The sequence below is a fragment of the Trichechus manatus genome, unplaced genomic scaffold (genome assembly GCF_000243295.1).
Source record: "Trichechus manatus latirostris isolate Lorelei unplaced genomic scaffold, TriManLat1.0 scaffold00403, whole genome shotgun sequence".
NCBI classification, from domain to species: domain Eukaryota; kingdom Metazoa; phylum Chordata; class Mammalia; order Sirenia; family Trichechidae; genus Trichechus; species Trichechus manatus.
The window spans coordinates 219926-290042 of NW_004444339.1; the positions used below are offsets into that span (position 1 = coordinate 219926).

A 70117-nucleotide genomic window follows, 5' to 3' on the forward strand; every position below is an offset into this window, starting at 1 on the left:
AACAGTTAGTACATACGTTGCCCTATGACAATAGTAAACCACCTCACTACACATCAACACTGTACTTACTCACCTTGGGTTCCCTATCACCAGCTTTCGTGTCCCCTTTTGCTTTCTAGCCCTTGTCCCTGGACTGCTGTGCCTCATTAGTCCCGTTTTGTTTTACAGGGCTGTCCAATCCCTGGCTGAACAATGAACCTTGGGAAGTGACTTCACCACTGAGTTAAAAGTGTGTCTGGGGGCCATACTCTCGGGGCCTCTCCAGTCTTCTTTAGGCCAGTAAATCTGGTCTTTTTGCGTGTGTTAGAATTTTGTTCTACATCCTTCTCCAGCTCTGTCCAGAATCCTCTATTGTGATCCCAGTCAAAGCAGTCTCTTTCTAATTTTGATTTATTTATTCTTTTCTTTTTTTTCCTCTTCTTACCTTTTTGTTTTTCTCCATTTCATAGTCTCTCATCTCTCCACTCTAATGCAAGCTCCCCTAGCACTCTTTTTTGTTTGTTTGTATATTTTTGGCTCCTCTTCCTCTCTCATTTCTCCCATACCCATCTTAGCTCCATACATCACAATCTCCCCCCTCTATCCTGCCTACCTGCACCGCGAGCTTAACATCACACCACCAAGCAGCACAGGCACGGCCTACAGGAACCTGCCCTACGCTAATTACTGACCCACCCTGGTGGTTGTAGCAAGTGCCACAAACAACCCATCCCAGCAACTACTCTTCACCTAGACCTGCCCTGCTGTACCATATCTGAACGACTGACCCTGCCAATTGGAGAAGGAGGCAAAAAGTATCATGCACACAGACGAGCAAACAACAAATAACACAGAGCCTGCCTGCTCAGACATAGCCAAATTTAAAAAAAAAAATGGACAAAACAAACAAATCTACAATCAATAAACAAGAAAAATAATTATTGAATGCTCCAATATGATGGTGAAATTAGGACATTTCTACATAAACAAAAATTAAGGGGCTATGTGAAAACCAAACCAAACTTATGAGACTTATTAAAGGAAGTCCTTCAATCTGAGAACAAACAATATCAGACCACAGGCTGAATGTAGGACACAAGATTGTACTAGCCAGATGCCAACCAAGGAAATGAACTCTTAAGGACTATGCAAAGCCCAAAGAATTACAAAATGGAACCAGAGAGTTTAATCTGTAAATGACAACAGCGTCAGCACAATAACAGAGGTAATAAATGGTGTAGATACAGAACCTTCTAATGGCAAGGAAGTCAAGCGATAACGAGCAATAATAGACTGGTTCAAATCTAGGAAGATAAGGGTAAATTTCAAGGTAACCACAAAGAAAGTTAACAAAGCTACTCATCCAAATAAAGAAGAAAAACAGAAAGTCTCAGTAAAGGCAAAACCTGCAAAAACAAAAGAAATGAAAAAAAATCTACGAATAAAAGGAACTCAGCACAGGAGAGTAAGAGGAACAAAACTGGAGGAAGTTATGCTGAGTGAAATAAGTCAATCACAAAAGGACAAATATTGTATGAGACCTCTACTGTATAACTCATGTAAAAGTTTACACACAAAAAGAAATAATCTTAGCTGGTTAGGAGGGATGGGAGGAGTGGGGGTGAACTAAATAGATAAGTGGTAACTTTGGTGAAGGGTAAGACAGTACACATTACTGGGAAGACAGCACAGCTTGTACAAGGAAAGGCCATGGAAGCTCCATAGACACTTCCAAACTCCGAGAGGGACTGAATTGGTGGGCAGAGGGCTGTGGGGACCATGGTCTCAGGGAACATCTAGCTCAATTGGCACAACACAGTTTATAAAGACAATGTTCTCCATTCTACCTTGGTGAGCAGCGTCTGGGGTCTTAAAAGCCTGTGAGCAGCCATCTAAGATATTCCACTGGTCTCACCCCTTGGAGAGCAAAGGAGAATGAAGAGAACAAGCTACAATGAAAAGATTAGTCCAAAGGACCAATGGACCACAGCTACCAAGGCCACCACCAGACTGAGTCCAATAAAGCTAGATGGTGTCCGGGTACCACCACTGACTGCTCTGACCGGGATAACAATAGAGGTTCCTAAACAGAGCTGGAAAAGGATGTAGAACAGAATTCTAACTCACAAAAATAGACCAGATTTACTAGCCTGACAGAGTTGAGAAACCCCGAGAGCATGGCCCTTGGACACTCTTTTAGCTCAGTGATGGAGCCCCTCTGGAAGTTCACTGTTCAACCTGGGATTGGACTGCCTCATAAAACAAAACAGGACTAATGAGGCACAGATTCCAGGGACAACATCTAGAAGGCAGGAGGGGACAGGAAAGCTGGTGATATGGAACCCAAGGCTGAGAGTGGACAGTGTTGACAGGTCATGGAGTTTATTAACCATTGACATAGGGCAATACATGTACTAACCATTTAATGAGAAACTATTTGTACTACAAAACTTCATCTAAGGCACACACACAAAAAAGAATTGTCTATGTGAGATCAAATTGACAACAGCAACTCAAAAGGTTAGATGGGAAGCCTAGCAGACAGTGAGTTGAAGATAATGGTAATGGAATAATTTGAAAAAGGATAGTGAGAATAGCAGCACAACTGGAAGAATGTAATCGATGTCACTAAATTGTATATGTAGAAATTTTTGAAATGGTGTAACTTTGGCTATGTATATTTTCACCAAAAAAACAGTTCCTCAAGGTCCATAAGGGAGAGTGTTGACATGTCGTGGGGTTGTTAACCAATGTCATAAAACAATATCTGTATTGACTGCTTAATGTGAAACTGTTTGCTCTGTAAACCTTCATTTAAGTACAATAAAAAAATTTAAAAAAAATAAAAGAAATCACATGATCATCTCAATTGATCCAGAAAAGGCATTCGACAAAGTCCAACACCAATTCATGATAAAAACTCAGAATAAAATAGCTATAGAAGGGAAATCTCTCAACATATTAAAGGGCATCTATGCAAAACCAACAGCCAACATCACTCTTAATGGAGAGCGGCTGAAAACATTCCCCTTGAGAACAGGAAGAAGACAAGGATGCCCTTTATCACCACTCCTATTTAACATCATGCTGGAAGTCCTAGCTAGAGCAATAAGGCAAGAAAAAGAAATAAAGGACATCCAAATTGGTAATGAAGAAGTGAAACTGCCCCCATTAGCAGATGATATGATACTATACATAGAAAACCCTAACGACTCCATGATTAAACTCCTGGAACTAATACAAAGATTCAGCAGAGTAGCAGCATACAAGACAAACACACAAAAATCAGTTGGATTCCTATACACTAATAAAGAGAACAATGAAAAGGAAATCAGGAAAACAGTACCAATTATAATAGCCCCTAAAAATAGAAAATACTTAGGAATTAATCTAACCAGTGATGTAAAAGACCTATACACAGAAAAGTAAAAAACACTATTGTAAGAATCCCAAAGGGATCTACATAAATGGAAAACCATACTATGCTCATGGATAGGTACACTCAACATTGTGAAAATGACATTTCTACCGAAAGCAATTTACAAATACAGTGCAATCCCGATCAAAACACAAATAACATTCTTCAAAGAGATGGAAAAACTAATCATTAACTTGTATGGAAAGGGAAGAAGCCCCGGATAAGTAAAGCACTAATGAAGAAGATGAATAAAATAGGAGGACTTGCACTACCTGACCTCAGAACCTAATGTACAGCTATGGTAGTCAGAACAGCCTGGTACGGGCACAATGGCAGATACATTGACCAATGGAACAGAATTGAGAACCCAGATGTAAATCCATCCACCTACTGTCACCTGATCTTCGACAACATCCCAAAGTCCATCAAATGGGAAAAGACAGTCTTTTTAACAAATGGTGCTGGCAAAACTGGATGTCCATCTGCAAAAAAAAGAAACAGGACCCATACTTCACACCATACACAAAAACTAATGCCAAATGGATCAAAGACCTAAATATAAAGCCAAAAACTATAAAGTTCACAGAAGAAAAAATAGGATCAAGGCGAGAGTCCCTAATACATGGCATTAACAGGATGCAACCCATAACCAACAATGCGCAAACTCCAGAAGATAAGGTAGAAAACTGGGATCTTCCAAAAATTAAACACTTATGCTCATCAATAGACTTCACTAAAAGAGTATAAAGAGAACCTACAGACTGGGAAAAAAATTTTGGACAGTACAAGTCAGACAAAGGTCTGATCTCTAAAATCTACCAGAAAATCCAACACCTTTACAACAAAAGACAAAGAATCCTATTAAAAAATGGGCAAAGGAAATGAACAGACAATTCATCAAAGAAGACTTTCAAGCGGCCAACAGACACATGAGGAAATGCTCGCGATCACTAGCCATTAGAGAAATGCAAAGGAAAACCACAATGAGATAACATCTCTCCCCGGCATTACTGGCACAAATCAAAAACACTGGAAAGAACAAGTGTTGGAGGGGCTGTGGGGAGATCAGAACGCTTATGGACTGCTGGTGGGAATGTAATATGATACATCCATTTTTGAAAATGATATGGTGCTTCCTTAGAAAGCTAGAAATAGACATACCATATGATCCAGCAATCCCACTCCTAGGAATATACCCTAGAGAAATAAGAGCCATCACATGAATAGACATATGCACACTCATGTTCATTGTAGCGTTATTCACAATAGCAAAAAGACGGAAACAACCTAGATGCCCATCAACAGATGAATGGATAAACAAACTATGGTACATACACATGATAGGGTATTATGCAACCATAAAGAACTACAATGAATTTGTGAAGCATCGCTTAACACGGATGAAACTGGAGGACACTATACTGAGTTAAATAATCCATCACAAAAGGACAAATATTGCATGAGAACTCTAGTGTAAAAACTCATGAAATGTTTATACACAAAAAGAATCTCTGTTAGTTACGAGGGATGGGACTGGTAGTGGGGAACTAGATAGACAATAGATAAGTGGTAATTTTGGTGAAGGATGAGACAGTACACAATACTGGCGAAACCAGTGCAAGTTGAATAAGGAAAGGTCATGGAAGCTCCATAGACACATCCAAACTTCCTGAGGGACTGAATTGCTGGGTTGAGGACTGTGGGGACCATGATCTCAGGGAACATCTAGCTCAATTGACATAACACAGTTTATAAAGACAATGTTCTACATTCTACCTTGGTGGGTAGCATCTGGGGTCTTAAAAGCCTGTGAGCAGCCATCTAAGATACTCCACTTGTCTCACCCCTTTGGAAGCAAGGGAAAATGAAGAAAACAAGATACTTGGAAAACATTAGTCCAAAGGGCTAATACACCACAACTACCACGGAGTCCACCAGACTGAGTCCAGTACAACTAGATGGTTCCTGGCTACCACCGCTGACTAGTCTGACAAGGATCACAACAGATGGTCCTGACAGAGCTGGAGAAAAATGTAGAACAAAATTCTACAAAACTCACAAATAAAGATCAGGCTTACTGCCCTGACAGAGACTGGAGAAACCTCGAGAGTATGGCCCCATGACATTCTTTTAGCTCAGTAACGAAGTCACTCCCGAGGCTCACCGTTCAGCCAAAGATTACACAGTCCCATAAAACAAAATGAGACTAATGGGCACAACTGTCCAGGGACAAGGACTAGAAAGCAGAAGGGGACAGGAAAGCTGGTGATAGGGACCCCAAGGTTGAGTAAGGATAGTGTTGATGTGCGGTGAGTTTGTTAACCACTGTCATAGGGCAACTTGTGTAGTAACTGTTTAATGAGAAACTCTTTTGTTCTGTAAACCTTCATCTAAAGTGAGAATAGCAGCACAATTGTAAGAGCGTAGTCGATGTCACTGAAGTGTGCATGTAGAAATTTTTGAAATGGTGTATCTTTGGCTACGTACATTTTCATCCAAAAAAAAAAAAGGTAAAATAAGGAGCGTGTTGACCTGTCGTAAACACTGTCATAAAACTATATGGGTACTAACTGTTTAATGACAAACTATTTGTAAACCTTCATCTAAAGTACAATAAAAACCAAGAAAGAATGAAAATAACAATAGGAGTATGAAATTTAATAATTGTAACATGGCCTGAGATTAAATAGCTTGTGATGAGATGGGATTATTTAACTGTATGGCTGGGCAAGCCCTTTATCCCCCTCAAATGGTATAGAATATGAGAACAATTTATCAAAGCACCCTTAAAAGGAAAATCTGTATGATATCTTTAAAAATCTCCTTTGTCCTTTCAATAGGAACTCAACATTTCCTAAGTTCTGGAGGTGTGTGATGAGATAAACTGACTTCAAAATACCCCAAGTGTGAGGATTTCCTGTTCAAACATTAACTAACACATTGATGAACCATCTACTTTTTCCACTCTGCCTCAGTCTGAGCCCTCACAGGACAGTCTGTGAAGAGCACAGTTATTGTTTGTTCTTGGACTGTATTAATGTCTTTAGATTTCTCCTGAATCAGCTCGATTGCGATGGGTTTTTTTGGTATTTGGTTTCCTATTATCCAGCTGTAGCAGGCCTCTGTAGGACATTGACCAGACTTCCCCACTAAAGGATGCATGGCTTTGTGCCCGACAGAAGGTATGTACCACTGCTCTCCTCTCTGTGTTCTAGCCCAGCTCATTTAGTGGGAGATTATAAATGCTGTGCATGATACCCTGAGGGACTGTTAATGTACAGTCGAATCAAAGACGAACAATGGAGTCTTTATTTGAATAAGTCGGGGTAAAGAGCGAACATCAAATATGTTTGAAAATTTCTTAAGTTATTCAAATTACTGTCCTTGGAGAATTACTCAAGGGCACACATACATTCACACACACACAGTTGTGTTTATTAACATCATTTAAAGTGAAATTCCATAAGTATCATGACAATGAGCAATTAATTTGGCTATTTTAGTTGGTCTAATTTGTGTTTGAATAATAATATATTATTTTATTTTGAGCTCAGTCTTTAGAACTATATTTTTAAAAAGAAACTAATTGAATGATGCAAGTTCAGACATAATTCCTCATCCACTTAGATTAAATTCATTCAGTTTTATTTTCGAGTAAAAGCAGGATGAGACAGCTTCCGTAAAATGGTAATCTGAATGTAATAATTAATGACAAAAGGTTTTTAAAAATTAAGAACCATTTTTAAAAATGAATCACACTGATACAAGACAATCGTATCCAATGAGTTATTTTACAATTTCTAACTGAAAAAGATCAGAAACATCACGGCCTTTGTGACTAAAATAATAATTAAAAAGGCAAACATCTACTGAGTGCTTCTTAGGGCCAGGTTGAGTGTTAAGTGTATTACATCCATTATTTTTATATAGTATCATTTCTATTTTTTTAACTGGGCAAATTTCTAAAGGTCAAACATTGTAGGTTTAAAAACTGAAATTTAATTCTAAATTTCACTTTCTTTGGAGCCCCTTGACTAAATTAAATTACATGACCTGAATTATTGTAATTAATTCCCCAACTAAAGCGACCCTCATTGACCTTGACAAACACAGGATCTTCCTGGACGTCTAAATCAAGGGTGTTCCTACAGAAATGGTCGACATTTTCATTCATCGTCTTATTACCTCCTATTCTAGCCATTAAATATTGACAAAGTCTCCCATAAAAGAAGTGTTTTTTTAAAAATATATATATTTTTCTTTGTGGTGCTTCTAGTATTTTTAGTATGTGCATAAATAAAGTGTGTTAGGTAACACATTCCAACATGTAAAATTTTTCCTTAAATTCTTAGTGATTTCTCAGAACTGTCCGCCTATCCACGGACAAGAAAAAGACCTAGGATAAGACTTCATCTCCTTTAAGTAAATACATGTGTATCACTAATCAAAGTAATCTAGAGGAACAAATCGATATATATGCTAACTTTTCAATCCCCTCATTTTTGGATTACTTAGTCTTTAATCATTATTACGTTTTAAATTTTCATAAAAAATGATACTTTTTTTTTTCCAAATACAGAATTCTAAATTTTAAAACAGGTAATATAATGATTTTTACGATATTTCCATGGACTCTGACTTTAAATAAATAATGATATTTTAATTTATGAACTTCTTTATCCTCAAAAATGCATTGCTTTCCATTACTCCAGAAAATAATATTTTGTCAAATGCAGGATATCTAAAAAAATAGTACTTACTCCACACTGGACCCTTGTGGAAAGCCTAAAGTAAATCCGGATCAGAACTAGACTCGTCAGCTGCAAATGACCACTAATCCTCGCCTTACTCCCATCCCCCACAGCCCAGTTTGTGTGCACAGACATCTTGTCATTGTCTGCACCACATACTGACTCCTTAAAGCACAGTTACTCTAAAGCACAGTCCGTGACACCACTCAGCTGCAGAGATGAGTAATCAAAGAGTAATCTACTCAGAAGTCAAACTGGCCGAACACCCAAAGAGGCAGCAAACCAAACCTAGGAGCAAAAATAGCTGCTCCATTTCAGACAGTGAGCAGCATATAACCTATGTGGAACTGAAGTTTCATAATGCAGCTCAGGATCTTCAAGGAAATGACAAGAAATCCCACTGCAAAGGTAAAGCATTTACTGGACCTTCAATATAACTGCTCTAGGCTGTGCAGTTGAGAGCAGAGATGTGGGGAAACGGGAAAAATTGAGAGAGGAAGGGATAGTCAGATCTGGGGAACAGGCTCACATATTTTCATTTTTGGGGATCAGAACTCAAATTGCAGATATGATATTCTAACATGGAATCTGAAGACTCGTTTTCTTCAGGCCTTGTTGAAATCTGTAGTTTCTGACCAGCAATTCATGGAGCAGTATGTTTACTGAAAATGCAGTGGTGTAGAGAAAGATTACAAAGGTGGAGGTGGGTTCAGTCCCTGCGTTCATGCATATAATTGTCTGTGCATAGGGTTCCTCTTGTATGCAAAGCTCCCAAACCATTTGCTCCGTCTTCCCTTTCTCAGTATTCCCATTTCTCCCTGCAGATTTTCCAGCACCTCCTGGGAGGCTCATTGCTGGGGTCCTGGGACTCCTCTGCCTTGTCTTGATGGCCAGTGTAATAACCATGACAATCAAAGTTATTACTCCTTGTAAGTTTTCAAAAGATAATAAGGAAACTTTTTGCTTTAATGATTTGTAAGTGCCTCTAATTATTAAGAATATTAAGGAAGAGAACTTTGAGTATAATGTATGTATTTGGACTCAATGTTTATATTTGGACTAAATATGGAAAGATTATTGTGAATTTGTAAAAAATATAAATAACAATGATGTTGAATGTATATATATATATTTATATACAGACATGTGTGTGTATATATCTGTGTGTGTGTGTGTGTGTGTGTGTATATATATATATACACTTATATAACATATATATACATTCTCCACATATTTTTTAGGGGTCTGAACAAAATTATTGAACAATACTAGTTAATTTTTCAGAGTGGTTGTATCAAATACTGTAAGAGATGGTAAAGTTTGGCTCATTAGGCTGTTTTTCCCCAAAGACCACTTGTTACCTGCATGTGTAAGAACTGAATTTCAGTAATTAAATTTTTCCCAAAAGACTTTATGACTTTATTAACTGTTTTTGGTTAGTTTTATTCCACTATTCTAATAATAAACACATCACATTTCAAATAGGAAAATGAAATATTATGATTGATTTATAGCATATTAATCTATCTAAGAATTACTGTAAATTTTTTTAGATAGTGTAAAACCGGAACAGAACAATTCTTCTCCAATAACAAGAACTGAGAAAGGTATGTGACCATTTATGAAGTTCTGATATTAGTGCAGACTATTATTTTGTCCTTATATTAGGGCTTACAAAAATGATAATAGATTTTAAAAACTAAAATTGAGCAATATATTTTCTAAAATAAAGAATAGGAGGGCATTCCTTCTTGTGTAACAATAAGATGAAATATTTTTAAGAAATCAATAGACCATTATATATATACCCACCAAAATCAAATAAAGGCAGTACATGTGCATTTTCAGGTCATGCACAGCATGTAGTCTTTGTTTGTTTGCCTTATATGGGAACATAAATTAGGGTCCAAGATGTTGACTTTCTGTGCATATATATATACATGGCATTTTGTGTTTTGTTTTACATGTACCAGTTTGTGAAGGTATGCATCTTGGTTATGTACATATTTGTTTGTACCTATGAAAATATGTCAATTAATATTTATTTGTTAATTCAAATCATTTTGGTACTAACTCATAATCTTTCTTAGGGGATCACTGTGGTCGATGTCCAAAGGCCTGGTTTATGTATTCCAACAATTGTTATTACATTAGTATTGAGAGAAAATCATGGAATAAAAGTTGGTTGGACTGTGATTCTAAGAAATCTAATCTGCTTTACATAGACAATGAAGAAGAAAAGGTAAGATTTTTGAATGTTTCAAACATGTTATTGAAACTTGATTTCAGTCAATATTTGTAGGATTCATGCATATTTTAGTATACAGTTGTAGTGTATTTATTATCAAGGCTGTTTAATACTCAATTGATTTCACAATATTTTATTTATAATGTTAGGCTATTAATGCACATTTGCTTATTTTAGTACTGTTTCTCATGAAAAACAATACTTCTGTAAATGCTTTTTTTCTAAAATATACTTTGTTATTTTATTTATTCATGTCAAAAAAAAAAGAAAACAACTATATAATTGTGCAGATTGATCAGAAAGTGACTAAAAACCCTGTGCCATCAAGTTGATTCCAGCTCATAGTTACCCTAGAGCTGCCCCCTCTGGTTTCCAGGACTGTAAATCTTTACGGAAGCAGATTGCACGATATTTCTCCCACAGGGTGGGCTAGTGGGTTCTATCTCCAGACCTTTTGATTCTAAGCCAAGCGCTTAACCACTGTGCCACCAGGGCTCCTAGAGAGTGAATGACCAAAGTATTTAAAAATACCCTCTCAGAGAGTAAAGAGCCCTGGTGGTGCATTGTTTAAGCACTCCACTGATCTTCAAAAAGTCAACAGTTCAGCATCACCCAGAAAGAAAGTCCTAGCAATCTGCTTCTACATGAACCACAGCCTCCACTAGCCTGAGCCCAGAAGAACTAGATGGTGCCCGGCTACCACCACCAACCGCTCTGACAGGGATGAGAATAGAGGGTTCTGAACAGAGCAGGAGAAAAATGTAGAACAAAATTCAAAAAGACCAGACTTACTGGTCTGACAGAGACTGGAGGAACCCCAGAGACTGTGGCGCCAGGACACTCTGTCAAGTCAGAACTGAAGCCACTCCCAAAGTCCTCCTTCAGCCAAAGATTAACCCGTTGCCGTTGAGTCGATTGCAACTTGTAGTAATCCTATAGAACAAAGAATAATACACGTAAGGAACGTGTTTCTTAGTTTAATCAAGTATATGAGACCAAATGGGCACCATTTGCCCAAAAGCAAAGACTAGAAAGCAAGAAGGGACAGGAAACCCAGACAAAGAACACGGGGTACCCAGGGTTTAAAGGGAAACAGTGCTGACACATTGTGGGGATTACAACCAATGTCACAAAACAAGGTGTGTATACATTTTGGAATGAAAAATTACTTTGCCCTGTAAACTTTTACTTAAAACACAATAAAATTTTACAAAAGCAAAAAAATGATTACAGACAGCCAGGAAAACCTGTGGAGCTCCTTTCTAGTCCGTGAAACGCGAGGTCACCTTGAGTCAGAATCGACTCTGTGGCGACAAAGTTGGAGGCTTTTTTTTGTTGTTTATTTACAAATAAGTTTAAGAAATAGACATTGACAGTCCCCTAGAAGCCACTTGCTTGTGTCTGCTCTCAGTACTTCTCTCTCCTCCCTAAAGCACTATTCTCTTTTATATATTATAGAATAGCTTTGATTGTTCTTCCACTTAATATCAATGAAATCACACAGTATGCCTTTTCTCTTTGGTCTGTTTCCTCTCACTCATATAAGACATTGACGTAATTCATCTATCTTGTTGCAGTTAACTGTAGTTTGCTAATTTTCACTGCTGTATGATGTGAATATAATATTTTGTAATCCATTTTACTGTGCATGGATATTTGGATTATTTCTAACACTTGCCTGTTAAAAATAATTAATTATTCTCCATACACCATTGTGTATGTGTTTTGTCCACATTTTACCTGTTTGTGTAAGAATGAAATTTCAGGTTCATAGGTATATGTACATGGCAAGATTTGTAAAATTATTTAATAGTGTCCTAGTTTATTTTTACATGTACCTGTTTTATTCAATAGCATCTGAATGTATTCCTTGATCCTTGCACTCATCAAGAATTAGTACTACGAGGAATTTTAATATTGGAAGTTTTTAGGGTTTTATAGCAGTATCATTGTGATATTAATAATGCATTTTCCGGATGACTGTTAGACTGAACACCTGTCTATGTGCTGTTAGCATTAGGATGCCCTCTTGGTGAAGTGCCTGTTGTCTCTTGTCCATTTTTCCTGTGGGATTGTCTTTTCCTTCCAATAAGTTGATGACATAGTTTGAATATGAACTCTTTCTTGATTTTATGAGATTTAAACATATTCTTTTTTCTAGTGACTTATATTTTTATGTTAATAGTTTGAGTCTTTTAAGGAACAACATTTATTAATGTTACAATAGTCCAATTCGGCAATTTTGTGGGTGTTAGTGCTATTTTGGACCTATTTCAGAAATTACTCAAAGCCTATGAAGATATTCACTTAAATTTATCTGTAGGAATTATCTTGTTTTTCTCTTTTTTCACCTTTTACATTTAGATCAACAATTCATTAAGAATTTATTTTTTGTGCTGCTGTATTTTTGATGAAGTGTGAGAGAAGTGAAGTTCATACTTGTCTACATGATTATTCAATGGATGGAGCGTAACATGTAGCAAAGATGACCATTTCTCCATTCTTCTCTCTGCCACCTTTGTCATAAATCAAGTTCATGTGTGTGTCTGTGTGTGTCTGCATGTGATGTATTTAGGGACACTGGGACTGTGTTTCATTTTTCTATTTTTCTCTTGCACCAAAAACACATGGTAATGCTTACTAAAGCTTTTTGTTAAACCTTGATACTCATTGCAACAAATAATTTCCTCAGTTTTCTTCAAGAAGATCCTGTTGCACTGGCCCTTTTAGTGCCTTTATAAACATTTTCACACAATCATGAGGCGACTTTATTGAAATTATATTTAAGCAATAGATTAATTGTTCACAATTGACATCTTTATACTATTATGTATTAATATGTCTGTGTTGTTATTGTGTGCCATTGAGTCGATTTGACTCCCAGGGATGCTATCGGGCACAGTAGAACTGCCCCATAGGGTTCCTTTGTCTGCAATCTTTACGGGAGCATATTGCCAGGTCTTCTGTGGAGCCGCTGATGAGTTTGAACTGCTGACCTTTCAGTTAGTAGCTGAGTGCTTCACCGTTGCGTCACCAGGGCTCCTTTACCTTCTCCATACTCTGTTTACGTTCTCTGTACAGTTATGTACTTTAGATAGAAGTCTTGTACAATTTGACTCACTTTGGCTCTAGTTATCTTTTATCTTTCCTCTTCTGATGCTGCTAACAGAGCACACTATGCTGATGTATGTTTGTATATTGACCTTGTTTTCAGCAATCTTGCTTAAGTCATTACCTTAGTCAGGCATTCACTAGAGTGATTTCTAGTGAAAACACTTTCAATTTTTTTTTATTGTGGTGAATATATTTGTAACAAAACATTTGCCGTTTCAGCATTCTTCACATGTACAACTCAGTGACATCAATTGTATTTGTTGTGTTCTTCACTTGTCACCACTACGTATTCCCAAGTTTCCTCATCACCCTAAACAGAAGCTGCGTGTCCCCTAAACATTGGGTTCCCCGTTTCCATTCTCTTCCACCTCTCTACACATATAACCCACAATAAGCTTTGGTCTATATATACTTGCCTCTTCTGGAAATTTCACATCAGTGTAATCATAGAATTTTTGTCCTTCTCTGACTTATTTCATTCAGCATTATGTTTTCAAAGTTCATCCATGTTGTAGCATGTTTCAAGACTTAATTTCTCTTTATGGTTGAGTAATATTCCATTGTATGTATGTACCACATTTAGTTTATTCATTTATCTGTCAATGGACATTCAGGTTGTTTCCAATTTTTTAGCTATTGTGAATAGTGCTCCAATGGACACCAGTGTGCAAGTATCTGCGTTCCTGCTTTCAATTCTTTTGGGTATATACCCAGCAGGGGAATTGCTGGATAGGATAGTAATTCTACGTTTAAATTTCTGAGTAACCATGGAAGCTATTTTCCAACTTGGCTGCACCTTTTTACCATCCCACCAGCAAGGGATGAGGTTTCCAATTTTTCCACATCCTCAACAACACCCGCTGTTTTTTGTTTTTGAAATCAGTGCCATCTTAGGGGTGTGAAGTGAGAGCACACTGTGGTTTTGCTTTGCGTTTCTGTAATGCCTGATGACTTGGAATATCTTTTCATGTACTTGTTGTCTATTTGTATTTCTTTTTTGATGAAATGTCTATCCAAGTCCTTTGCCAATTTTCTACTGTAATTTCTGTTATGTTTTATTTTTATTTTTAACCTGGCTTCCTAAGAGTTTTTCTGTGACCACAGAGCTTTGTTGTTAGCCAATGATTTAAGTAGAGGTCCTATTCCAAGACTTCAGCTCTATAGGACTTCCTCCTTCTGTCACTGATGTGGTGTGTGTGTGTGTGTTAGTGTGTGTATGTTGGGAAGTGCTCATAACTATGCAGTGAGTTCTCAAGTCTCCATTCGCTTGTACTTTTCACTGGGAACTCCGGGGTCTCCCCTGAAAACGTGGTATTTATTCAGTCAGCCAAGAATATATAGACAACTAATGTTATCCCCTTTATTGGACCCTCAGTTTTAGGATCTTTCTGTTAAATTTATGGCTGGTACTCTACTCACTCCCATGGGGACCACAAACTCAGCCTTCACTCAGTCATTTCCCATAAATTTCAGTCCTTCACCCTGGAAAACCTGTGGGTTGTGATCCTCACCTCTCACCTCCAATCACATCTGTCCCCTCTGGCAGTAACACTGCTGACTTCTGCAGCCTGCCCCATGCTGTAAACTCTGCAGTTATTCTCACTGAACTGGGGTGGGGAAGAGAAGGGGAGCAGCCTGGGCAAGAAGACTGCGGATGTGTGCAATTCTTACTTCAATCTCTAGCAGCTTTCCAAGAATAAATCCTTTTCAAATTATTATTTGACTTTGATCAGTGTCCAGAGCCCTGAAAGTATTTTTTTTGTCAATCTGACTCTTTAACTCAGTCACACTAATCACTGTCTATAACGTGTCCTGTGTGTACCACTCACTATGTGAGCAAATTGAGGGGCTGTATACAGTCCAAGGTTCCTGGTGGTGTAGTGGTTAAGAGCTCGGCTGTTAACCAGAAGGTCGGCAGTTCAAATTCCCTAGACGCTCCTTGGAAAACCTATGGGGCAGTTCTACCCTATTGTATACGGTCTCTGTGAGTCAGAATCAACTCCATGGCAATGGGTTTGGTTTTTTTTTAATGATGGTACAGTAATAAAGAATTCAGTTTACTTGTTATAGTAATAAATTAATTATTGTAATAACACATAACTGATTACTCTTAAAATTGTTTTCTCCTAGAATTTCATTAGCTCCTTCAGTGTTTTAACATGGATTGGATATAATGGCGGTTCAACTGTCTCCTCCAAACTGTAAGATTTTTGAGAACTCCTGTATTTTATAACTTGAGAAAAAGCACTATATGAACAATTATAAACCTAAAATTATTTAAGTCTTCATAGAGAAATAGTACAGGAAATACTCAGATTTAGATATATAAGTCTACATAAATTATTTAAGAATGAAATATTTATTATATTATTAATTTATATATTATCAATATTAATGCATTATGATAAAGGATAACTCCATGAATATTATTTTCATATATATTTAAATATACATGTATCTGTTCTTAAAAAAATGTTATTCTCTGTATTCCAGGTTTTCAGCATCTCCAAAGATGGACCAGAATTGCCCATTTTTTAATTTTATGTATAACACGTTTTCTTCTAAACCCTGTTTTGAAGAAAAATCATATTTTTGTAAGCACCAGGTATGATAGTTTACCTAAGTTTTGTATAATGCTATTACACATCTATGAACACCTGTTTTTAGTTACTTCAAAAGCAGTACCTATTTTTAAGTACAATTATTTTACATTTTTAATTTACATTAGCTTCAAAAATATATGTATAATCAGAAATTTGTCTTTTCAACATTTTTACACGTAGAATGTAGTGACCTTAGTTAAGTTCATCATGTTGTGTATCCATCCCCACTATCCGTCTCTGCATTTTCCCAACACCCTTAACAGAAGCGCAGTGTCTCCTAGCTATGACTCCCCCTTTCTCCTTCCCTTCTGCCTTTATCACTGCCAATAAATTTTCGTCTTTATACGTTTGCCTCATCCAGATATTTCATATAAGTAGGACCATGCATTCATCCTTTTGTGTCCTACTTATGTTACTCATATACACAGATGCATATTATATATTTATTAAGCTTCTGCTCTTTGTTTACATAAATTATGTATACATTTCAAATGATAATATTATCAAGAACAATTATTACCATGTCCTCAATAAAGTGAATAAATTCATACACATTTAAGAGCAGTTGGTTTCTCCTGGCCCTTGAAGTTGTCTAAAATGAGGACACAACAATCCCTAGTGGAAGGTGTGTAAGTCAGAGCCCAGTTAAGAAACAGAAACCAGAGAAAGTTTATGTCAATAATTATTAACTATTTGCAGGGGATAGTTAACTAATATAGGATGAAAGAAAACGCTAAAGAATACCTTAGCGCTGAAAGAGAATACCCAAAGAAGGAACAAACCTGATAGGTGAGTTTCAGACCAATCAGAGACCTGTGGGGCCGGAGGCCACTGAACCACAGCGGTGTTCACTGGGTTGTCCTGGGACAGAGCAGGTCCAAGCCAGGAGACTGGAATTGGTGCGGATGGCATCTCAGCCAGACTGGCAATCAGAAAGACTCCCCTACCAAAGGGCCAGTGGGAAGAGGCTAGAGGGCAGGGAACTATGACAGGGATTGGCAACAAAAGTTACTGGCGGCTGAATACAATGGATGTCTGGCATATATCCAGCTGGCAGCCCCCTCCACACCCCACAGCAGCAGCAAAAGGAGAAGCAGCATCACAAATCCAGGAAAAAGAACGCTTGCTCCTGCAGTGTCTCCCCAACAGCTTCTACTGATAGAGTGCAACATCATGCCAGTTGGCAAGGGAGCAAAGTTTATACTCTATAGCTTCATTATTATTATGAAACAGGGCAAAGGATAGGATAGATTTGGAGATGGGAGAGAATAAACTGTGAATCTGGCACACAAAGTCACCATTGTGACACACCACAAAATTGCAATATAACAGACCTTTGTATCTGCTCCACTTGCTCAGAGAATAGAACCAATAGGTATCTTCAAATTCCAGTTTAGTGCAACATTATATCACTACTTAGTTCCATTTTTGGTAGAGATTGATATTTTCATTGGGTGATGTTCAGCCTCCTTTGATAATTGTCACATCTCTGTGTTTTCCTCCACTGGATCAGACATTTTGGAAGGTGTTTTACTCATTCTCTATCTTCTTCCTTCTTTCACATTTTATCATCATGAAAAACTAAAATGGTAAATGCGGAAGAAAAAAAGAATTAAAACGATAAAAGCATTTGTTTGATTTAAACAGCTACTTATTTGCAGAATTCAAGATAAATTTTAGTAATTTATCAATCATTGAGTGACCTTTCCACCATCATTCAATTAAAAGAGGAAGGGAGCTTATCATTGACTATTATTAGCAAAATAAATAGATATATACATTTATCTTTTAAATTAGATTAAAATTTCATTTTATATAATACATAAGCTGTAAGTGTATCAGATCACTGAAATTGTATAATAGACAATCACAAAGTTGCATTGACATTCAAAAAAAATAAGCCTTTTTTTCTCATTCACCCATTTGTTGTTGGGATGGGTTTCAGTTGTTATAGGTTGGGCTTAGATGGTCTTAGTTCCACAACACTAATTTAGCTCAGATTTTTTTCATATATCTTATTCTCAGAACAGTGGGCTCAGAACATGGGTGCACATCCTTCTCATAGCAGAATTCATCAGTTCTCAGAGGGGCAAGCAGAACTGTATGTCTTGATGCCTGGGCAACAACTCATATGTTTTCACTTTCTCACCCACAGTCTTTGTCAAAATAAGTCACATGGTCAAGCCACCAGGTGTCTATTTTAATAACAAAACACTGGGAAATGAAAAGATTTTCAATACTTTATTAATATTTCTTCCTAGGTTTTTGTTTCCTCTATTCCGAAGTAGACTGCAGGGCAGTCTTGTGTAGTGGTGAAGAGCGTCAGATGGACACTTTTGTTAGTGTCCTTCATCAACGTACCGATGGGGAGGAAGCAGCATAATATAAAGTTTAATGACGTGAGCAACGTCCAATGGAGCCAGACCACTTGAGTACAAATTCTAATTCTACCCTATTAGCTCTGTGAGCTAGTTACATGGTTGTTTTGACTCAGTCTTCTTCCCTTATAATGTAATAGAAATAGTGTATTCTTCACAGGTTATTTGAAAAGCACTTTACATTAGCTACTGCCAGATAAGTAATCAATTGTTTTCATTTGAAATTTTTATGCTTCAGTTCTATCACCTGTAACATGATGAATATAATTATAGTTACCTAATAGAGCTGCTCTGTAGAAGTAATAATGTAATACCTAAAGATTCTGAAAATAAATCCTTACCAAATTAAGTCTTGTTCCCTGTGTCTTTTCGTAGATTTCTTCTCCAAATATTCAACCAAACCTGATTCCCTAGAGGACACAATCTCTAAAACTTTCTCCTCCATCTTTCATTTACCAAACTCCATTGCTTCAAAAAAGTAACTTTAGACAGATATCAACAAATTAAACTGATTTAACTAATTCAGTCGTATGTGTCAAGGATACATGCTTTTTAAGGAAAGTTGATGACATTTAATGCATGTTACATATGTACCCGCCACCCGTCTGTCAATTTGTCACACTGTGGTAGCTTGTGTGTTGTTATAATGCTGGAAGCTATGACACTCATATTTCAAATACCAACACAGTCACCCACGGTGGACAGATTTCAGTGGGACTTCAAGATTAAGATAGATTATGCAGAAAGGCCTGGTCATCTATTAGCCACTGAAAACCTTTTGAATCAGAATAGAATATTGTCCAACTGGCATGCTTTAGACACATCATCAGGTGGAATCTACTGCTAAAGGAGTACATGTTTGGCGAAGCAGAGGCCCAGTAAGGGCAAGGAGACCTCAGTAAGACGGATTGGCACAACAGCCACAACAATGAACTTGAACATGCGGGCAATCCTGAGAATAATGCAAGATTAGGAAAAGCTTTGTTCTGTGTATAAGGTCACCATGTGTCCCAGTGCACTTGATGGCAGGTATCTATAACTATCTACCATATACGGGCAAGAAAATATAAAGGAAGAAGAAAACCAACCCAAGGCAAGCATTTGAAGAAAATAAAAAAGAGTACAAAAGAAATAAATGAAAAGGATAATAGACTAACCATACAGAAAAGAAATGAAACAAAATGCAGATACCTTAAAAATATTAGCAATATTGACAATATTTAGCTAGAATAGTGGAAAGAAAAATAGATACTCCTCAAATGACTAAAGTCAGGAATAAAAATGTGGATATCATTGCAAGTATTACAGAAATAAAAAAGAATATAAGAGAATACTATGAACAGCAATATGCTAATAAATTTGATAACCTATAAGAAATAGACAAATTCCTGGAAAGACACAAATTACATAAACTTACAGAGGAAGAAATAGAAAATCTAAACAGACCTGTAAAACATAAAGATGATGAATTAGCAATTAAAAAGCTTTCTACAAATAAAATTGCAAACCTAGATGGGTTCACTGGTGAATTGTAACAAACATTCAAAAAGAATTAACATCAGTCCTTCATAAATTTTCTGAAAAAAAGAGACCAAAATGAAGTACTTAATATCTTATTCTATGAGGTCAGTTTTACCCTAAGAACACAAGTGTGAATCACAGACCAACATTTCGTTAGAAGATAAAAAGAAGTATCTTGCACAAAATACTAACCAATCAAAATCAAGCAACATACAGAGTATATAGAGTATGACCAAGATGGATTTATCCAGAGAAAGCAATGTTGGCTTAACATCTGAAAATAATAGTATAAATGACAGAAAACAAATGATCACCCTAATTAATTAGGGAATGGCATTTGAGAAAATCCACTATCCTTTCATGATGAAAACACTCAGCAAACTAAAAATAGAAACATGAAAAGAACATTTACAAAACCCCACAGCTAACATTACACTAATGGTGAAAGTCTGAATGTTTCCCTAAGATTAGGAACAAGACAAGGATTCCTGTTTGCAGCACTTGACTCGACAGTATACTGGGTATTCTAGTGAAAACAATTAGGCAAGGAAAAGTAGTAAAAGGTATTCAGATTTGAAAGTCAGAAGGAAAACTCTGTATGAAGGTGGCTTCCAACAAAAGAATAGATGTGAAAACCAATGGAATAGAATATAGAAGAGAAGAGAAGAGAGAATTGAGAGTCTAGAAATAAACCCTTTCATTTCTGATCATATGATTTTGAACAAGGTGACAAGACAATTTCATGGAGAAAGAACAGCCTTTTAAACAACAAATGATGGTGGTACAGTTGGATATCCACATACAAAATATTACGTTGGACCCCTACCTTACTTCATATACAGTGAAACCTGTTTTTCCTGGTGTCGCAAAATTTCTGCCTTTGACAGGGTGCACTCTTACCACTTTTCTGTCACTCTCCTGGAAGAAGTACAGCCAAAATACTCCTTAGAAATGAGGATGGCAAGACTTCGTCTAACGTACTTTGGACGTGTTATCAGGAGCGATCAGTCCCTGGAGAAGAACATCATGCTCACTAAAGCTGAGTGTCAGAGAAAAACAGGAAGACCTTCAGTGAAATGGATTGACACAGTGGCTGCAACAATGGGCTCCAACATAGCAATGGTTGTGAGAATGGCACAGGAGCAGGCAGTGTTTCGTTCTGTTGTTCATGGGGTCACTATGAGTCAGAATGGACTCCACAGCACCTAACAACAACAAGCTCATAAACACCCAGAAAGTGTTTCTTTTCAATTTTGTAGGACTGGAACAGAACCTAAGCCATTTTTTTGATTTCCATGTATCCAAATTATGTACAAAGATGTGCATATACTATTCAAACAAAAATATGGGTAAAATTCACTTTTTCATAAAAACATATAATGTTAACTATTTAGTTTGTCTTATTTTTTTGATGAAATTATTGAAACAATATCTAAGACCATAGCCTTATCAAGTAACCCTTGGTCTCCTTTAACTGTTCCAAATGTCTTCAAAGTTTTATACAGCAGAAAACTTGTTTGACTTAAAGGTCAGGCTCTTCTAATGGTAGGTCTTCATTATCTTCATCATCATCATCTCTAGATTGCAGGTCCACAATTTCTTGCAGGTTTATATCATCCATTTCTGTGGCAATTTCTTTGTCAACATCAATGTGAGGCATGCCACTTACCCTATTTTCTGAAACGTCACTATAAATGTAATTTATTGCATTCTGATTTTGCATGTCTAACCCCTTTTGCTCCCAAAAAGATACATTGCAAGTAACTCCTTTTTTTTTATTTTTTTTTTTAAGCTCTGAACCCACCAGTTAGATGTTGAAAATCCATCAGCTTTGAAAATTTGGTCATTTCCTTTGCTTTTGCTGGCAAGACAGGTCCTGAAATGGGAAGATTTTTGGTGGAGCCTCAAGAAACACTCAACAACAGCTTTGCTGATTTCTGCATAATTTCAGTTCCTTCCTTTCTTGGCATTTTTGTTGGTGCTGCTTGTGTATTTTTCATTTTTTTTATTCTTTTCTTTCATAATTGAAGGAATTTGCATTTTGCTGCTCTTGAACTTAATTACAGCTTCGTTATGGTGTGGTTCTCTTTGGTTATCATTTTGGCAACATTAAAATTTTCTTTCAAAGATAAAATTTTCACTCTCTTGTCCATGGCTGGGAAAGAATAAGCTTTTTTTTAAAAAAAAAAGAAAACAAAAAAGGAAATAATTATAAAAATTAAAAAATTTATAATCACAAAAATGTGACTATCTCAAACAAAAAGGAAAAAATGAAAACTGTCAACATTATTAGAAGATAAAGTTAGCAGCCTTAAGTAAAATATTTAAGAAAAAAAGTGTGAGAAGAATGTTTTTGCTTTTATACACACATTGAACATGTGAAATGAGGAAAGGCTTCTCTATTTTTGGAAAACAAGAAATTTTGATGGAAAGAATTTCAGGGAATTGAAGACTGGATTTTGAAAATTGGAATAATATGTATCAAAATGACAAACAGGAAAGCAAAAACTAAAAGTTAAAAGATAAGGAGGAAAATAAAAGCTCTCAGGTCAAGGGGAAAATGTGTGTTTTCCCAGATTTTCATGACTATAAAGGAATTTATTAGTGTCTCTTACCTTCTTCCAAGCTTATGGTTGTTGTTCTTCACCAGAAAAAATTTACAGACAGATAAAAACAAATGAACAAAACAGGGAAAAATGTAAAAAATAGACGTACTCAGAGAACAGTAGCGATGTACAGAATACACTTACACACGGTAACAACGCAGAAGGAAATGGCAGACTAAACCTTCTTCTCTGACTGCTGTCCTTCTCGGGATGATTTCTGGCTTTTGCATCTGCACTACCTGCTACTTGGGTTGCAACGCCAACGATTTTCTGATTCTGTTCATGTCTCAAAGATTCTGGCTTTCGGAGAATATTTATTAGGCTGAAGTAATTGTTTCAGTGGAAGGTATTTGACTTTTCCTTCTCAGACAGGTTTCCCTTTACACAGGTAATGGTTTTTTTTTTTTTTTTGCAGGTTTAATGTATTAACATTGCCTCAAAAGCCAAGACAGATGCATTTGTTACAGATGAAGAAATCCACGAAAATCATGTTAAAGTGTGCGTTAGGCTATTATCAAGAGAAGCAAAACCAGTGAAGCATATATATATACACACACACATATATACATACACACACACATACATATGTACACACACACGCATATGTATATATATTAGGAGAGACATTGATAGAGAGAGAGAAATTTATCTCGAGAAAATGGTTCATGTTGTTCTAGAGGCTGGCAAGTCCCAAGTTCATGGGTCAGGCATCAGACTTTATGCTTCTCAGACTCACATAGCTTCAGGGGCTGTTGAATCCAAGATAACAGGTCAGACCGCAGGCTGCTGGCTCACAGGCAGCAGAAGTTGTCAAATCTGAAATCAGCAGGCAATATGACAGGACCCTGGCACAATTCTCAAGAACAGCAGGTCAGATGATGCAGGATCCAGAGTAAGCAAAAGCCAGTGAGCTTTGCAGAACAACCTTATACATTGGATGCTGGCCACACCCCCGAGGAATCCCCCCTTACAACTGGTTGGCTGATCACATCACATTACATCGTGGAGGTGATTATATTATGTCACAAAATGAAGGATAACTACTTCGTTACATAACTGACAAAATACATCACTACATAACTTCCAAGCCAATGAGAATCATGGCCCAGCCAGCTTGACACAGAACCTTAACCATCACCGTCCATCCGTGTCAACTTGATACCTGTACATATCTCCTTAAACCAGACACAATCTTAAATAAAGACAATTACAAAGTCATACTTGTGCCTAACATGGTACAACTAACACACATACAACTGAAAACACACTAGTCCTTATCTTATATCTTATAAATGAAGAGAACAAATTTTGTGATGAGCACATACTAGGAAGGAATACACAACGATTACACTCTTCATGTCTGCAACTGGTTCACGTGGTCATAAATGGTATTTAGAACTACCTTCTACCACCAGCCATTTCGTATTCCCTTTATCCTGTACAAGCTTCTCAGCTGGTCATGTTCCTTGCCTTTTGGAGTGAACCAAACCTTCATTCCTGAAAGGTCTGGACCATTAGCCGTCTACGTCCGAATTGGGTTGCTGTAGTTTTCCATTGACTTAATCACAGGGCATGGAAGTACTAAGAGACATCCTAAGGGATTTCCTGTATTCCAGACATTCTCTTCTTTACCTCCTTTTTGTAATATCAATCGATTTCTTCTTGGTAATCAGGATAAATCACACCAGCCAATACAGTGACTCTCTTCTTCTGTCTGTTAATACAGAGTCATGAGGAGCCCAAAGTGGCCAGGTGGCATTCTTAATTTCCAGTCCAAAGGAATCAGTGGTGTGCCTCCTGATGGGAGCATTTCTACCTTTGTACTTAACACCTCTAGACACTCGAGGCATAGTGTCACAGGCAGAGGAAGGAAGAATTTTGTAAGTGGGTCACGAGGGGTAATAGTGAGTGGTGTCACTCCCATTTCCATTCTTTGATTCCTGGACCTATGACTCCTGGCTATGGGAGACACAGAACCATATATTGTATGCTGGTTTAGAGCATATACAGCCTCCTGGAGAACATTGCCCAACCTTGCAAGGTATTGCCACCTAGGTGGCATCATAATTGTGTCTTTACAAGGCCATTCCATCTTTCTATCAAGCTAGCTGCTTCATGATGATGGAGAACATGCTAAGACCAGTGAATTCCACATGCATGGACCTGTTGGCACACTTTATCTGACGTGAAGTGAGTCTTTTGATCCAAGGCAATTCTGTGTGGGATACCATGATTGTGGATAAGGCATTCTGAATGTCCACAGATGCAGTGCATGCAGGGAAGGCAAATCCACATCCAGAGCAAGTGTCTATTCCAGTAAGAACAAAATGCTGCCCTTTCCATGAGTGAAACAGTCCCATGTAAGCAACCTGCCACCAGCTTTCTGGCTGATCACCTCGAGGGATGCTACCACATCAAGGACTCAGTGTTGGTCTCTGCTGCTGGCAGGTTGGGCACTCAGCAGTGGAAATAATCAAGTCGGCCTTGATCAGTGCAAGACCATATTGCTGAGCCCATGCATACCTCCATCCCTGTCACCATGGACACTTTGTTCGTGAACCCATTGGGCAATGATAGGAGTGCCTGGAGAAAGATGCTGAATGGTATCCACACACTGTATTATCCTATTCACGTGATTATTAAAGTTCTTTTCTGCTGAGGTCACCCGTTGGTGAGCATTCACATTGGACACAAATATATTCATGTTTCTGCATAATCAGAGAGGAGATCTATACATAAACCTCTCCCCTAGACCTCCCTATCAACAGTTTTCTGATTTGCTGTGTTGAAAGAAAGCTCACAAGGACAAATTTTTTCTCAAAATATATAATAAACCTACATATAAATTCTAATTATGTAAACCTTTTACAAGAAATTGTAGAATTAAATCTTTGTGACTTTATGTTGGGCCCTGGTTTCTTAGATATTACATAAGAAGCACAAATGTTGAAAGAAAAAATAGAGAAATTGGGTTTCATCACAATTATTATCATTATTATTATTGCTTCAAGGACACGTGTAGGACTGAAAAGAGAACTGACAAGATGAGTAAGAGATTTGCAAACCTGATAAACGATATGGAAATTGTATCCAGACTATAAAAAGAACTCAAAAACTCAATAATATAAAGACCAATAACTCAATTAAAAATGGGTTTTGAATAGACGTTTCTTCAAAAATGACATATAAATGGCTGATAAGCGTATGAAAAGATCCTCAACATCGTTATCAGGGAAATGCAAAACAAAACCAAAATAAGACATCACTTCACACCTAATAAAAACCAAGCCCATTGCTGTCTTGTCCGTTCTGACTCACAGCAACCCTATAGGACAGAGGAGAAGCACCCCGTAGGGTTTCCATGCAGCGGCTGGTGCATTCAAACTGCTGACCTTTTGGTTAACATCGGAGCTCTCAACACTGTGTCACCAGGGCTCCTCATACCTAACAGAATTGATAGCATAAAAATGACAGACAGCAGCAAGTACTGGTGAGCATACGCAGATACTGGAACCGTTGCTTTCCTGGAATGCAATTGTGGAACGCAAAATGGTACAGTCACTTTGGAAAACAGTAAGTTCATCAAAATGTTAAATATTAGAGTTTCCATATAACCCAGCAATTTCATTCCTAGGTACATACCCAAGAGAACTGAAAACATATGTCCACACAGAAACTTTTGAAGGAGTATTTCTAGCAAAAAAGTGGAAACACCCCAAATGGCCCATCAGCTCATGAATGGATAAGCAAAATGGTGTATATCCATAAAATGGAATATTATTTGGCCAAAACAAAAAAAAAGAAATTGATAGTTTTGATACATGCTATAACATGACTGAACCTTGACACATTATGCTATGTTGTGTGAGTTTCCAAGGGTCGCCATAACAAACTTACATGAACAGAAGTGTATTGTCTCACAGGTCTGAAGGCTAGATGGCAGCCATGCCGATTCTTCCGGAAGCTTTGAGGGATTATCTGTCCTCTGCCTCTCTCCTGGCTTCTGGTGGCTCCAGGTGTTCCTTGGCTTACACCAAGGGGTCACATGGCCCCCTCCCTGTGTTCTTCTGTGTCTGTTCTCCTCTTAGATAAAGGACTCAGATGGGATGAGGACCCACCCTCCTGTAGTATGACTGCATGTTATTTTGACTGATAACATCATCAAAGGCTCTATTTCCCAACAAGGTCACATTCACATGTACTAGAAGTTGGGACTAGAACATTGCTTTTGCAGGGACACAATTCAACCCATAATGTAAGTGAAAGAAGCCAGTCACAAAAACCCCATATTGTGTGATTGAGTCTGCCACAGTAGGCAAATCCATAGGGACAGAAAGTGGGTTAGTGGTTGCCAAGGACCAAGGGAGGCAGAAATGAAGAGTGACTGCTGATGGTTATAGGATTTCTTTTTGGAATGATGACCTTTTTCTAAAATTAGATAGTGGTGATGATTGCAAATTCTGTAAGTACACTAAAACCCACTGAATTACGCACTTCGAATGGGTAAATGTTATGCAGTGTGAATTATACCTCAGAAAGCTGTTAAAAAATTCTGCCTGGATTTTGTATGGGACTTCTTTACAAAATCATTTTTAACGGTTTGTCATCCTTACAGTACCGTCTTTCTAATCAATAACATGGTGTATCCCTCTGTTTATGTTTTCTTCAAATTCTCTCTATTATATAGTTTTTCTACCTTGAATCTTACAGAAATATGGGTATTTCCTATTCTATGCTTTTGTCCATGGCATCCTTATTTTTAAATTTCATTTCATAATTTTTGTTATTGAAAATGGAAGGGCAATTGATATTTGCGTATCTGTCTTATAGCCTGACTTTGCTGATTTTATGTATTATTTCCATCATTTTATACATACATTATTCTGGATTTTTGACATAAACAGCTATTTCATCTGTAAATAATCATACTTTTTTCTGGATGTAATGACCTTTTTCTTGCATTATTTTCACTTGTTATTTCATTTTCAATGTTGAGTAGAGGATGCGGTAAGTTTTTATATGTATAATTAACCATTAAAGAGGAAAACATTTTAACATTTCACCAGTGTATTGTATATTGTAAGGTTTTTTTCTTCCAACATACCTTTTTCAGATCAAAGCAGTTTCCTTGTAGTTCTATTTTTCTTAAATTTTTTTCCAAATAAACGGATATTGCATTTCTATCATTTTTGCATCTATCGGGATGAGATTATATGTTTTTCTTTGTAGTGTTGTGAAGTAACTTGCATGTATTTTTCCTCAAATGTTTAATCAGTCTTATATTTCCGAGATAAAGCCCTATTGTCATGCTGTAGTGTTCTTTTTTTTTTTAATCACTGCATACATTATATTTAGTATGAGATTTTGTTTTCTTCCATGATCACAAGAGAAATTCATCAGAGTTTTCTTTTACTGCCATGTTCTCGACAGGTTTTTCTATAAAGTTATGTAGGGAAGCGTTCCGCTTTTTCTATTACCTAGCTTTTGTGTAGGAGTAATGTTACATTTTTAAATGTTACTTTTCATCACTGATGCCCTCTAAGCTTGTAGATATTTTTGCTGGAAAGTGTGTAATAAAGAATTAAATTTCTTGAATACACGTGTTGTTGTTAGTTTCCATCAATTAGATTCTGACTCAAGGTGTCCTCACATGTGCAGAGTGGAACTGCTCCACAGAGTTTTCAAGGTCGTGACCTTTTGGAAGCACATCCCAGGCCTGTCTTCCCAGGCACCTCTGGGTGAGTTTGAACCTCCAACCTTTTGGCTAGTGGTCCAGTGCTTAACCATTTCATCGCCCAGGAACAGCTTTTAATATATGTAGGATTATTCAGTTTTCTATTTGTTGGACTGCATTTTGGTAATTTTCTAAGAATTCTCTATTTCATATAAACCTTAAAATATATTCCTAATATTTTGTTATCTATTTAATATCTCTAAGAAACAAAATAGTGTTCCCGTTTTTATTCCAGATACATAATTTGTCCTTTCTCCACTGTTCTCCCAGACAGTATCATGTATGATTTATCAACTTTAATGTCTTTCACTGGAAAAAACTTGCCTTGTCGAGCCTCTTTTTTGTAATTTGTGTACTTTGTCATTTATTTCCACTTTTTATTGTTTTCTTCCTTCTATTGCATTTGGATACAATTTGCTTTTCAATTTCTAACTTTTTGGATACATACTAAGATAATTGATTTTATGCTTTCTTTTTATCTAATGGATGTATTCAAGGCACTCAATATTATAAGACAATTTTGATATGTTAATTTTTAATATACTTCAGATAAAATTATGAATATGCACTGTAATCACTCTTTTCCCCCATATGTAATTTATAAATATATTGTTGAATGAAAAATCATATAAGAATTTTCATAACTAGTTGATTTCCATTCTTAGTACACTATACTTAGAGAATTTGCTGCAATGCTAAAATGTTCTAAATTTGTGGTTAAAATGTAGTTTTGTGAAAGAGGAACTGAATTTCAAATGTGATTTGCTGTGAGTTAATTTAAATTTAAATTTGAGCGTCACACTTCAAGTGCCCACCTGTTAAACTGGCTAAGGACTACTGCATCAACAACACAGTTCTGTACATTTTTATATGTATATGCTTCGAAATGCGAATAGATAGTGTATTTTGGGAAAAGTTCTGTGTGGACTTTAAAAGCATGTGAACTCTGTACTCGCATGTGTTGTGTTGATGTGTGCGTCAGTGTTGTTAACTGTCTGGTTTAAATCCTTCTGTAGCCTTACTGATGTATCTGCTTTTTTGATAAGTAGTGAGAGTGTTTAATTAATTTCTATGATCAGCCTGTGTTATCAGGTAGACACAAATTTTAAAAATCATGTTATTAATGGTTTGGAGAGTTTATCAGTGTGAAACGTGTCTTTTATTTCAAATAACGCCTCTTGCCTTCTCATGTGACGGTCCTTTAACTGCAGCATTTTTCTACTGGGTGTGTTGCACGGTGTTTCTTGTTTTAATCTGTTTACTTTCCTCTTGCCTTATGCATATATTCCAGGTCTTTCTCATTAAATTAGCTGCTGATTATATTTAATTAGCTCAAACACTTAGTATTAAGTTTAATTCAATGAATTTCAAGGGCCCACCTGTTGACTTGGCTAGAGACTACTGCTTTAGCAACACTGTTCTGTACATTTGATATTTACATTCCTTAAAATATCAACATATTTTGGGAAAAGTTCTATGTGGACTTTAAAATTAATGTTTGAATGGACTTTCAATCTGACTTTAACATTAGTATTTGAATTGAAATTTTATTTATATTTAACATAGTTATTTAATTTAGATTGAACTCTACCATTTACTATTTTCTTTCATTTGTAGCTCTAAATATACATTACTTTTTCTTTGTTTTATAATATTTTTATTATAAATATTTTTATTGTTTCATTTTCCTCTATAAAGCTCTTTAATTCAATGTGCCGTTAACTATTCTTGTAATGGTGCTCTACATTTTACAACACTCGCGCTTTACTCATTAAATTCTAACAAATTATTATTTTTAAAACTTCTTGAGCAACGAAAAGACCTTATTACTTTCCACCATTATTTCGTCCTTGTTGCTACATTTGCTCATTTGTATTCTCATACCAGTACCTATTGTCAATGAATGGATTCTGACTCATAGAGAGCATACAGGACAGAGTAGAACTGCCCCATAGGGTTTCCACAGGGCAGCTGGTGGATTGGAGCTGCCGAACTTTTGGTTAGCAGTCGAGCTCTTAATGACAGCCACCAGGGCTCCTGTATTCTAATATAAACATGCATTTTCAAATTGGAATGTATATTACTGATGTTTTATCATGGATAATATCTATTCAATATATAACCATACTCATTTAGGTCTATCCACTAATTTTTTTCTTCAACTCTTCTTTCTATATATCAAAAGCTTCATACGTCATAAGTGTTTCTTATGCTGAAGAAGATGCTTTGTTATTTCCTTGAATGAAAGTTAGTTGTAATTAGTTACCTTGTTTTAAAATAATCCTTGAAAATGACTTTATTTTATGATTATATTAGAAAGACATTTTTACTTGGAACTGAACTCTAATTTAGCCATCTCCCATTGGACACTTGTTGTTATTAGTGACCTTTGAGTTGATTCCAACTGAAGGCGACCTCTTGTGTGCTCTAAGGGTTTTCAGTGCTACAACCTTTCAGAAGCAGATTGCCTGGACTGTCATCCTAGGCAACTCTGGGTGGTTTTGTCTAGTAACTGAGGGCTTACCTGTTTGTGATACCCAGGACACCTCTTTGGACACTAGGTTCTGCCATTATTGTAAGTGGTCACAGATAGGTAAAGATATACACACATTTACATCACACAAAATAAATCCTAATTATTCCATAATTTTGGGGAATTTTTATCATGACATTATAGTTTCTGAGCATAGTTTTTGTAAGTGTAAATGTCAAAAGAATCAAAGGACAAGATAGATAACATTATTTAACTGAAGACAGCAGAAGTGAATGTCTGAGGAAGAGTAAACATAATGACTTCAATTTAAAAAGAGAAGAGTAGTGAGCTCTACATTGTTTGGTGTTGTTGGGGAATAGTTTCTTCTGTTTAATAATATAATGTGCATAATAGAGGGGAAAGAGAAGATTATTTAGTTTTTGAAAAAGACAACGTATAATAAATACAAATAAATTCATTTCTAATGCATATAAATACATGCATAGACAGATGTATACATATGAGATTATTAATTTAGCCTATGAAAATATTGTTGTTGTTATTTGCCATCAAGTCCATTCTGACTCCTGGTGACCTCATGTGTTCAGAGCAGAGCTGCTCCATAGGGTTTTCAAGGCTGCAACTTCTCTGAGCAGATTGCCCCGCCTGTCTTCTGAGGAGCCTCTGGACGTAATATGTAGAAAAGTAGAACGCAATGCCACAGTTTTGCAATTTATTCTAAAAGTAGGACTTAGACATCTAAGCTAGTGTTAACATGGCAATAGTTTTAATAGTTTGTGGTTCAATGGAAACAAGCTAACTGCATGCGTGATGAAATCTTCTGAATGCAAAATCCTATAGAATATGAGGAGGATTTACAAAAACACTTTAAAAGGGATAATCTACATGACATATTTAAAGATCTACTTTGTCCTTTCAATAGGAGCTCAACATCTCCTATGTTCTGGAGGTGTGTGATGAGATAAACTGACTTCAAAATAGCCCAAGTGGGGATTTCCTGGTCAAACATGAAATAACACATTGAAGAGCCTTCTACCTTTTCATCTCTTACCTCACTCTGAGCCCTCACAGGACAGTCTATGAAGGGCACAGATATTCTTTGTGCTTTTGCAGGATTTATGTCTTTAGATTTCGCCTTCTACTATCCTGCTGTAGTTGGCCCTTCTGGGACATTAACAAGGCCTCCCCACTAATGGAAGCACGACTTTCCAACTGAGAGAAGGTATGGGCCACTGCTATCCTCTGTGTTCTAGCCCACCTCATTTAGTGGGAGGTTATAAATGCTGTGCATGATGCCCTGAGGGACTGTTAATGTACAATACAATCACTGAGAACATTGGAGTCGGGCTGAACAGTGAGCCCTGAATATGAAATATGTTGGAGGATTTCTTAATTTATTGAAATTATTACGTGTGGAGAATTAGTCAAATGCACACACACACACATTTGAGCTTGTTAATCAACGTACTTCAAAGTAAAATCCCTTAAGCACCATGACAATGAGCAATTAATTTTGGATTTTATATGTAGTTCAACAAGTGTCTTTGTATCATAATGTAATATGCTACTTTTAGCCCAGTTTTTATTGCTAGATTCTGAAAAAAAATGATTGAATGATGCAAGGCCAGACATAATTGTCATTCACTTACTAAGATTATGGACATGTGGTTTTACTTTTTTCAAAAAGGTGGATGAGGTAGCTTCCATAAAGTGCTAATCTAAAATTAATAATAAATATCAAAAAACTTAAATTAATTTAGCAAACCACCGGGAAAAAACACACTAATATAAGAGAACGCTGTCTAATGAGTTAATTTGCAATTCCTACCCAACGCGAATCAGAAGCACCAACAAAATACTGTAATGAAAATATTAATTAAAACTGTTATTATCTATTCAGAGCTTGTAATTGCCAAGTTGAGAGTTATGTACTTACATGCATTCCATTTTATATATTATTATTCCCATTTTAGATTAGACTATTAGATTACTAGTTTTTAAGCACCTTTTTAATGGTCTAAGCATTGTAAGTTTCAAAACCAGAATTCAATTCTTTGACCTCTCTGACCCCAGAGTCCAATGAGAAAATTATTAAACTACATTACTGAATTACACCAGTTACTTACACAACTAAAGGAACCCACACGGACTGTGACAACCATATGATCTTTCTGGAAGCTGGAACCGACAGTGTTCTTCCATAAATGGGATACACTTCTATTTATCAATTTGTGGTCTCCTGTTTTAGCAATAAAATCGATTGCCAATAATTTTTATATAAGAAATGCATTCTTTAAATTGTTTAAAATCATGTTTCCAATAGTCTTTAAATTGTTGTTTATTGTGTAGTGCAATTATTCTGATACATATTTTCTTAAAAATGTAATGATTTCTCAGAACTCTGCACCTATTCATTAATAAGAAAAAGATCATACAATAGAACTTCAACTCTTAATAAATAAACATAAGTCACTAAATTAAGGTATTTCAGTGTAGTAAATTTTGATATGTGCTAACCTGCCAATTCCCACTTCTTTAGAGCACTCAGTTGTTCAACATTATTGTATTACAATATTGTCATCAATCAATGCTTCCTTTTTTTTTATTTTACCAATACAGCATTTTAATTTTTAACTGACAAATTATAATAGTTTAAAATACTTCTGTGGAATATGACTTTTAATATGCAAGATATTCTTATTTATGAACTTTTTTCTTCAATAATTTATTGCTTTCTATTACTCCAACCAAAAATATATTATAGAAGGCGGAATATCTTTAAAAATTACTTATTCTTCCCTGAGACATTTGTGTAAGGCTCTAAGTCAGTTAGAACCAGAACTTTAGATTCTCAGCTGCAAAGTGAGCACTGACACTTACCCTCCTCCCCACCTAGTTTGATCTTGTCATGTACACAGCACGTATTTCCTTCTCAAGCCCAGTTTCTCATAGAGCACAGAGCTTGACACCCCTCAGCTGCAGAGATGAATAATCAAACAGTAACTTACTCAGAACTGAATCTGGCCAAGAACCCAAAAAGGCAGCAAATCAAACCTAAGGACACTGATAGCTCCTTTTCAGTCACTGAGCGGGAAAATACTTATGTGGGATTAAACCTTCACAGTGCTTCTCAAGATCGTCAAAAGAATGACAAGACTTTCCACTGCAAAGGTAAATCATCTGATCAGTTCTCATTATAACTGCACTAGAATGTGCAGTTCTGGTGCAGAAATGTGGGGAAAGAGTGAAAATGAAGACACGGAGCAAGGGTAGTCAGATTAAGGGAGTAGGCTCACTGCTTTTCAGTTTTGAGGATCAGACCTGAAGTACGGATATTGTGTTCTCCTAGGAAATTAGAAGGTTAATTCTGTTCAGACATTGTTGAAATTTGTGGGCTTTGAAGAACAACTCATGGGCTATTATTTTACTGAAAATGCAATAGTATATTCTGAGAGAAAAATTACAATGTGGACTGTGGGTTCAATGTCCAGTATTTCTGTACATGATTCCCTGTGCACCTGGGTTCTCCTGTATGTAAACACTCTGAACACTGGCTCCATCCATCCTTTCTCAGTGTTTCCATTTCTCTCTCTGCACATCACCCATCACCTCCAGGGAAGCTCATTGCTGGGACCCTGGGACTCATCTGCCTTGTCTTGACGGTCGGTGTAATAACCGTGAGAGTCACAAGTAATAACTGTAAGTTTTTGAAAGATTATCAAGGAATATTCCTTTTAAAGGTGTGAAAGTGCCTCTGTATATTTCACATTTTATGGAATAGAATGCTCATTTTAATGTATGCATTTGTGTGATATGTTTACCGGGTTTTTTAGTCTTAGTAAATAAAGAATGCCGCCTCAATGTGCATTAAATGTGGAAGAGTTATTCTGAGATTTTCAAAAGTATAAATACACAGACAGATCGCAGATTTTATATGTTTATAATTCTAAATGTCTGTATTGTATGTGTGTGTGTGTATACATGTGTGTGTTTGTCACATCTCAAAGATTTTCAATGAGAGACTGAGAACACCTACTGCGAATAAAATTAATCTTGGAATGTAGGTAATTCAAATACTGTAAGAGGTGATAAAAATTTCTCCATTAGACTGTTCATATGTTTTTGCAAAGCCTTTATTACTATTTTTTGTTGGTTAAATCATTTTTAATATACATTATTACAATTTTAAATGTTATACTAAATTTGAAACTAGGAAACTAAAATTATTATGATTTATTAAAGAAATATTAATCTCTATAACAATCACTACAATCCTTCTAGCTAATGAAATCATGGACGAGAACAGAACTCAGAAAGGTATGTCATAATTTTAAAAGTTCTCATATAAACCAAAACCAAACTCATTGCCAGCGAGTCAATTCCAACTCCTAGAGACCCTATAGAACAGTTTAGACCTGCCCCCATAGAGTTTCCAAGGAGTAACTGGTGGATTTCACCTGCCGACAATTTGGTTAGCAGACAAACTCTTAAGCACTGCACCACCAGGGCTAATATATTAAGATTGTATTTTTTCTCTATTTTATGTTACAAAGAAATAATAACAGATTTTTTAAAACCTTCAAAAATAAAGCAATAAATTTTCATAAATAAAGATCATATGAGGAACTCCTTCTTGTTGAAAAGTTAGAGGAAATATGCTTTTACAATCACTATAGCCTTCTTTTGACAACTGCCTCAAAGTTCCTACTGCTCCTGTAAAGATTAAACAAAACCATACGAACAAAACTCGTTCTTGTTGAGTGGATTCCAACTCACAGTGACCCTATAAGACAGAGTAGAACTGCGCTGTAGGGTTTCCAAGGAGTGATTGGTGGATTTGAACTGCCGACCATTTGCTTAGCAGCCAAGCTCTTAACTACTGCACAACCAGGGCTCTGCCTACAAAATTCTATGAGGAAGTTCTACTGTGTCATAGTGGGTTGTTATGAGTTGAAAATTGACTCGACAGCACCTAACAACAATAACAACAGCATGATAAGATAAGAAATAACTTTGTTATTCTAATAAAATGGTGTTGTCCAGTGATTTTCAGGACATGTATAGGATAGAGCTTTTGTTTTTTGCTTTTTAATTGTACATAAGTTAGGGGATGGGAGGCTGACCTTTTCTGTGTGGATGTGTTTTTTATATGTATGTGTGAGTGCATGAGATTGCACATATAGGTTATGTAGATACATACTTATGCCTATGCAAATGTGTCAACTAATTTATATTTTTTAATTCACATTGTTTCTGGATTGTGATCATATTCTTTTTTCAGCTAATCATTGTCACCGTTGTCCAGAGGACTGGTTCTCCTATTCCAACCATTGCTATTATATTAGCAGTGATATAAAAAACTGGACTGAGAGTCGGATGGCCTGTGTTTCTAAGAAATCTCATCTGTTTTATATGGATAATGAAGAAGAAATGGTAAGATTTCAAATATTTGAAGTATTTTATTGCAAGGTATAACATACTAAAAGAAATGTATATAAAATGTATTTGAGTGAATAGCAGGTATTTATCAAGAAATATTACTGATATGCCATGTTTCCTATGCATCTTAAACAATAAAGATTTGCCTACTTTGCAAGCTTCTATAAAGAGAATTATACTACATGAAGTGTTTAGTGTCTTACATATTTCAGTTGATGTTGTGTTTTTAGGATTCACCCATATTTTTGTCCATGTTGTTGTTAGTTGCCCTTGAATTGCCTCCGACCCATGGAGACCTTATGAACGAGGAAAACGTTGTCTGGTCCTGTGCCATCTTAATGGTCATTGGTGTCTCTGAGTCCATTGTTGTCCATTCATCTCACTGAACGTTTCTCTCATTTTCACTGGCCCTCTGCTTTACCAAACGAGATGTCCTTTTCTAGTGATTGGTCTTTCCTGATGACGTCTCTGGAGTAAGCAAGCCAAAGTCTCGCCATCCTTGCTTACTTAGCTACTATTTAGCTATTATGTGTAATTATTCTCTAAATATCTTTCTGTATGTCTTTTGTCGATATATTACCTAGATGCACAGGAATGAAATTGTAGGATCATGTAGGGTTATAGGTGTATGTACATGTCAATATTGTTAAATTATCCCAACAGTTTACTAGTTCATAGCACACATACACATATTATTGAACAGTGTTTGAACCTGTCCCTTGATCCACGTCCTCATCAAAACTTAGTAGTATGAGAAATTTTAAAAGTAGAAGTTTTGATTCTTCTATGATAGTATCATTATTACATTAATAGACATTTTCCTAATTATTGTTAGATGGAACACATTTTCACGTGCTATTGGCCACTAGAACATCTTCTTTTATCAAGTGCCTATTCATGTCTCTTGTTTGTTTTTCCTCTGAGATTGTCAGTCTTTTCCCACCAATAAATTCTTCACCTATTTTGAATATGATCTCTTTTTGATTTGATAACTTTACAAGAGTTTTACTTTTCTTTGTGGCTTTCGTATTTACTCCCACATTGGAGTCTTTTAATGAATAGAATTGATTAATATTAGCATAGTCTAATTTCTCATTTATATTATTAGTGCTTATTTTGGAGCTATTTTAGTAATTAATCAAATTTCACCATAGATAATCTACTAAATTAATTTGTCAATTTTATATTTTATCTTTTCTTAAAAATTTTTTTCTGAAAATGTTTACCTATTACATTTAGATGTATTGTTAGGTGTCATGGAGTCAGTTCCGACTCATAGCAACCCCATGTACAACAGAACGAGACACTGCCCGGTCCTGTGCTGTCCACACAATTGTTGTCATACTTGAGTCCATTGATGCAGACACTGGGTCAGTCCATCCCTTCGACGGTCTTACTCTTTTTCACTGACCGTCTGTTTTACCAAGCATGATGTCCTTCTCCAGGGACTGGTCCCTCCTGATAACATGTCCAAAATATGGGAAAGAAAGTCTGCTCATCCTTGCTACTCATGAGCATTCTGGCTGTACTTCTTCCAAGACTTGTTCGTTTTTCTAGCAGTCCATGGTATAATCAATATTCTTTGCCAATACCATAATTTAAATGCATCATTTCTACTTCTCTCTTCCTTATTCATTTTCCAGCTTTCACATGCCTATGAGGCTACTAAAAACACTATGACTTGGGTCAAGTGCTCCTTAGTCCAGAGTGACTTGTTTGCTTGTTAGCACTTTAAAGAGATGTTTTGCAGCAGATTTGCCGTTCGTAATGTGTCATCTTTCTCTTGACTGCTCCTTCCATGGGCATTGATTAAGGCTCCAAGTAAAATGAAATCCTTCACAACTTCAATATTTTCTCCATTCATCATGAGGTTATTTACTGGCCCGGTTATGATATATTGGTCCAGATGTATAATCTATTGAAATTCATTTTTTGTGATGCTGATAGAAGGTTATACTTTTCAACATCATTATCTAATTGAATGAGCATAATTTATGGTAAAAACGATCAGTTATCTATTCCTCTTTGTGGCCACCTTTGTCATAAATCAAGGATATCAATGTACATTGGTATGTGGATATGTTCTTGGTCACCACTGTGTTTCACTTTTCTATTCTTTTTTCTTGCATCAATATCCCATGGGCGAAATCACTGAAGCTTTCTCTTCATTCTGTCTATTCAGAGCAGTAGTGTTCTCCTTCGGGATTTATTCACTTCTTCTGCACTTAGCCCTTTACATTTGTATATAAATATTCTCAAAACACATGCTGTGACTCTATTTAAGTTATGTTAAATCAATAGATTAATTGTTGAAAACTGACATCTTAATAATGTAATATCTTAACCAGATTTTATCCTTCATTTATCTTCTCTCAGTGTGGTTTTGTGTAGAAGTCTTGAAATTTGAAATCAAATGTTTGTTTGATTTGGCTCCGGTTATCTTTTATATTTCCTTTTCTGATGTTTCTAGTTTATCCTTCGCTAATGATATGTGGACATTGACCTTGTGTCCAGCAATCTTTCTAAACACACTTAGTAATTCTAGTAATTTGCCTTTAAGTTCCTTTTCACTTTCTGCCACAAAATTTAATCATGTCAGACCTGGGTCAGTTTTATTCCTTCTGTTACAATTTATACCTAGTTTATTTATGTATTTACTTGAAAGACTGCTCAGCTCAGAATTGAGGAGAAAGTGTGCTATTGGGCATCATGGTCTCATTGACCTGTGTCGCAGTAAGAGCTTTAGTCATTTCATCACTGGGTACATATTCTGTTGGTTTTTTTGAGGACAACTCCATCCGAATAAGGAAGTTTACTTTTTCTCCCTTTTAAAACCATTTCTTGAAGTACACCTGACGTAAAATAAACTGTACATATTTAAATCATATAATTTCTTAAGTTTTCATATATGTATATACCTGTGAAACCATCAATTATAAATTATGAATACATCTGTTACCTTCAAAAGTTTCATTAATCACCTTTATAGCCCCTTCTCGGACCTTCACCCATCCCCAATTATAGACAACCACTGATCTACCTTCTATCATCATTGATTATTTGGCATTTTCTAGAATTTTTTTTATAAATGGAATCACACATTTTTTTCTTATTCCTTTCATTTAACATAATAATTTTGAAATTCATCCATGCTGTAGCATTTTTCAAGAGTTGATTATTTTCATTCATGAGTAGTAAGTGTATGGATATGGCACAATTTGTTTATCCATTCAATTGTTAATTAACATCTGGATGTGTATGTCAAGGTGGCGATTTCATCTGTTCTTTTTGTGTTATTTTATAAGTGAAGCATAACTCACTTGCATTCAATGGCCCAAGTTTTGCACGTACAGTTCAATGACTTTGACAAAGATATGCATCTATGAACACACCACACCAAGCAAAACTATATTTCCTTTATCCCGCAAGTACTCGCTTTCAGATGCCTGATTTCCAACATCATATCTTAGTTTTTCTTCTATCAGTGCTTCACTTCACAAGTGAGTATATCTTCCCTAATTTGTTGATCGATTCACCTGTTTATGGACATTTGAATTGTCTCCAGAATTTTTCTATTCTAAAAAAAAACTACTATGAAAAACCTTGTGCAAAAAGCTATGCGTACATACGTTTTCAATTTTGTGGAATTCAAGTGAAATTGCTCGATCATAGGTGAGGTGTATGTTTAACTTTAAAATAAAATCTTGGCAGAATATTTTCAACATGTTTGCACCATTTTCCACTCCTAAAGTTGTTTGAGAGTTTTATTTCATCTATATTCTTGTTAACACATGGAATTACCAGATATCTTCTTAGTATATCTTTTATTAATTAATTTATTTTTTGAGTAATCTTTGGTGCTTTCAATAATTTGTTTTTACCAAGATTGCAAAAGTTATTAGCATACAGTTTTCGGAACATTTTCCTCTTTGTTTTTATTTCACCAATATCTGCAGTTGTTGTTGCTGTTGTCAGTTACCTTCAAGTCACCTTCAGCTAATGGCGACCTTATGTATAACACAGCAAAAGGCTGCCCAGTCCTGTGCGATCTTCATGGTCATAAGATCTTTAGTTATGTCCCCTCTTTTGATTTCTTTATGTAATTTATGGCTTCTTTCTTTGTATTCATCTTTCTGGGTTGGAGGTTCATCAATTCAATTAATCTGTCCAAGAAAATGATTTTTTTTCATTTATTTATTCTGTTTTGTAGTTTTCATTTTCATTATTTTATGCTATTATGTTTATGTATTTTTCCTTCTTTACTTGAGTTTTTCTCCTTATTGTCTTGAAGGTGAAGTTAGATCATTTATTTCAGACCTTTTCTATTTTATAAAATAAGAACTTAATGTGGTAAACTTACCTCCTGACACTGCTTTAACTACAATTCACAAATATTGACACACTGTGTTTTCATTTCATTTTATTCATTTTTTTTAAATTTCTTAGTGACATTCTCATTGACCTCTTAGGTTATTTAAATTCTGCACATATTCTCTTTTATTATTAATTTCAATTTTATTGCACTGTATGAAAAGAAAATCTTTTGTATGATTTTAGTTCCTTAAAATCCATTGATGTTTGTTTTATGGCCCAATGTACGGTCTATGTTGGTGAATATCCTATGTACATGTAAACTAATGTACATTATTATGTGACATGTTCTATGAATGTCCATTAGGTTAAGATGGTTGATAGTGATGTTCAACTCTTCTGTTTACTTAATGATTTTCTGTCTACATGTTCTACTGAATACAGAAGAGTACTAAAGTCAACAGTTAAAATTGTCTATTTGTCTTTTTCACCTTCAACTCTATCAGATTTGCTTTATGTATTGTAAACTTTGACGTTAGGTGCGTACATATTTAAAACTATTTTGGCTTTTTTGATCAATTGACTCCTTTATCATTATATAATAGTCCTCTTTAAGTCTTGTAATATTCCTTGTTCTGCACATTACTTTGTTGCATAGTGTCTCAGTTGTCTAGGGCTTCTATAACAGAAACAGCACAAGTGGATGCCTTTAACAAACAGAAATTTATTCTCTCACAGTCTAGTAGGCTACAAGTCCAAAATCAGGGTGTTGGCTCCAGGCAAACCTTTCTTTCTCTGTCGGCTCTGGAGGAAGTTGCTTGTCATCAATCTTCCCCTGGTCAAGGAACATCTTAGTGCAGGGACCCCAGGTCCAAAAGACATGCTATTCTTCTGGCTCTTGTTTCTTGGAGGTATGCGGTCCTCCTGTCTCACTGCTGACTTCTCTTTTTTATATCTCAAAAGAGATTGGTTCAAGACATAATCCAATCTTGCAGATTGAGTCCTGCCAATTTATATGACTGCTGTTAATCCCATCGCATCAATATCACAGAGATAGGATTTACAACACATAGGAAAATCACATCAAATGAAAACATGGTGGACAATCACACAATACTGGGAATCATGATCTAGTCAAATTGATACACATATTTTTGAGGGACACAATTCAATCCATGACACATGGTAATATAGCCACTGCAACTTTTTTTCTTTTGGGAATGGGTTGTCTTTGTTGTATTAATGAGACACAATTAGCCCAGGGTGTTTTCCATGTCAACCTCTTTTGAGATATAAAAGAGATTAAACAAGCAAGCCAGAGAAGCAGAGATCAGGAAGACTGATGCCAATGCACATGGAGCTCTGCAAGGAACCAGGTAATGAGCTGAAGAGACAAGGACCTTCCCACAGAGCTGATGGGGACAGAAAGTCTTCCCCTAGAGCTGGCATCCTGAATTTGGAATTCTAGCCCCCTACCTGTTAGAAAATGAATTAGCGTTTGTTAAAACCACCCACTTGTGGTATTTCTGTTATAGCAGCACTAGATAACTAAGAGAACATGGAACAAGGGATATCATTGCCGATGGCAGAAGGATCATGGCTGAAAACACAGACTACCAGAAAGATGTTTGCCTGTGTTTTATTGACCATACAAAGGCATTCACTCCACTGTGTGGATCATAAAAAATTCCATGTAACACTGCAAAGAATGGGAATTCCAGAACACTTAATTGTGCTTATGCAGAACCTGTACAGAGACCAAGAGGCAATTATTCGAACAAAGCAAGGTGATGCTGTGTGGTTAAAATCAGCAAAGGTATACATCAGGGTTGTATTCTTTCACGACACTTATGTAATCTGTATAGTCAACAAATATTCTGAGAATCTGGACTACATGTAGAAGAATGCAGGATCAGGAATAGAAGAAGACTCATTAACAACCTTTGATATGCAGATGATACAATCTTGCTTGCTTAAAGCCAAGAGGGCTTGAAAAATTTACTGATGAAGACCAAAGACTACAGCCTTCAGTAGAGATTACACCTCAATATCAAGAAAACAAAAATCGTTACAATTGGACCAATAAGCAGCATCATGATAAATGAAGAAAAGACTGAAGTTGTTAAGGACTTGTTTTCACTTGGAGCCACAAACCAATGCCAATGGAAGCAGCAGTCAAGACATCAAAGAGCATATTGCATTAGGCAAATCTGCTGCTCCAGACCTCTTTTTAAAGTGTTAAAAAATAAAGATGTCACTTTGAGGACTATGATGCCTGACTCAATCCATGGTGTTTTCTATCACCTCTATGCATGTGAAAACTGGGCAATGAGTAAGGAAGACCAAAGTAGAATCCATGCTTTTGGATTAGGCTGTTGGAGAAGAATATTGAATATACCATGGATTGCCAGAAGAATGAATATATCTGTGTTGGAAGACGTATAGCCAAAATACCTCTTAGAAGCGAGGATGGCGAGACTTCACCTCACATACTTTGGCTTTGGACATGTTATCAGGAGGGAACAGTCACTGGAGAAGGGCATTATGCTTGGTAAATTATAGGACAAACAGAAAAGTGGAAGACCCTCAACGAGATGGATTGATAATAGTGGCTGCACCAATGGCCTCAAGCATAACAACGATTGTGAGGATTGTGTAGGACCAGGCAGTGTTTTGTTCTGTTGTGCACATCGCCGTTATGAGTCCAAATTGACTAAATAGCACCTACCACTGACAAAGAACCAAAATCAATATTTTTTTGTTTGCTTAGTAGATGTTTTAATAACACAGGTTTTGGAAGATAAATTATCTTCCAACATTTTTAGCAGTTACCCATATGTGTAACAGTACAGCATAGCATGTGGCTTAGATTGTCAGTTTGGCTGAAGCAATCTCAAGATTATTTCATCCCAATTTCCAAATGAATGCAATTAGCTGTTGCAAATATCACTAACTTTTTAAAAATTTTAAATTTTATTTAGAGATAATGGTCAACTCACATGCAGTTATAAGAAATAATACAGAGAGATTCTGTGTATTCTTCATAGAGTTTCTACAAATGGTTAACATCCTACAGCACTACAGTCTAGTATCCAACCCGGGCTGAAGTTTGCTATTTTATTTTGTTTTACTTTGTCTCAGGTTGTTTCATTTGGTTATTTTTTCTCTTATTCTTTCTTGCTTACTTGTGGGTAATTTTAGCATTTTTTATTATTTTTTTACAGTGGTTTTTACTCTATTTCTTTGTATAGTTTTCCTGAGGATTGAGATGGCTATTTCGATACGCAAATGAAACTTTTCAAGGTCTGCTGGTGTCAACGCTTTACACTTTCAGTAGAGTGTGGAAACCTCACTCCCATTAAAATCCTGTGTTGCTTAGTGGTTAAGTGCTGAGCTGCTAATGAAAAGGGCACCAATTCAAACCCACCAGCCACTCCACAGGGAGATAGATGTGGCAGTCTGCTTCTGTAAGATTTTCAGCCTTTGAAACCCTATGGGGCAGTTCTACTCTGTCCTATGAGGTCACTATGAGTCGGAATTGACTCGAGAGCGATGAGGCTTTCTCCACTTTTAAATGTTATTGATTTGTAGATGGTACCATAATCTTTGTTTAAATCATTAAATATGATTCAGAGAACTCATGAGGATAAGAATATTCTATTGTATACCAATACAAAAAGTGGTGGAAGCAGGACTGGTCTAGTTAAAGAAAGATGTGGGGCCCTGAACACCAAATGTTTGACTTCTCTGTCATGTGTCTCCTCAGAGGCAGCCATTTAATTTCCTTTACAAAACCAAACTCTGAGAAACACAGTAGAAAAATACACTTTTTTTTTTTTTTTTGTATGGAAGAATGTAATAGTATCTGGAGACTTATTTAAACCCTTACTATGCTAGTTTTTCATGGGAGAAGGATGTGGCAGTCTGCTTCTGTAAAGATTACAGCCTTGGAACCCCTATGGGACAGTTCTTCTCTGTTCTGTAGGATCGCTATGAGTTGGAACTGAATGGATGGCAGTGGGTGTGGTTTTTGTTGTTGTTGTTACGCTAGTCTACGGAACCCTGACAACTATTAAGTTACCGGAATCTAAACTCTTTCTAAGTAAAACTAGGAGAATAAGACTCTTAAGTATTAATATTTAAATAGTTATTTTTGGATGAAAATCAAACACACTTGTGAAAGTTTTTGACACTATAAAACGTGATTTTCAGCTTTAATACATTTTAATGGTTAGAATCTAGCAGTTAGATCGTTTTGAAAATTAAACGTAAAGTAATAGAAAATACTACCTGCATATTTTAAAGTAATAAAAGTCTTTATAATGCTTATTAAAACATAATTTTTTGTTTTATAATAGAAGTTAATGAAGATTCTACCGTTTTCTTCATGGATTGGACTCTTTCGTAAAAGCAGTGATTATTCCTGGTTATGGATAAATGGTTTACCTTCCAACCAAAAGTAAGTTTTTCTGAATGATGTCATATAGAAGAAAAAATACAAAAAAGAAAAACTTGGATAAGTAATATTAATAAATGTGACTGAAATGAATTGTAAACATGCAGAAATTGCAAATTAATGACATGAAATGTTGATTTAAATATTAGCTAAGAATGAAGTACTCAGTGTTCATAATAATTATTACTAATATTTTATGAGAAATGTCATTACCCATTTTTATAACATTCTTCTATTACTGTTGCATGGAAAATGCCATTGTTCTATGGATTACCACACAAAACATGATGCATTTATGCATTTTTATCCATTACAGGATAACAGAGCCATCAAATCCTACATACAACTGTGCTATGCTATTCTCATCTCACCTTCAATCAGCCAGTTGTGGAAAGGAAAAAACATACATTTGTAAGCAAGAGATTTCGAGTTAAAACACCTTAGCTTGGAGTCCTTCAGGTATCTTTATATTTCATGAAATGAAAATAATATCATGATTGCAAAAGTCCTATAATGAATTATATTATTTGTTCAACTGGAAGCTCCACCTTTGGACCCTCCTGGACTTTACCCTATGTCTTTCTTCCCTTGGCTGATTTTCATCAGTACCCTTTCCTGTAATAAAATTAACTGTGAGTATAGTAACTTTCTTGTGTTCTGTGAGTGTTTATATTGATAATGTGTTTATGTATCTGTATAATTTTGTAACAAAATAAAAATATCTAAATTACTGTAGTTTTATAAGAATTCTGAATATCTGGTTGTGTGAGTGCCCAATTTTTTTATTCTTTTGTATATTATTGGTCATTTACATTTCAATATAATTTTTAATATCAGTTTAACAGTTTCCACCATGAAAACTCTACCTGGGATTGAGACTTCTTCAATGGTGGAGTGAAGTCCTCTGTAAATATCCTCTATAAAGGGAAGAAAACACTGGCAAGAAATTTTCAGATCAACTTTATGAAGACTCTGGGAATTAAACAAAGGCTTCAGACAATATAAACCAAAAACAAACCTAACCCATTGCCGTTGATTCTATTGTGACTCAGAGCAACCTTATCGGACAGAGTAGAACTGCCCCATAGGGTTTCCAAGGATCGCCTGGTGGATTTGAACTGTTGAACTTTTGGTTAGCAGCCGTAGCTCTTAACCACTACACCTCCAAGGTTTCCTGAGACAATATAGGGAGTATTTATTCAAGAAAAAATGCTGAACCTCAGTAAGAAAGATAGGGTCTGTGGCATTTTAACTTGGCCTACACCAAACATCCTCTCCCCAGCTCCATGGTAGCCATGAAAACTAGGAGCTATGCCACTACTGAAGAGGAAGACCAAGTCTGGAGCTCTTAAGAGTCTCATAACAACAAAATTGTCATTATTTGACCTTTCTCACAGGTCCCTGGAAAACCCCATTCATAGCACACTGTGATTATTTGACATGGTTGGAGCTAGCTCTGTGGGAAAATTGTTTACTGCAAACAATCAACAGCAATTGTTTAACATTACAGCTACCTGCGGCTGCAATACCTGCTGGGGCCAAAAGAGCCTGATCAGAGATTAACAGGAAGATGTAGGAACAAGATGTTCAGAGAGAGCTTTGAAAAGCTCATAAATGTACCTGGGTATCTAAAAGGCTGTACCATTGTAAAGGGCTGTGTGTATGCCGAGGAAAGATCTGAGAAGGTCCCAATTTCTTCTTGTGATGAATACTCAAACAATTGATTTTCACATTTCCTTGTTCTTATACATGCATTTAACACAATCAATTTTTCACAAAACATGCTGTTTATGTTGTAATTTTAGTTGAGTTTATCTCCAAATTATAAGCACTTGTGATCATTCTTTTGATTATACATTATTTAGCAATATTAAAAACTAAAATTCATATAAGGATTTCATTGATTCAGACATTTATCTGCCTGAGACACTTAAGAACACCTACTCTCGACAGCCTTGTTTCAGATATGGAAACCTTGGTGGCTTAGTGGTTAAAAGCTACATCTGTTAACCAAGTTCAGCAGCTTGAATCCACCAGTTCCTACTTGGAAACTATGGGACAGTTCTACCCTGTCCTATAGGGTTGCCGTGAATTGGAGTGTACTCAAAGGCAACGGGTTTGGTTGTTGTTGTCGTTTTTTTTATGAGAGTCTATATAAATTACACTCTTGTTAGAGAATTTATAATATTGGAAATGTTGACCATTCTAATTTAAAATGTGGCTAGAGTGAAAAAATTTAAAAATTTTACTTACTCTTAATTAATTTATATTTAAATACAATTAGCCACATTTCAAGAATTCATCTGTTAACTTAGCTAGTGGCTACAGTACAGTTTTATATATTTTATATTTATATTCTTAGAAATATGAGCGTATGACTTTTGGGAAATGTAAGTGAATTTCAAAAATACTTATATTCTGTACATGTGTATAATGTGTGTATGTGTGTGTTTGCTGGTTAATTGTCTAGTTTACATCCTTCTGTAGCCTTAGTGAGATATTTGCCCATTCGATGGGTCTAGCGTACTTTCCTTGTCCTACATAGTTAGACTTGAGTGTTTGTCATTTTCAACATATTATGCTGATTAAAATACAAGAAGTCACTTACAATTCAAGGATGAACACATTAATAATATAATTAGAATTTTATTTAATTTTTTCAGTCTTTGGCACGGTGATAAGGTTCAATATTGTTTGAAGTATTATCCTTTTAAATGATACTTATTTACCAGGGATACCTGAAGATTTAAAAGTTTATTTTTGAAAAATTAGTGCAAGAATTAAAAAAAAACAACTAGAGCATATGAATGAAGAAGATAATTTTGAAAGAGTTGTTTTTGTGCCACCAACAATTAAGTTGAAATTTAGTAACTCGTGTTAAATTTAACTAAATTTTTGTTCATAACAGTGTCATAATTTTTAGAAATTTTCCCATAAGAATAGAAATGACCTAATAAGGATAGGTAAAAAAGAGGAAAGTGATACTGTGAATTAGCAATCTAGTTTAACAGTGTGATTTTGATATCTAAGATAGTCTTAACATGGCTCAAGTTTTAATAGTTTGTGATGACATGGAAACAAGTTTACTGCATCTCACCCTTCAAATCCTGTAGAATGTGAGAACAATTTCTCAAAAGCACTTGAAAAGGGACAATATACATGACATATTTAAGCATCTTCTATGCCCTTTGAAGAAGAGCTCAACATCTGTGTTCTGGAGGTGTGTGATGACATAAACTGACTTCAGAATAGTCCAAGTGTGAAACATTCCTGTTCACACCTGAAGTGACAATCGATGAGCATTTACTTTATCCACTCTTGTCTCACTCTGAGCCCTCACAGGACAGTCTGTGAAGAGTACAGTTGAGGTTTGTTCTTATCCTGAATTTACGTCTTCAGATTTTTCTTCTTATTTCCCGGCTATAGCAGGCCTCCTTTAGGAGAGTCACGAGGCCTCCTCACTAAAGGATGCATGACTTTCTGGATGACAGAGGTATGGGCCACTGCTCTGCTGTCTTGCTCCTAGCCCACCTCATTCAGTAGAAGGATATAAATGTTGCATATGAAACTGACACAAGAAGAAACTGAAAATATGAACACACTGTAGTGAGAGATTGAATTGGTAACTAAAAAAACTCCTCACAAATAAAACCCTAGAGTCGAAGAGAATGAATACCATCCTTATACATTCTTATTCAAAAATGGAAGAGAGTAAAACACTTCATATCTCATTCTATGAGGGCAGGTCGACTCTGATACCAAACCACAAATATATTACAAAAAACAAAAATTACAAAGAAATACTTCTTTCAGTATAGACTCTGATCTCTGCGACAAAACACTAAACAACCTGCACAGATTTGTGTTTGCTTTGCTTTGCTTTGTTTTTCTGAGTGTGCTCTTTCTGTTTCTTTTTTAAAATTTTATTCTGGTGAAATATATGTAACAAAACATCTCAACCATTTTTACATGTATAGTTCAGTAACATTAACTGCATTCACCATGTTGAGTAATTGTTGCCAAAATCTATTCCCAAATTTTTCATCATATCCCTGTACCTGTTAAGCAATACTCACTATTTCCCCCTCCCATCTACCCTTGGTAACCCCTAATGAATTTTAGTCTCTCCACATTTGCGTATTCTGGGTATTTTATATAAATAGACTCATCTAATATTTATCCTTTCATGTCTGACTTATTAGTGTTTTCAGGGTTCATCCATGTCATAGCGTGCATCAGAACTTCATTTCTCTTTATAGCCAAATAACACTTCATCGTATAAATATAAATATACCACATTTTATTTATCCATTCATCTCTGATGGACACTTGGTTGTTTCCATTTTTTTGGCTATTGTCTGTAATGCTGCTGTAAACATTGATGTGCAAGTATCTGAGTCCCTGTTTTTAATTCTTTTGGGTGGAATTATTGTGTCATATGGTATTTTTATGTTTACATTTTGAGGAACCACAAAACAACAGCAGCCGCTCAATTTTACGTTCCACCTGGTGATGCATGAGGGTGCAGATTTTACCACATCCTCACCAACACTTGTTATTTTCCTTTCTTTATGGTTAATAATAACCTGGTGGGTGTGAAGTGATGTCTTAATGTGATTTTGATTTGCATTCCCCTGATGACTAAGCACATTAAGCATCTTCATGTGCTTCTGTATCTTTGGAGAAAAATACCTTTGTCTGCTTTACAATTAGGTTGTTTGTCTTTGTTGTTCAGCTGTAGTTCTTTATATATTTTGGATATTAAACCATGATTGTATATATGATTTGTAAATATTTTCTCCCATTCTGTAGGTTAAATATTCAGTGTCTTGACAATGTCCTTCGATGAACAAAAGTTTTTAATTTTGATGAAGTCTAACTTATCTATTTTTCTTTTGTTGTCCTTGCTTTTCAAAACAAACATAAGACATAATTGTCAAATCCAAGTTCATGAAGACTTTCCCCTATGTTTTCTTCAAAGATTTATATGGTTTTAGCTCTTACATGTTGTTTGTTGATCCATTTTCAGATAATTTTTATATGGTGTGAGGTAGGGGTTACATCACAATTGCTTTACATGTGGAAATCTACTGCCTTAAAAAAAAATAACGCAACTGATTTTTGTGTGTTGATCTTGTTTACTTCAGCTTTGCTGATTTTTTGTTTGTTTGTTTAATATTTCAGTTCTACTTCTTTTCCTGTGGATGATTTGATATTTTCTATATAAAGGACCTGTTGATTCTGACGCATACTGACCTTATAGGACAAAGTAGAACCAGCTGCTCCTTGGAAACCATATAGGTCAGTTCTACTCTGTCCTATAGTGTCTCTATGACGTGGAATCCACTCGACAGCAACTGGTTAGGTGTTTTTGGTTATATGAAGGACCATGTTATCTTGCAGTAGAGATAGTTTTACTTCTTCCTTTCCAATACGCTTTCGTATTGGGTGTCTTTTGTTTTTTTTCTTGTCTAATTGCAGTGCCTAGAACTTCCAGTACAATATTGAATACAAAATAAAATAAAACAAAACCCATTGTGATTGAGTTGATTTCGACTCATAGTGACCCCAAGTGTTATAAAGCAGAACTGAGATCCATAGGGTTTTCTTGGCTATAGTCTTTATGGAAGCATATTGCCAGGCTTTTCTTCTGTAGTACTGCTGGGTGGCTTCAAATCCCCAACTTTACAGTTAGTAGGAGTGCACAAACCATTTTTGCCACCCAAGGACCTTTCAGTGTTGAATAGCAGTGGTAAAAATACGTATCTCTGTCTTATTCCTGATCTCTGGATGAAAGCTTTCAGTCTTTTAACACTGAGTATGACATTAGGTGTGGGTTTTTCATAAATGTCACTTATCATGTTGAGTAATTTCCCTTCTATTCCTACTTTTCAGAGTATTTTATCATGAAAGGGTATTTTGAATTTTGTCAGATACTTTTTTCTGATTCAATCTCTTTAATTGCTGAAGGTCTGTTGAGATTTTCTATTTCTTCTTGAGTCAGTGTGTGTAATTTTTGTGTAGTTAGAAACTTGTCTTCCATTGTTCTTGTTAGGTGCCATTGAGTCGATTTTGACTCACACTAGAACTGCCCCGCAGGGTTTTCTAGGTTATAATCTTTATGGGTGCAGCTTGCCAGGTTTTTCTCCTTGGAGGTGCTAGGTGGGTTTGAACTACCAACATTTTGATTAGCAGCTGAGCACTTAACCATTGTGCAACCAGGGATCCTCCATTTCATCTAGGTTATCTAATTTGTTGACATGCATTTGCTCATTGTATTCTCCTAAGGAAAACAAATCAAACCCCTTGACATTGAGTACTCCTGACTCTAAGCAACCCTATGGGACAGAGTCGAACTGCCTCATAGGGTTTCCAAAGGAGTAACCTTTACTGAAGCAGACTGCTACCTCTTTCTCCCACGGAGCGACTGACATGTTTGAATTGTCAACCTTTGGATTAGCAGCCGAGTGCTTAACCACTGAGTCACCAGGGCTCCGTATTTCCTTTTCATGTTTGGTAATATAAGTGGTAATGCCGCCAATGTCATTTTGATTAGTTATTTGCATCTTCTCGCCTTTTTTTTTATACAAGCAAATTTTAATGTTATATTTTTATGTAAATTCATTTGCAATTATGAATATTCTTTGTGATCGTTCTTTTCACACAAGATTTATGAAGAAATGTATTACTGTAGTAAACACCATATAAGGATTTTCGATTTTTTTTAATTGTTTTCTATTTTAGGCAATACTTAGTTATAGAATTTGTTGTGAAACAGGAAATGCTCTACATCTGAGGTTAAATGCAGCCAGTGTTACTGAGGAACTAATTTTTTAATTTTATTTACTTTTACTTGATTAAAATTTAAATTTGAATAGCGTATTTCAAGTGTCTATTTGCTAAACTTGGTTAGTGACTACCAAACTGACAGCATAATTCTATATTGTTTGTATTTTATTCTTGAAAATATAAGCATATAAACTACTTTGGGAAAAGTGGCACGTGAACTTGAAATATATACATATTCTCTACTTGTATATAGTGTGTGCATCTGTATATGTTGGTTAATTGTCTAGTTTAAATAATTCTAAAGCCTTAATAATATATATGCTAGTTTGATAAGTTTGAAGTATTTAAATCTCCATTTGTCATTATCTACTTTGTCCACTTCTTTCAATTCCTTGTTGAACCTGTGTTACTAGGTACATACAAATTTGAAAAGATCATATTCCTAATGATTTGGATAATCCATCATTATGAAATTTACCTCATCAGTATCAATAATACTTCTTTACTTATAACGTAACAGTACTTTTTCTACTGGATTGTGTTGCATGCTATGATGATTAATCTTATATGTCAGCTTGGCTAGGCTATGGATGCCCAGTTGTTTGTTTAAACACTAGTCTGGTTTCTGTTATGAACTGATTACATGTGATTGATTCAATCAGTCAGCATTATGTAAAATAGGTTATCTTTTATAATGTGGGTGGACCTCAACCAATAAATTGAAGACCTTAAGAGAAAAAAGAGCATTCTGCCTCTAGACTACAAAAACATATTTTGTGATAACTTCTGTACTCTTGACTTTTCTCATCACCTCACCTATGAATTTTGGGATACCAGCCTGCAGTAGTCTCCACCCTGTTGCCTGACGGACAGATTTTGGACTTGCTAGTCTCCCACAATCAGCTGAGCCAATTCCTTGAAGTAAATCTCTCTCTCCATATATATGTGTGTGTGTGTCTGTGTGTGTGTGTATATGTATATAACCCATTGCTGTTGAGTCAATTCCAACTCATAGTGACCCTACAGGACAGAGTAGAACTATCCCATAGGGTTTCCAAGGAGCAGCTAGTGGATTTGAACTGCTGACTTTTTGGTTAGCAGCTATAGCTCTTAACCACTGCACTACCAGGCTTTATGTGTAGGTGCAAAGCCCTGTCATCCTCTGCGGATAACTATTTGCCTTTTGAGAAACAGCTCTTGGGTTTTTACAGGGATTTAGTGGAGACTGAAGAGTTAACCATGAGCCAACAAGTTACTATGCAACCTGAGTGTTGTTTGACCACAAAGTCATAAATTCGGGCATGCACAACAGCTCTCTGTTGTCAGAATAAAGTTGTATAATTGAGATAGGACTTGAGCAGGTCTAAAAGATACAAGTAAGTTTGTGAAGATGGGGCCCAAATGCCCACGGCCGCTACTTCTGCTACATTACCTACCTTTTTATTGCCAGGCTGCACATATGACCTCATGGGTAGTTCCCTACCATGAGTTGACTGAGGAAGAGAAAACTCAGGCCTGGTTTACAGATGGTTCTGCATGAAATGTAGGCACCACTCAAAAGTGGACAGGTGCAGCACTGAAATCCCTTTCTGGGACCTCCCTGAAGGACAGAGGTGAAGAATTTCTCCCAATGGGTAGAATTTCAAGCAGTGTGCTTCATTGTTCATTTTACTTAGGAGAAGAAATAGCCAGGTGTGTGACTGTACACCAACTCACGGGCTGTGGCCGATGGTTTGGCTGGATGATCAGGGACTTGCAAGGGACGTGACTGGAAAATTGGTGACAGGGAAGTCTGGGGAAGAGGTATGTGGACAGATCTCATCTCTGAATATGCAAAAAACTTGAATATACTTGCATCTAATGTGAATTCTCACAAGAGGGTGACCTCAGCAGAAGAAAATTTTAATAATCACGTGGATAGGATATGTTGTGTGGATACCAGTCAGCCTCTTTCTCCAGCCACTCCTGTCATTGTCTACCGGGCTCATGAACAAAGTGGCCGTGGTGGCAGAGATGGAGATTATCCATGGTCTCAGCCAGACTTCCCCTTACCAAGGGCAATCTGGCTTCAACCACTGCTGACTACACAATCTTTCAGCAGCAGAAACAAACACAGAGTTCCCAATACAACACCATTTCCCAGTGTGTGAGCAGCCAGCAACTTGATAGCAAGCTGATGACGCTGGACCACATTCATCATGGAAACGGCAGTATTTTGCTATTATGGGATAGGCACTTACTCTGGATATGGATTTGCCTTCCTTGCACACAATGCTTCTGCTAAAACTACTGTTGGTGGACTTACAGAATGCCTTATCCACCATAATGGCATTCCACACAGCATTGCCTCTGATGAAAGAACCCACTTCACAGCAAATGAAGTGTGGAAATGGACCCATACTCATAGAATTCACTCGTCTTACCATGCTTCTCATCATATTGATGCAGCTGAATTGGTAGAACAGTAGAAAGGCCTTTTGAAAAGTCAATTATGTCTCCAGCCAGGTGGCAATCCCTTGCGGGGCTGGGTAATGTTCTCTAGAAGGTTATATATGCTTCAAATCGTGTCCAACATGTGGTGCTTTTTCTCCCATTGCCAGGATTCACTGGACTTGGAATCAAGGAGTAGAAATGGGAGTAATATCACTCACTATTACCCCCAGTGGTCCACTCACAAAATTTTTCTTCCTATGCCTGTTACCCAATGTTCTGCTGGCCTACAGGTCTTAGTTCCAAAGGGGCAAACATTTATATATATATAATACACATATATATATAAAACACCCTCCATGTGTCTGTCAGTTTGTTGCACTGTGGTGGCATGCGTGTTGCTCTGATAATGGAAGTTTTGTCACTGGTATTTCAAATGCCAGCAGGGTCACCCTTGGTGGACATGTTTCTGCAGCGCTTCCAGATTAAGATGGAGTAGGAAGAAGGACCTGCCAGGATACTTCTGAAAATATTGGCTCATGAAAACCTTATGAATAGCAGTGCAGTGCAACATTCTCTTGAATAGTGCCAGAAGATGAGCCCCTCAGGTTGGAAGGTACTAAAAATACAACTAATGAAGAGCTGTCTCCTCAAAGTAGAGTTGATCATAATTAACATGGATAGACTCAAGCTTTCGGGAACTCCATTTGCTGATGAGGCATGACTCAAAATGAGAAGAAACAGCTGCCAACATACATTAATAGTAGGAACATGGAATGTATGAAGTAAGAAACTAGGAAAATTGGAAATTGTCAAAAATGAAATGGAAGGCATAAATATCGATATCCTAGGCATTAGTGAACTGAAATGGACTGCTACTGACCATTTTGAGTCAGAAAATCATCTGGTCTACTATACTGGGAATGACAAATTGAAGAGGAATGGCATCACATTCATTGTCAAAAGAACATTTCCAGATCTATCCTGAAGTACAACACTGCCAGTGACAGGGAAATATCCAAACGCGTACAAAGAAGACCAGTTAGTGTGACTATTATTCTAATTTACTCTCCAACCACTAAGACCAAAGATGAAGAAATGGAAGCTGTTTACCAACTTCTGCAGTCAGAATTTGATCATACATGTAATCAAGATGCATCGGTAATTACTGGCAATTGAAATGAGAAAGTTGGAAACAAAGAAGAAGGATTGGTAGTTGGAAAATATGACCTTGAAGATAGAAACAACACCAGAGATCGCAAGACAGAATTTCCTATGATCAACAACTTCTTAACTGCAAATAACTTTTTTCAGCAACATGACTGGCAACCATAAACGTGGAGGAGCACTGGTGGTGCAGTGGGTAAGAGCTATAGCTGCTAACCAAAACGGTGACAGTTTGAATTCACCGGCCACTCTCAGAAACCCTATGGGGCAGTTCTACTCTGTCTTATAGGGTCACTATGAGTCGGAATCGACACAATGGCAATGGATTTGGCTTTTTTATACACGTGGACCTCCCCAGATGGAATACACAAGAATCAAACTGGTACATTTGTGTAGAGATGGGATGGAAAACCTCGGTGTCATCTATCAGAACAAAGCCAGGGACTGACTGGGGAACAGACCATCAATTGCTCATATACAATTTCACGTTGAAGCTGAAGAAAATTAGGACAAGTGCAAGAGAGCCAAAGTACAACCTTGATTATTTCTCACCTGAATTTGGAGAATAAATTTGATGCATTGAACACTAATGACCGAAGACCAGACAAGTGATGGAATGACATCAAGAACATCATACATGACAAAAGAGGTCATTAAAAAGACAGGAAAGAACGAAAAAGAGAGTCTCTGAGAATTACTCTTGAGAGTAGAGTAGCTAAAGCCAAAGGAAGAAATGATAAAATACAAAAGTTGAACAGAAAATTTCAAAGGGTGGCTCAAGATGACAAAGTAAAGTATTATAATGAAATGTGAAAAGACCTGGAGATAGAAATTCAAAAGAGAAGAACATGCTTGGCATTTCTCAAACTGAAAGAACTGAAGAAAAAATTCAGGCCTCGGGCTGCAACAGTGAAGGATTCTACAGGGAAAATATTAAACAATGCAAGAAGTATCAAAGATGATGGAAGGAATACCCAGAGTCACTGTACCAAAAAGAATTGGTTGACTTTCTACCATGTCTGGATGTAGCATAAGATCAAGAAGTGATGGTACTGAAGGAAGAAGTCCAAGCTGCACTGAAGGCATTGGAGAAAAACAAGCCTCTGGAAATTGACGGAATACCAAGTACGATGTTTCAACAAATAGATGAAGCGCTGGAGGTTCTCACTGGACTATCACCAAGAAAGCTACCCAGCCAACCCACTCGAAGAGGTCCATATTTGTACCCATTCCAAAGACAGATAATCCAACAGATTGTAGAAATTATTGAACAATATCATTAGTGAGTAGGAATCAACTTGACAGCAACAGGTCTGGTTTTGTTTTGGCAAGTAAAATTTGGTTGACAAATTTTGCAGCAATAACATCCACAGTGAACTGCCAGAAATTCCAACCAGATTCAGAAGAGGACGCGGAACAAGGGATATCATTACTCAAATCAGATGGATCCTGGCTAAAAGCAGACAATACTGGAAAGATGCTTACCTATGTTTTACTGACTATTCAAAGGCATTTGACTGTGTGGATCATAACAAATTATGAATAACATTGTGAAGAATGGGAATTCCAGAAAGATGTGAATTCCTGTGATCATGGGGAACCTGTATGTAGACCAAGAGGCAGTTATTTGAAAAGGTCAAGGGGTTACTGTGTGGTATAAAGTCAAGAAAGGCGGGCATCAGGGTTGTATCCTTTCAGCATACTTATTCAATCTGTATGCTGAGCGAATAATCTGAGAAACTGGACAATATGAAGAAGAACGGGGCACCAGGAGTGGAGGAAGACTCATTAACAATCTGCAACATGCAGAGGACACAACCTTGCTTGCTGAAAGTGAAGAGGACTTGAAGCACTTACTGATGATGATCAGAGACCATAGCCTTCAGTGTATTCTACTTCAACATAAAGAAAACAAAAATCCTCACAACTGGACCAATAAGCAACATCATGATGAATGGAGAAAAGATTGAAGTTGTCAAGAATTTCATTTTATTTGCATCCAAAATCAATGCCCATCCATGCAAGCAGCAGTCAAGAAATCAAAAGACACATTGCATTGGATAAATCTGCTGCAAAAGACCTCTCTAAAGTGTGAAAAAGCAAAGATGTCACCTTGAGGACTAAAGTGCACCTGACCCAATCCACAGTGTTTTCAATCACCTCATATGCAAGTGAAAGCTGGACAATGAATAAGGAAGGCCAAAGAACAATCGATGTTTTTGAATTGTGGTGTTGGCAAAGTATACTGAATGTACCATGGAGTGCCAGAAGATCCCACAAGCCTATGTTGAAAGAAGTACAGCCAGAATGCTCATTAGAAACAAAGATGATGAGGCTCCGTCTCACGTACTTTGGAAATGTTATCAGGAGGGACCAGTTCCTACAGAAGAACATCATGTTTAGTAAAGGAGAGGGTCAGTGCAAAAGAGGAAGCCCTTCAACACGTTTGATTGACACAGTGGCTGCAACAATGGGCTCAATCATAACACTGACTATGAGGATAGTGCAGGACCAGGCAGTGATTCATTCTGTTGTACATAGCGTTGCTGTAAGCTGAAACCGGCTCCGTGAAACTAACAACAACAACATATATAACACAAATATGTTTATTTACTTTCCTTTCTTATCCCCTTACTTACCATCAGAAAACATAAGATTTATTAACCCTGCATCCTCTTTGAAGAGGTTGGTGTATTTTTGGTTGTATGCAATATAGTTGTATCAAGTTAGACAGAAGTATGACTTTATTTTTGTCTTTATTTGGAGATTACATATGGTTTAGATATATGTATGGGTCCCAAGTTGACAAAGAATGGACTTCTTTTGTCATTTGAACTATGGATTTGGGGCCATAAGTCTGCAGAATCTCCAGCCTGTCACACGAGTTATGGATTTTAGACTTGCCAGCTCCCTACAATCATGGTAGCCAGCAGGATTCTGCAGGCTATTGCTTGACCTAAAGAATTTGGACTTGCCACCTGCTCCAATCTTTGATCCAATTCCTTGAATTAAATGTCTCATGTAGATATATACATATATTTCATTGGTTTTGTTTCTCTAGAGAACTCTAAAACATAGGATTTTTTTTCATCTTTTTATTTTCTCATTACCTTTATTCTTTAGTATGTGTGTCATTAAGGCAGCAAGGATTATTGTTAATACACTCAGACTCTCTGTATGGTACTGAAAAAATAATTCTATTTATATTTAACAGAACTATCAGGAAGGGTGTGTGTCTGGGTTGTATCTTTCACCGTACTTATTCAATCTATATGCTGAGCAAACAGTCTGAGAAGCTGGACTATATGAAGAAGAACGGGGCATCAGGATTGGAGGAAGACTCATTAACAACCTGTGTTATGCAGTTGACACAACCTTGCTTGCTGAAAGTGAAGAGGATTTGTAGCACTGATGAAGATCAAAGACCACAGCCTTCAGTATGAATTACACCTCAACATGAAGAAAACAAAAATCCTCACAGCTGGACATGATAAATGGAGAAAAGATTGAAGTCGTGAAAGATTTCCTTTTACTTGTATCCACAATCAATACTCATGGAAATAGCAGTCAAGAAATCAAACGACACATTGCATTTGATAAATCTGCTGCAGAAGACTTCTTTAAAGTGTTAAAAAGCAAAGTTATCACTTAAGGTCTAAGGTGAGCCTGAACTAAACCATGGTGTTTTCAGTCGCCACATATGCATGCGAAGTTGGGCAATGAATAAGGAAGACCAAAGAAGAATTGATGCCTTTGAATTATGGTGTTGGTGAAGAATATTGAATATACCATGGATTGCCAAAGAACGAACAAATCTGTCTTGGAAGAAGTACAACCAGAATGCTCCTTAGAAGCAAAGATGGCAATACTTCAACTCACATACTTGGGGCATGTTATTAGGAGGGATCAGTCCCTAGAGAAGGATATCATGCTTGGTAAAGTGGAGTGTGAGCAAAGAGAGGAAGGCCTTTGGTGAGACGGATTGACACAGTGGCGGCAACAATGGGCTCAAGAGTAACAATGATCACGAGGATGGTGCCGGAATAGGCTGTGTGTCTTTCTGTTGTACGTAGGGACACTAAGAGTCAGAACCGACTTGATGGCGCCTAACAACAACAACAAAAACAATTTAATTTGGATTGAACACTACCATTTACTATTTACTTTCCATTTGTACCTCTAAACATCTGTCTTAGTCATCTAGTGCTGCTGCAACAGAAATACCACCAGTGGATGGTTTTAACGAAGAGAAGTTTATTTCCTTACAGTCAAAGTAGGCTAAAAGTCCAAATTCAGGGTATCAGCTCCAAGGGAAACATTCTTCTCTGTGTCGGCCTTCTTCTCTTCAGTTTTCCCCCAGACAAGGAGCTTCTCTGCACAGGGACCCCGGTCCAAAAGACGCGCTCTGCTCCAGGCACTGCTTTCTTGATGGTATGAGGTCCCGCTGTCTCACTGCTCACTTCTGTCTTTTATATCTCAAGAGATTGCCTGAGGACACAATCCAGTCTTATAGATCAGGTCCTGCCTTACTATCACAACTGCCACCCACTCTCCCTCATTAACATCATAGAGGCAGGTTTACAACATACAGGAAAATCACACAGTACCAGGAATCATGGCCCATCCAAATTGATACAGACATTTTTTGGGGGACAATTCAAACCATGACAACCTCCATGACTTTTCATTTGATTTTTTATCTTCTGTTTGAATAAATATATTTATTCTACTTTTTGCTGTAAAAGCTTATTAATTCAATATGCTTTAACTATTCTTTTAGTAGTGCACTACATTTTATAATATACGTTCTTTACTCATTAAATAATAACAAATTATAACTTTTACCATTTCTCAAATAGTGAAAAGACTCTACTGCCCTTACCTTTCTTTATTGCTTGTTGTCACATTTGCTCCATTACATCTTAATACAAATATATATTCAAAATTAGAAACTTTATAATTAACATTTTATGTAGTCAATATCATCTTAGGTGTATTCACATCATTTTCTTTTCCTTAACTTATTTGTTTTCTTAATATTTAAATATTTAATCGGGGATACTTTTTTCCACTACTAGAAGATTCTTTAATAAATCCTGTACTGAGACTCAGTTGGTAACAAATTCTCTCCTTTTATAATTCGTTGAAAATGATATAATTTTGCCATCATAATAAAAGGGTCTTTTCACTTGATATTAACTGATAATTTTACCATGTCTCATAGGACACTAGGTTCCACCATTATTAGAATTAGTCACAGTCAACATTATATACGTATATTATATGAAGCAATCTTCACTACTCTATCATTTTATGTAATTTTTATTGTGACTTTCTATTGTTCAAGTATAGATTTCATCAGGTAAAAATGCCACGAACATCGAACAGTATTACAACATATAACAAAGTCCATGGTGTATAGCACTATTTAATTGAAGACATCAAAAATGGACGTCTGTAAGAATAGTCGACATGTATGCCTTCAGCTTAAAAGAGAATATTCATAAGCTTTACCTTCTATGGCATTCTTGGAGAATAATATTGCTGTTTTAATTATATAATTTAGGTAACGAAAAGAGAAATTATAAATTAGTGTACAAAAATATAATAAACCACTACAAATGAAAAGCAGTTTATTTCTAATAAGTACAAATCCACACAGATGTATAAGTGATTATTCGGTTTATAAAAATATACTAAAATATAATTAATACAAATATACCCATATCTGGCAATAATAGCCATCAATACAGAAGCATCAAATTTTAGTCCAGACTCCAGAGACATAAATATGAATTTAAATGCTATTTTTCTAGATTTAACAAAGCGTGTTTTAAGTTTGAATTTTCACTGAAATCACCTACAGGCTGTATGGAAGTGAATTTTCTTAGGGTTGCTAGCAAAAAACATACACTTTTCTTGATGCAAGATGAGGAATGACGGAATTTTATTTGATACAAATTAGGTCATTTAAATTTTTTTTTCTGATACTAATGTGTCATTTCAACTTGTGCTTTAAAATGTCTCCTTTTCCTGCACTCTCCTTTTTTTTTTTTTTTTGCTTTATATGAGATTTTTGGAGGTTATTTTTTCTCATCCCATGTACTTTGACTTTGGTTTTTTCACTTTCAAACAGACATTACTATTAAAATATAGAAAATTAGTTGTGGGTAGAGAAAGAATAATATAATGTATTGTATAGTATATATTACCATGAGTTAGTTATTCAATATTTTAATCTCTGGCATGATGTATAATTCAATAATATATAATGTTTTATCTTTCCAAGAGATAACTGTTTTTATCAGGGACATCTGAAGATTCTATAATGCATTACAAAATAAGACTGGATGAAAATATTTTGAAAACCCAGGTAAATATGTTTGGAAATAGTGACCTTTGTGCCAGCTACAATAAGCTTGAAAAAGTAGTAATCTCTCAGAATAATACTCAACTAATATGATTAAATATCTGTTGATAATATTGCTATGATTTTAGCGCTTGTCCAACATAATACAAATGGTATAATAAGAAATCGTATAAAGAAGTACGTAATGTCAAGATTTTGCCAGCTACTTTAGAAATAGAACTTTGAAGGACTTCCAAACAACATGGTGCTATAGACAAAAGCACCACACCATCAGTCCACAGGAAAGATCTGAAAAACTAAGTCAAACAGAGTCACACGTCAGTCCTAAAACTGTAAGCATCGAATGAAGAGATAAAGAACTCAGCCAAGCACTGAATGGAATAAGAAACTAACAGACAGAGAGCGACGAGAGATACATGCAGAGGTCCCCAATCAGCTAATGTAACACAGATCTGCCATCTTGGACTCCTACTGGAGATCGCCAAACAGGAGGTATGAGAAAGCAGCTTCATGGAGCTTCCAGCAGGAGACAGAAAAACCAGTAACCAGCAATATACACTTTCCCACCTACCACTCAGCCTCCTCGGCTTCCTGCAGAAACAGTCTCTTGGCTGGTGTCATGGTTTGAATTATGTCCCCCCAAAAATTGTGTGTATCAATTTGGCTGGGCCAGCATTCCCAGAATTGTGTGGTTGACCTCCATTTTGTGATTGTAATTTTATGTTAAAGAGGATAGGCTGGGATTATAACACCACCTCTACCCAGGTCACATCCCTGATTCAATGTAAAGGGAGTTTCCCTGGGGTGTGGCCTGCACCACTTTTATCTCTCAAGAGATAAAAGGAAAGGGAAGCAAGCAGAGAGTTGGGTACCTCATACCATCAAGAAAGCAGTGGCAGGAGCAGAGCGTGTCTTTGGACCAGGGTCCCTGCACAGAGAAACTCCTAGTATGGGAGAACACCAAAGAGAAGGCCGACAGAGAGAAAAATCTTCCCCTGGAGCTGATGCTCTGAATTTGGACTTTTAGCCTACTTTACTCTGAAAAAATAAATTTCTCTTTGTTAAAGCCATCCACTTGTGGTATTTCATTTAGAACAGCACTAGATGATTAAGATAGCCAGGAAGAACCGGCTTTACCCCAGTGCCACTTGGTTTCCACCCGCCTGCACTGGCCAGCTCCCTGAGTGTCAGTTTTTGGCTGCTGGTGTTGCTTTTTTCTGCTTCACTTGATTTCTTCCTTACCTCTCACCACCTCCCCTTCTTTTCTCTCAAATACTTGACTCCATATGCCATCTTTGCTTCTTCCTGAAAGGCTGTGAAACATTGCTCAACTCTGAAACTGCTTCCCAGCTGGTGCTTCCACACTGGTGGGATTCCCAGGGATTTTTGTTTGTTTGTTCTGTTTTGATGTGTTTGTTTGTTTCCATTTTCTTTTCTCAGCTTGTGAGCCCCTTCCAGATGGACAGTACTGTGCTACTTGGGAGCTAGTCCCTTGCTCTATGCAGACGTGCAGTGGGATTGCTGGGGACATTTCTTTTCTCTTGCTTTTTGTTTGTTTGTTTGTTTTTCTTTTTGTTTCTTTGTTTGTTTTCTTCTCACTCTTTTTCCCTTTCTTTATTTCTCAGTTTCTCATCTCCTATACTTACCTACTTTTCCTCATACTGTCTCCTGGATACGTGGTGCTGTGTGACACCTCAACCCCTTCTACCCAGGCTGTACCTCACTGCCTGGGAGAAACTTTCCCAGTTCTTGCAGCTGCACTGGTAGGATCCCTGGAGGCTTTGTTGTTCTTTCTAATTTTTATTTACCCCATTTCTTTTTCCCCCTTTTTGTTTTTCTCCATTTCTCAGTTTCTTTTCTCTCTACTCCAACATGCCAAGTCCCTTAGCACTGTTTTTGTTTGTATGTTTTTAGCTCCCATTCTTTTCTGCTCTCTCTCCTCTTTCCCATAGCCATCTTAGCTCCACACATCACAATCTACCCCCTCCTTCCTGTCTATCTGCACCGTGCACTGAACTTCACACCCCCAAGTAGCAGAGGCATTGCATACCGGAACCTGCCCTGTACTGATTCCCGGCCTGACCTGTTGGCCCTCATACACACCACAAGCAACTCATCCCTGCCCCTCCCCTTAAGCCGGACCTGCCCTGCTGTACCATACCTGAGTGACTGACCCTGTCCATCGGACAAGGAGACAAAAAGTAGCATGCTGACAGACAAGTGAACAACGAAGAATGCACAGCCCGCCTGCCAAGACCTAACCAAATAAACAAAAAAGCAGGATGAAACAAACAAATCTACAATCAATAAAAGAGGAGAATAAATACTGAATGCCCAGGAGACAGTAGACAATATCAAAACATACAAAAACAAGACAGGATGATTCCAGTAGGGGTCTAAGATAAAACAATAGATAACTTTCCAGTAGAAGAAAGGGCAATAGAACTAACTGATAGTGAATTCAAATCTCTAATATTCAGAGCTATCCAAGAGTTGAAGCAAAAACCAGAGAAAAATGAAGAAATTATAGACAAATTCATGGAAAAGGCAAACAAATTCATGGAAGAGAGAAAAAAATGGAAGACTTCAGGAAATAATACAGGAAATGCTAAAACAAATTCACAACTAGTATTATACAAAAACAACAATTAAAAATCCAAAAGATAAACAACAAGATTTCAGAAATGGACAGTATCATAGAAGGGCTGAGGAGCAGATTTGAAATGATGGAAGAAAGGATCAGAGAAATTGAAGACAAACACTTGGATACAACTCTGAAGAAAAGTCAGAAAAAGGAAGGAAGAGAAATGAAGAAACTCTGAGAATCATGTGGGATACAATCAAAAGAAAAATTTGCAAGTGATCAGCATTCCAGAACAGGGGGGGGAAACAGAGAACACAGAGAGGATCATTGAAGAACTTCTGATAGAAAACTTCCCCACTATCATGAAAGATGAAAAGCTGACCATCCACGAAGCTTAATGAACCCCATGGAGGACAGACCCCAAAAGAAAATTACCAAGGCATAACATAATCACACTAGCTAAAATCAAAGACAAAATATCCTGAGAGTAGCTTGAGAAAAACAAAAAGTCACATAGAGAGGAGAAACAACAAGACTAATCTTGGATTATTTGGCAGAAACCATGCAGGCAAGAAAGCAATGGGATGACATACATAAAACCTTGAAAGAAAAAAAATTGCCAGCCAAGAAGAATATATCCTGCAAAACTCTTTTTAAATATGATGGTGAAATTAGGACATTTCCAGATAAACAGAAATTACAGGACTATGTAAAAACCAAACTTACAAGACTTATTAAAGGAAGTCCTTCGATCTGAGAACAAACAATATCAGACCACAGGCTGAATATAGGACACAGGATTGCACTAGCCAGATACCGATTTAGGAAATGAATTCTCAAGGACTATCCAAAACCAAACGAGTTACAACAGGGAACCACAGAGGTTAATCTGTAAATCGCAACTACATCAGAACAATAAAAGTGGGATTAAACAGTGTAGGTATAGAGCCTTCTAATGGAGTGGAAGGCAAGGCAATATCAAGTAATAATAAACTGCTTCAAACCTAGGAATTAAGGATAAACTTCAAGGTAAAAACAAAGAAAGTTAACAAATCTCCTCATCAAAATAAAGAAGAAAAACATAAAGTCTCAGTGAAAACAAAACCTACAAAAACAAAACAAATTAAAAAAAATCCACAAACAAAAGGAGTTCAGCTCAGGAGTGTAAGAGGAACAAAGAAAATGTCAATACTACAAAAAAAGCACTACAAAATGAAAACAACAAACTGAAACTTATCAATAATTACAATGAATGTAAATGCCCTAAAAGCACCCATACAAAGACAGAGTGACAGAACTCTTAAAAAAACAGGATACATCAATATTTTGTCTACAAGAGACACACGTTATAAACAAAGATGTAAATTTCTTAAAGATCAAAGATGGAAAAAATATATCAAGCAAACAGCTACCAAAAAAGAGCAGGAGTAGCATTCATAATCCCAGATAAAATAGACTTTAAAACAAGATCCACCATAAAAGACAAAGAAGGACACTATATAATGATTAAGGGGATGATTCATCATGAAGACATAACCATGAACATCTACCCACCCAATGACGGGGCTTAAAAATACATAAAACAAACTCTAACAGCGCTGAAAAGAGAAATTGACAGTTCCACAATAATAGTAGGAGACTAAAACACGCCGCTGTTTGTAAAGAACAGAACATCTACAAAGAAACTCAACAAAGATAGAAAAGACCTAAAGGGCACAATCAGCCAACTTGACCTCATAGACATATATAGATCACCACACCCAACAGCTGCAAAGTACACATTCTTTTCCAATGCACGTGGAACATTCTCCAAAACAGACCACATCTTAGGCCACAGAGCAATCCTCAACAGGATCAAAAATGTTGAGATATTACAAAGTAACTTTTCTGACGACAATGCCATGAAGATACAAATTAACAACAGAAAGAGCAAAAAAAAAAATCAATTACATGGAAACTGAATTACTCCCTGCTTATGAACCACTGGCTAATAGAAGAAATCAGAGATAGAATCAAAAAATTCCTATAAATCAAATGAGAATGAAAACACATCATAGCAGAACGTTTGGGACACAGAAAAAGCAGTCCTCAGAGGACAGTTTATAGCAATAGATGTACACATTAAAAAAGGAGAAAGGGACAAAATCAAAACATTCACTACATAATTCAAACAAATAGAAAGAGAACAGCAAAAAAAGCCCATAGCCACTAGAGGAAAGGAAATAATAAAGACAAAACAGAAATAAATGAAATAGAGAATAGAAAAACAATAGAAAGAATCGACGAAACAAAAAGTTGGTTCTTTGAAAGGATCAACAAAATCAACAAACCACTGGCCAGACTGACAAAAGAAAAACAGGAGAGGACGCAAATAACACACGTAATAAATGAAATGGGGGACATTACAATGGACCCAACTGAAATAAAAAGGATTGTAACAGAGTATTATGAAAAACTATACTTCAACAAACTTAAAAACCTAGAGGAAATGGATAAATTTCTAGAAACACACTACCTACCCAAAGTAACCCACAGTGATGTTGAAAATCTGAACAAACCCATAACAAGAGAAGAGATTTAAAAGGTGATTTAAAAAACTCCCAACCAAAAAAAAAAAAAAAAAGCCCAGATCCAGATGGCTTCACTGGAGTATTATACCAAACATTCAGAGAAGAGCTTATAAGAGTACTACTCAAACAATTACAGAACATAGAAAATGAAGTGACACTTCTGAAGTCATTCTATGAAACCAGCATAACCCTGATACCAAAACCAGGCAAAGACGCCACAAAAAAAGAAAATTACAGACCAAACAGATCAATATCTTTCATGAATATAGATGCAAGAATTCTCAAGAAAATTCTAGCCCATAGAATTCAGCATCATATCCAAAAAATAATACACCATGACCAAGTAGGATTCATACCAGTTATGCAAGGATGGTTCAACATTAGAAAATCAATCGACATAATCCAACTCATAAATAAAAGGAAATAAAAGAATCACATGATTGTTTTTTTTTTTTTCTGTTTTTTGGGGGAGTTTTTTTGTTTATTTTTTTAAATTTGTTTTCTTTTCTTTTCCCTCTTGTTCCCTTTTTGCCTTTCTTCATTACTCAGTTTCTTGTCTCTCTATACTTTCCTTCTCTTCCTGTCTCCTGAATTCCTGGCTCTGAATACCTCTATGCCTTCTAGCCAGGCTGTACTTCAACACCTGGGAATAACTTCCCCAGACCTCGTAGCCACAATGGTGGGATCCCTGGGAGCATTGCTGTTCTTTTTTATTTGTATTTTTTTTTTATTGTACTTCATGTGAAGTTTACAGAACAAAGAGTTTCTCATTAAACAGTAGTACACATATTGCTTTACGACATTGGTTAACAACCCCATGACATGTCAACCCTCTCCCTTCTCAACCTTTTTTTGTTTTTGTTTTTTTCTGAAACTATACATAGCCAAATATACACCATTTAAAAAATTTCTCCATGCACAGTTCAGTGACACTGACTACGCTCTTCCAATTGTGCTGCTATCCTCACTTTAGATGAAGCTTTACAGAACAAAATAGTTTCTCATTAAACAGTTTGTACACATGTTGCCCTATGACAGTAGTTAACAACCTCACTAAACATCAACACTATACTTACTCAACCTTGGGTGCCCTATCACCAGCTTTCCTATTCCCTTCTGCTTTCTAGCCCTTGTTCCTGGACTGCTGTACCTGATTAGTCCCATTTTTTTTATGGGGCGGTCCAATCCCTGGCTGAACGGTGAACCTTGGGAAGTGACTTCACCACTGAGTTAAAGGGGTGTCTGGGGGCCATACTCTCAGGGCTTCTCCAGTCTTCTTTAGGCTAGTAAATCTGGTCTTTTTGTGTGTGTTAGAATTTTGTTCTACATCCTTCTCCAGCTCTGTCCAGAACCCTCTGTTGTGATCCTGGTCAGAGCAGTCTCTTTCTAATTTTTATTTATTCATTCTTTTCTTTTTTCTTCTTCTTCCCTTTTTGTTTTTCTCAATTTCATAGGCTCTCATCTCTCCACTCCAATGGCAAGCTACCCTAGCACTGTTTTATGTTTGTTTCTTTGTTTTTGGCTCCTGTTCCTCTCTCCTTTCTCCCATACCCATATTAGCTCCATACATCACAATCCCCCCTCATCCTGCTTACCTGCACCTTGCGCTTAACTTCACACCACCAAGCAGCACAGGAACCTGCCCAACACTGATTACCAACCCACCCTGGTGGTTGTAGCAAGTGCCACAAACAACCCATCCCAGCAGCTACTCTTCACCTAGACCTGCCCTGCTGTATCATATATGAGCGACCGACCCTGCCAATTGGAGAAGGAGGCAGAAAGTATCGTGCACACAAATGAGCAATCAACGAATAACACACAGCCCACCTGCTCAGACATAGCCAAATTAAAAAAAAAAAAAAAAAAAAGAATAAGAAACAAACAAATCTATAATCAATAAACAAGAAAATTAAATACTGAATGCTCCAAAGACAGCAGACAATATCAAAACTTTTACAAAAACTGGACAGGATGGTTCCAGTAGGCATCCAAACTAAAACACCAGATGACTTTCCAGTAGAAGAAAAGGCACTAGAACTATCTGATAGGGAATTCCAATCTCTAATACTCAGAATTATTCAAGAGTTGAAGCATAAAGCAACAAAAATGAGGAAAAAATAGACAAATTCATGGAAAAGGCAGACAAATTCATGGAAAATACAGACAAAAAGTGGAAGAATTCAGGAAAATAATGCAGGAACAAAATGCCCAGACAAATTCACAACTAGAAATTATCCAAAACCAACAATTAGAAATCCAAAAGATGAACAACAAGATTTCAGAAATGGACAGTGTCATAGAAGGGCTGAGGAGCAGATTTGAAAAGACGGAAGACAGGATCAGTGGAATTGAAGGCAAAAACCTGGATACAACTCTGTTCAAGGAAAACTCAGAAAAAAGAACAATGAAAAATGAAGAGACCCTGAGTATTATGTGGGATACAATCAAAAGCAAAAGTCTGCGAGCGATTGTAATTCCAGAACAGAGGGAGAAAACAGAAGAGACAAAGAGGATCATTGAAGAATTGCTGACAGAAAACTTTCCCAATATCCTGAAAGATGAAAAGCTGACCATTCAAGAAGCTTAACGGACCCCACTGAGGATAGACCCCCCAAAAAAAATCACAAAGGTATATCATAATCACACCCGTTAAAACCAAAGACAAAGAATCCTGAGAGCAGCTCGAGAAAAACAAAAAGTCACATACAGAGAAGAAACAATAAGACTAAGCTCAGATTATTCGGCAGAAACCATGCAGGCAAGGCAATGGGATTACACATATAAAACCTTGAAAGACAAAAATTGCCAGCAAAGAATAATGTATCCTGCAAAACTCTCGTTCAAATATTATGGTGAAATTAGGACATTTCCAGATAAACAGAAATTGAGGGACTATGTGAAAACCAAACCAAACTTATGAGACTGATTAAAGGAAGTCCTTCGATCTGAGAACAAACAATATCAGACCACAGGCTGAAGGTAGGACACAAGATTGTACTAGCCAGATGCCAACCAAGGAAATGAACTCTTAAGGACTATGCAAAGCCAAAAGAATTACAAAATGGAACCAGAGAGTTTAATCTGTAAATGACAACAGCATCAGAACAATAAGAGAGGTAATAAATGGTGTAGATACAGAACCTTCTAATGAC

The 70117-nt window shown here is 36.5% G+C and overlaps 2 protein-coding genes across 2 annotated transcripts; both read left to right on the forward strand.

The window, feature by feature from the left end:
* Positions 1 to 6508: 6508 nt before the first annotated feature.
* Positions 6509 to 18679, forward strand: LOC111819361 (NKG2-A/NKG2-B type II integral membrane protein-like). The gene is made up of 8 exons (XM_023725792.1): positions 6509 to 6579; positions 8134 to 8556; positions 8973 to 9077; positions 9702 to 9755; positions 10239 to 10390; positions 15641 to 15711; positions 16004 to 16115; positions 18375 to 18679. The coding sequence occupies exons 2-8, from the start codon at positions 8367 to 8369 to the stop codon at positions 18399 to 18401; spliced, it is 711 nt and encodes a 236-aa protein (XP_023581560.1). The 5' UTR covers positions 6509 to 6579; positions 8134 to 8366; the 3' UTR covers positions 18402 to 18679.
* Positions 18680 to 33653: 14974 nt separating this feature from the next.
* Positions 33654 to 45160, forward strand: LOC101361497 (NKG2-A/NKG2-B type II integral membrane protein-like). The gene is made up of 5 exons (XM_023725793.1): positions 33654 to 34017; positions 34462 to 34545; positions 35128 to 35163; positions 36128 to 36279; positions 44955 to 45160. The coding sequence occupies exons 1-5, from the start codon at positions 33831 to 33833 to the stop codon at positions 45057 to 45059; spliced, it is 564 nt and encodes a 187-aa protein (XP_023581561.1). The 5' UTR covers positions 33654 to 33830; the 3' UTR covers positions 45060 to 45160.
* The last annotated feature ends 24957 nt before the right edge of the window (positions 45161 to 70117 follow it).

Excerpts from the sequence above, each read along its gene's own strand:
- LOC101361497 (XM_023725793.1), top strand. The coding sequence starts at position 33,831 with ATGAATAATCAAACAGTAACTTACTCAGAACTGAATCTGGCCAAGAAC. Across the intron at positions 34,546-35,127 it reads GAGAGTCACAAGTAATAACT|CTAATGAAATCATGGACGAG; the intron begins GTAAGTTTTTGA and ends CAATCCTTCTAG. Across the intron at positions 35,164-36,127 it reads CGAGAACAGAACTCAGAAAG|CTAATCATTGTCACCGTTGT; the intron begins GTATGTCATAAT and ends TTCTTTTTTCAG.
- LOC111819361 (XM_023725792.1), top strand. The coding sequence starts at position 8,367 with ATGAGTAATCAAAGAGTAATCTACTCAGAAGTCAAACTGGCCGAACAC. Across the intron at positions 10,391-15,640 it reads TAGACAATGAAGAAGAAAAG|AATTTCATTAGCTCCTTCAG; the intron begins GTAAGATTTTTG and ends GTTTTCTCCTAG. Across the intron at positions 15,712-16,003 it reads TCAACTGTCTCCTCCAAACT|GTTTTCAGCATCTCCAAAGA; the intron begins GTAAGATTTTTG and ends TCTGTATTCCAG.